Raw genomic sequence first — 72,089 nt, forward strand, 5'->3', positions numbered from 1 at the left:
CCTTGCTTTTCTAGTTGTTGGCAGGATTCAGTTGCTTGTAGTTGGAGGACTGAAAGGCCTGATGTGTTTGGTGCTACAGTATACGAAGTTATACTCAAAGATTTCAAGGAAAGAGACACTCTGGTAACTATTTTTATGTCAGGATACCTTGTGGTGAAACACTATTTTGCTTAAATGGTTATGTTTTGACCTGCACTGTTCTGTCATTATGCCCTCTTTTATCTCAATCCCCTTTTTAAAAATTATTTACTTTTTTCTTATCTTTTTAATTAAGGGAAAAATAAATAAAAATAGCAAGATACATTATAGTAACCTACTTTGATTTCCTATTAACTTGATTTGAAATCCTGTATTGCCCTTACCATCTTGTTTTGACTGATTTTTCCCCTATTCTGCTTTGCTTGATAGTACCAAGTTCAAAAATATAGGCAAAACTGTGAAGACAGTAAGATTCATTATGACACCCATTCTGGTTGACTATTATCTTCTTTTAAAGTCCTGTAATGTCTCCAATGCTTTGGTTTTATGCTTTACTGTTTTGTTCAATTTTATTATAAATGGCAATTCCTCTTAAAATAGCAAGAGGCAGTATGGTAACCATTGTTGATCACCTTGTATTTTGTTTCTACATTATCTATTATGTCCATCCGTTTGATTTGACTGACTCTGTTCTGATATGTCGCATTTGGTTTTACTCTCTTCAAAAAAAGTAGTAAGAACTGTGGGAGTAATAAAACCCAAAATGTGTAACTGTCATTGTACAAAAGAAAAGAAAGTGCTCTAAAGGTTATAACTGCATATATGTTTATGTGTGTAAGATAGATAACTATATTACTGAGTTTTTTTGGATCATTGAACAAAACTGTTTGCACTCTCACTGTTTGAAAGTCCACTTTATATGCTTCAATTTTGTAACTTGAACAACTGTTTCTAAGGTGAGAATGTGTAATCTATTAACTAGTGATTTCTTACTGTTTATTTTTAAAATTTTGTATTACTTGTACCCTTTTTCTGTTTTTTTTCTCTTTCTCCTTAAATAAAAAAGAAAGAAAGAAAGAAAGAAAGACTTTCCCCACTTGCTACCATGTGGTTCTTCCAAGGTATGATGTTTTATTTCTGCAAAGCCATCAGCAGTGTATCTGTTGCTGCCAACTCCCTAATTTCTTCAGTCTCTGACTTCTGAATCCTTTTGTCTCATTAGGTTGGATTCTCATAGCATAATCTTGTGATTGCCTTAAAGTTACCTAATAGATTATAATTACATCTGTTGAACCCCTTCAGTTTTACCATCTAGGGTAACTTAATCATGGGTATGATGTTCTACAAAATGTGCATTTCTTGCCCATGCCCAAGAACTGTGATGTCCATCTTAGAATTATATGTACCAATGCTATTATTTTATGTTTACCGTTACTGTTTTTACTAATATTAACTGGAACACTTCCCATTTAAAAAAATTTAAAGCATGATTTAGATATAAATATACCTTAAAATTTATTCAAGCAGACTCATAGATCAATGAAACAGAATAAAAGTTACAAAAAAAAAGACTCCAGGTACACTCAGCTATGTTATCTTAGACAAAGAGGCCAAGTCCTTTCACTGGAGGAAAGATGACCTCTTTAATAAATAGTACTGGGAAAGCTAGTTAACCATATGCTAAAGATGGCACTTAGACCTGTGCCTTTCACTATACAGTAAACTAAAATAAACATTAATAAAAGACCTAAACATCACAATAGAAAAAATCCTGCTGGAAGACGAAATAGGTAAAACTCTTGAAGACATAATTTTGGCAAAGAGGTTCAAGAACTAATATCAAGATTCATCAAATGGGTTCACATCAAATTACAAAGCTTCTGCACATAAAAGGAAGCTACTAATAGACTGAAAAAACAACCTACAGAATGGGAAAAGAATTTCAGCTATTCCTCAGACAATGGACTAATATCTGGAATGTATAAAGAACTTGAAAAAATTAGATCCCTTAAAATTTAAAGATCCAATTCAAAAACAGGTATTTGAAAAGAATAGACACTTCTCAAATGAAGACATACAAATGGCCAATAAATACACAAAAATATATTCAGCATCACTGGCCATTAAAGAAATGCAAATTAAAACAACAGGAGATTCTATCTCACTACAAAAATAATGGCTATCGTCAAGAAATCAACCAATAACAATTGTTGATGAGGCTGTAGGAAGAACGGAACCCTTCTCCATTTGTGGTGGGACAAATTAATACAATCACTATGGAAATCAGTATGGAGATTCCTCAAAAAACTAGAAATTCCATTTGAGCCAGCTATTCTGCTTCAAGGTATCTTCTCCAAAAAATTAAAGATGTCACACCACAGCAATGGTTTCATACCCTTGTTTACAGCAGTGCAATTCACCATTGCCAAATCTTGGAAACAGCCTGTATCTCTCTCAATAGATGAATGGATTTTTTAAAAATGTATTTCTACACAATAAGGTGCTAATCTACCCGTAAAGAAGGATAGACAAGTTATTTGTAAGAAAATGGATGCATCTTAAGAACATAATGTGAAATAAAATAAATGTGAAATAAAGTGCAGTAACTAAGACTTAATAAGCTTAACCATCACACAGTTTCTCCTATATGAAAAACTCAACACATATAAAGTACAAAATAGGAAAAAAGAAAAATGTATTATAATCCAGCATGAACAATATATCTAAAAGTGTACCTTGACTTAATATAATTGCTTTACATGTCTTGTATATGCTTTGATGTATTAGTCTGTTTTATAATCTTTATATGTAATTAAGTTTATAAGATCTTTTGAGATAACTAAATGAATCTGATGCCAGGAAAATAAAAGAATCATGGAGGAAGGAGGAAAAGCACGGAATTGAAGTGTTCTCTACATTTTTCCCTACAGTGAATATAATCATTATGTACTGCAAGTATGCACTAATAAAAGTTAAAAAAAAGAAGTATCAGTCAGTATACACTTGAAAACTTTATTTTAATTTTTAAAGATTCAAAACAGTATATCAGCAAATTGTCCAAGCTTGCCTTTTCCCAGCTATTTGCAATATGGTGAGAAAAATAATAATATCAATAAAAAGAAAAACAACCAAAAATTTTTTAAGTATCCAGATACAAGCTTAGAACACATTTCTCCTGATATAATAATTAGCTAAGCTTCAGAAACATCAGTGAATACTGAAACTGAAGATATTTTCTGTAAATAGCTAAAGAAAATAGTGATTATTAACATCTCTAGATTTCCAAAAGAAATTATTAGCTACAAATGAAGATTGCATCACATATATTCACACATAAAAACTGGCATGCAACAAACTAACACTACTTTCAAAACAGAAAATAGTAGAAATGAGTAATTTTGATGCAGGATAAAACAGAACTTTACACAATTAATAGAAATATCTTTGTGAGAGAAATGTGAAACTCGTCAAAAGTCACTTATGTCAAGACCAACAACAACAAAAAAAAACTAATAATAAAGGCAGAAGTTATAAAGGAAGAAACTTTATGCATGATTGTCTGACAGTAGCTATCACAAAAGAACCATAAGTTTGCAGGAACACATGGGAACTGCATTCAAAAACCATGTCTGCCTGTTCAACCTTGGACTAATGCCACTCTTCTCATTAATCACTGTGGCCAAAGATTATTAGTACAAAATATCTCATGTAATCCTGCTTATCTTTGAACTGCAAAGTTATCCTTTGGACTGGATATAGTCCAGTCATAAAGTATATGCCTAGCATGTGCAATCACCCCAACTGCACAATAAATGATAAATAGATAATTTATTAGGAAATAATTAGTGAATTTATGATGAATTAAACCACAACTGAGAAAATATATAGTGAATTTATGAGGGAATAACTTTTTACAAATATTATCAAAATCATTTAGCAGTAGAGTCCTAATATTTGTGATAATGTATACAGCAATTAATGTATTTTATGGAAAAAATTAGCCCAAAAAATTATAGAAACTCCTTTAGGAAGAGCTAAATCATGAAACTGATTGGGTGAGAAATTTTTTTCTTTCAATATTCAAGTATTTTGTTAAATCAGATGTCCACACTGTTGTATTTACCACTTGTGTATATTAATATGGGCACATATGAGTGTCTTAACTGAATAAGGAACAAAATCAAATTATATGTGTTAGGTGAGTTGAAATAAGAAATTTAGGGATGTATTATATATTCAGGTCATAAAGGCCTTGTAGAAAAACAAATCAAATAAATAGTAGATCTGCAAAATATTTACATTTTTGCTTTATACAGTAAAGTTGAATATGAACAAATATAGCTCAAATCTCAATAGAAATGAGTTGTACACCACCTCCCATAAACCTGATTGTAGTCTTCATTTCACAGCAGAGATTAAAAGTTTCCTACAAACTTGTCCTCGGTGATAGAATTTGTTCAAACTGTGCTGACACTGGAGGAAAACACAGACAGTTCCAAGAATTTTCTGCAGCAAAGAATAAAATTGCATGAACCTGAGATCAAAAAAGTATCGTTTATGGACAAAAGAGTTCAATTAAATTCATATATTTGTGAGATTCCAGATGTTGACTGTGCAAATAGTTACTGTTACGATTTAGTCATGATTGGTGCAATTAAATCAAACTGTCTAATGATATTGTTTTAATGATTGCTACAGTTTGTATCTGGATATTCCTCCAAAGTCTTATGCACTTTTAGATGGGTCTTTTTCAGAGGCAGCTGAATCTAGAGTTTGTGATTGATTCATGGTTCAGTGTTAGGATTAAGGGTGCTAGGGTTAAGGGTGGGTGATTGCTGGATCAGTCCACTGATTGGATTGGCACCGCACTAATCCCAACAATCTGGATCTGATAAAAGGGGGAAATAGAGGCTTGTTTCTTCCTTTTGCTCTTGTTACTTTTGGGTGTATTCCTCACCATGAATGGTTTGCTCTTGTTACTTTTGGGTATATTCCCCACCATGAATGATTGCTCTTCTGCCATGCCAACTTGCCTTGAAGCCAACTGACTATAGACTGAAACCTCTACAAACTGTGAGCTAAATACCTTTCATCCTTTAACCTTGGGTGTTGGCTATCTTGTGTCAGTTAGACAGAAAAGCAACTAAAACACTGGTTCTTCCGTTAGGCTTTGCTTCCTTAAGGGACTTTGTCCAGGGAAGGATAAAAGATCATGCCTTTTGTCACCACTATAAACAAGTTTGGCTGTTTTGTAGTTGCTATTCCCAATCTCTGCCAGGGTAATACAGAAATAAACTAGAAAACCTCAGGAACAATTTAGAAGAAGAAAAAATGTTTTCAAATTTGGCATCTTTATTATTTTGTTAGAACTCACTTTCGTGAACATTCTTGATAATTTCATCTTCATTGTGATTAGCAAAATAATTCCCACCACCAAGATGTTCACATAGTAATCCCTGAAATATATGACTTGTTACTATATAGGACAGGTGCAATAAATTGGAGGACTTTCAGATGGCGAGATTACTCTGAATTATCTACAGTTAATCATTCTAATCATAGATGTTCTTGCTATCTTTCCCACTGTGGTCACAGAAAGAGAGGCCGTGATGAAAAAAGTTAAAGAAGAGTAACACTGTTAGCTTCAAACATAGAGGAAGGAAGCAAACAGCCAAGAAGAAGTATGCATGGCCTCTTCAAGCTTGAAAGGTAGGAAACATTTTCTTTGAGAAACTTCACAAGAAAATCCAATCTTGATGACACTTGAAGTTTATCCTAAATGCACATGTGTTAGATTTTTATCCCACAAAACTTAATATATTTGTGGTTTTAGCCAATGGCTTTGTGGTAACTTGTAATAGCAGCAATAGAAATATTATTACAACTACTAATGAAACTTTGTAAAATGTACTCCACTTTAGTAAAATTAGCTCTTCCAGCAGAAAGGCGAAAGGCACTGGGGAAGAAAAGGAACAGTGGAAAAAAGGTGATTTATTATTTCCATCTGTTCTCTCATTTTAGCCAATGCTTTTTACAACTCCTCTATTAGTTTAATTGCTCTCTTGACACTTAGAAGTATAAAAAAGAAGGGTGTTATTGGCAGGCTAGAATTTAATTAAAGAATCCTAGGAATCTGGGTCTGAAATCCTTTTTCTCATTTGAGAAATAAGGAAAATATTTTGAGACTGATTCTCAGTGTTCTCAGGATGAAGACAAATACATCTACAAGGCATAAATAAAAGAATACTTAAATAATGAAAGTGCCCAGTATATCCTAACAATGGATTTTAGTAATTTATTACTATTTCCATTTTTTTCTGGTGAGTCACATAAAAGAATAAATAAAGAAGATATACAGCTAAAGTTCACATTGAGAAAATTCCAGGGACAAGGGCTAAATTTAAAGTCTATAACCTCTAATTTTTTTCACGGATTTTTCCCTGAATCAAAGGATGGGCTATTATATTAGAAATGTCCTCAAATCACCATTTTACATCTAAAAATTCACAAAATAGCCCGACCCCATATCTATGCTTTATCAAGGAGAGCACTTAATACCATTCATAGAAAATGGGTTCCCAGAACACAATATAAAAGATGTCTAAAATATTCTGTTCATACAGCTGTCAAATACAAAAATCACCAACATTAATAGACCACCATGAAACCTATCTGAATGACTAATCCTTAAACTGAGTCATATCTGGAGCTTCCAAGGTTGAATTCCTAAAAGCATAGCCAAATCCTAAAAGCATAGCCAAAACCTGGGAATCTTGTGAAAGTGATTTATTGCTCATGTGCTCTCAGTCAGAAAGGTACACAGCCAAAAAGGGCAGAGAAAGAAAGCTAAGTACATATTCAGTCTCTCCCAGAGACAAATTCAGCCTGGTTTCACTGGAATTCACAGAGACCTTCAGTCTTGAATGCTGTTTAGTAAATCTGTTTCACTTAATGAGAAGATGGCACATATGAATTATGAAATATCAACAGGTTCAGCAGCCAGCTCTCAGGGGAAGAAACTGGGGCAGTCACAATAGCATCCACTACAGTAGAGGTCACAGCATCCAGCCAGGGTCAGAACCCCTAGATCACAACTGAATTCAATTCAAATTATAGTACAATCGCTAGAGCAGAGTTTTAAGTCATGCTCTTCCTGGAAGAATAGAAATGCACCACTTATATACAAGCATTTTGAAAGTTTGGGCTTAAGATTTAGGCAGACCTTTGAAAAAGGACACTCTTAGATACACTAGAATGAAACCTAGTAAAATATGCATCACTAATTATGATGAAAAATCACATATCCATATATGTTCCTCAAAGATATTCTTACATTCGTGCTATGCTGTAAGTCACTTTGACCAACAAGGGAATGACTTGTTTTAGAATTGTCTTTTAGCAAACACATATACAAAGAGAGTCTACACTTATTATTCATCACTTTTTATCATTGCAATGCTGGGTAATTACATCTAATAATTAAATAGGTGTCCCACATGAAGGTTGAGAGTTGGATCCTTCAGTCATACATCTGATTATTTTATAAAATAAAAATTTCAATGACTAAAATGATAAATATCAGTATCACTTAAATACCTCCTGCTTGATAAGGAAAATTAAAAGAAAAATTTTTAACATATTTATGTCTTATTTTATAAAGGACATTGAACTTTTTTGATATACATATTGATTGTATCATAGAAACAGTCACCACCCTTTTGTTCATTTTGTTTTACATTAAGATACACTTTACAGATCCTCATTAACCTTTAGATTTATAGGAACAAGATAAACTTTCTTTATCCTTAGACACATTTTAACATGATCTTTACTACTTTTTTGAAAATTTTCAGTTGGCTCAAAGATTGAAATATTATGCCAGTTTTCACAAATGTTAGTTAATTTTACCTAATGGACTATTGCCAACACATAATTGCGGCAAGATGATCTTCATTTTATTTTTTAAATTCTTGGTCTTTTTAATAAGATAACATTGATTAATACAAGCATTAAAAAACTCAATTTCAAAATAAATAACTGATTCATTGAAATTCTTGAAAATAACTCCCCTTTAAACTTGAATTCTCAAGCCACAAACATTATTTTGCTGACCTGTACATGAATTCAATCTCAATATATTGGAAAATCTATTTTCAGATAGGAACATGTAATAAACAGGCACCACATTTGGAACAGCACAGTTAGATTATAAAACCAACCTGTGCAGCCACACAGAGGGAGTTGTTTAGTAATAATGAGAGTATAAAACCTGTCCTGGGAACGTTCCTAATTAATCATCTCATCCTATAATCTTTGTCAAAACCTTAAATGAATTAAGTGTTTGGCTCACCGATAAGTGGGATGCAGCAAAAGTAATTGAACGTGGTAATCAAAAATTTGTTAAACCTGTCACTGCACATCATTATCAGCTTTAAATCCAACACAACACAATTAGCTTACAATAGTTATAGTTGAATCAACTCCTTGCTACGGTTGGGTGAGTAATGCACACTCGTCAGTAAATTAAATTAAACTCCAACTAGATGAACATAATAAAGGATGCATGTGTGAATGGTGCAAATAAGGTAAAGCATGGGATTTATGGAGTGCTAAGCCTGTTCCCTGAAGCAATGTGGGCTGCATACAGTTCATTCCTACCTCTGTACCAGCAGACAGGGACACACAAGGACAGTCAACATTATATACTACAAACATGTGCCAGTAAATAAAACTTTAACATGTGATAAATTGTTTACCAAAAATAACCCTAATGAAGAAATATTTGTCTTACTAATGTATTTGAACAGAATTAAGAAATCTAGAAGTGCCAAAACCCACACCACAGCACACACCCGTAATGCCAGGTATTCTGGAGGCTGTGGCAGTAGGATACCAAGTTTAAGGTCAACTGGGAGGCTTAGCAAAACTCTGCCTCGAGAAAAACAGACAAAAAATAACTGTAGCATGGTCTCCTCTTGCAAAATGTATTAATTAAGTAAAATAATCTTAGGACAGTTGTAAAATCCCACCTATAACTCAGCTACATGTTACAAGGCTGAAGACTGAGTATCTTTTGACCCAAATGTCATTGATATTTCATGTTATAAACCTGAAACATACAAGTTTACCCTGTTTGGGGTAAAATTTCAATTAATTTAAAACTGCATAATGAGAATGTAAATGTGAATAATGAGGATGTTCATATATCTTGTAAAGGATAGCTACTTCCCAGTATTATGATATCTGAGAAATCAAATTATAAATGTCCCTGGGCAATACATTATGGTCCTGAATTTTTTTTTTTATTTCATTCATACTATGTAAAATACGTGTGGGTACTTTTGAGTTTTGAGACCAGACTGATTTTATCTCTTAGATGTTATATTTTGGAAAGTATAAAATATTAACAACTTTGCATTTTTTCTAACTGCCACTACTACTATTTTCAAAATTTCTTCTATCACTGTCACTCAGATATATTGAACATATTTTCATCACTCCTACATGTTATAGCATGTATGTTGGTTGCCTTCTCTGTTGGTCCTTTCTTATTGCCTTAAGCCAGCCTTCCTAATCAAGCAGGAAAGTCTGCAAGTCTCAGTTCAGAACTGATCACCTCTGGAGAAGACTAAACTTACCCTTCTGAATTCCTGTGGCTTGCAGTTGGAATCCAGTGACTTTTGGTAAGTGTTTGAGTATTTTTCTGATTTGTAATTTTGACTGACTTGTGCTTTGCGGTTGTCAAGTTAGAGGTGAGGTGATAATTCCATAGCTTAATGACTTTCAAATAAACATTCTGCATAGTTAGGAAATTGTTATTTGTTTCTATTGGTAATTTTTTTTGAATCTGAGATATGATCTGAACAGCTTACACAGAAAACAGAAAATATTCCTATTAGTTGGAAGATAGATACAGTCTCTCATATTTATACATAAAAGTTACTCCTAGTTTTGTACTTAAATTTCCCTGGCAAATTGAAACACAAATATTTTTAAAGGAATTATAATAACTTTGAGGTTATAAATCTGTACTTTTATTTCTTCATTGTTCTCTTGCAACTTGTAATTGCATCTGATCTTTAGTTGCCCTTGGTTTACCAATATTTAGATGCTTGATCTCCTCTGGATCATGATCCTTCATTGTCATCATGATGATAGACATCTTGGAGTATAGGAGGATTTTTTATGTAGTGAATTTAAGCAGCTTCTGATACTTTTTGCCCTTCACATAAGTGACATTAATGCCTAATACAAAGTTTATTATGTTTTGCAATACAGGTTTCTTTTAAATTAAAGATTGTGCAGTTGAGTGAAACTACATAATCTTAGTTGCAGTTATCTTGAGTGAAATGAGCATTATTCAGTGAATGTCCTGGGCATACTGGAAAGTTTTTAAACATCTAAATAATAGACAACATTTTCACATGAGTATCTCCTGTGTCCATGGTACTGTATATTTTCTGGGTAGAGAATACAAAATAAATAAAAGAGAGACCCTACCATTGCAAAATCCACAACTTAATCCAAATATGCATGTATGAAATGAAAAGCTGGTAAATAAAAATCATTTGAACATAAGTTCTAGAAAGTCAGACAAAATCCTGTTGCAGAATAAAAATTTATAACTTTAAAACAGCATACATGCCTTGGTCACATAAAACCAGACACTCTAGGCCGTCACACAGAGCATGATAAATTGCAAAAAGGAGCCATGCTATCACAGTAAGTCCAAGTCAGTCAGGTTTTTTCACTCTTTAGCACTGGAAAAATAGCTGCATTATGAATTAGGCTACATGAGCTCAAAATAGACTCTCAGTTCTCAGCTGTCATACAAAACTGGAACTTGATATCATCGCAGGTTAGGAAATGGTTCCAACAGTTTTAAGAGGCAAAACAATAAGGATTCTGAACACTCCAAATGATTTTCACCACCTAGTTCTAAATTACTTTTCAAAACTTACAGTGCAATTGAAACAAATATAAATGTGCATCTGTATCTTAACCATCCAAGATTCCACTTAGCACTTTTCCATATATACTTCATCTTATGTTTAGTCACCTGTCCATTCCTTTATTATCCCTTAGTTCATGTTTGCTTTTAATGCATTTCAAACTAAGTTGCAGACATAGGTATACCTCCAATATAAACAGTTTGATTATTTGGTTCATATTGTAAGTATAATGTAACTTTCATGAAATGCACAAATGTTATGAGTACTACTCAGTGCACCCTGATAGATTCACAACCTGTGTAAATTCAATCCACATCCATAAATCAAGACCCGCTCTTGGTATTTGATGTAGAATATCCAGAAGAATATTATCATTAGCCCAGAAAGTTCTCTACTGTTCCTTCCCCAATAATCCTTACACATGCTAATCCCAAGGAAAATCATTGTTTTTATTTTTTCCACCAAACATTAGTTTTCCTGTGCTAGTATATCAACAAAAAGGAATTCAGTACTATAAGGCAATTTTTATTGATGTATTTTTGAATTTATCCTCTTTTATTCAAGTAGCTGTTTTGCTAGCATTCCACTATACAAATATGCTTATTCATGAACTTAGTGATAGACAATAGGTTTGTTTTCAGCTTTGCACTGCTATAAACATTCTAAGAACATTCATGTACAAGCCTTACTGTGCACAAGTATTCTTACTGGAGTGAAACTATTAACTCATATAATGGGTATATCTTTACAGTGAAGTTACCTCTTTCTCTCTCTCTCTCTCTCTCTCTCTCTCTCTCTCTCTCTCTCTCTCTGTCTCTCTGTCTCTCTCTCTCTTACACACACACAGACACACACACACACACACACACACACACACACACACACACACACACCCCAGAGGCACACACTTACATATACACATGTAAATTTTAAGTCATTCAAATGCATATGTACTTGTATCTCTGTGATTTTAATTTTACTACTAATATAATATAATTATATTAGTATAACAAGATAGAACCCACATAGAAGTTTAAACTATAAAACTTTAGTATAAAAATCATTAAATTATAATAAAATAGTGCCACAGTGTCCTAGGACTGAGAGCACTTCTGGAAGGACAAACTTGGAAAAAAGAAGACTCTCTACCCAAGGCTCAGGTCAAACACTGTTGAAGAAGGTGTAACATAGGCCATTTGATGAGTAAAAAAAAATCTCTAATACTAGTCTGCAAAACTGGTGAGCACACAGCAGCCCACACTGTACAGTGGGGAACAGGCAGCAGCAATCTGTGTGATCTTGCTGAGAACGTGGGATCCTCCAGGACCCAGACCTTTAGCAAGTTGGACCTACAGAGGGAACACCAGCGGGATATAAATTTGAAGGTTTTACAGGAGAGAACTAAGATGTTTGGACCAAGAGGAGGTCTTAGGCCCTGGTTTCCTTGTCAAGGGCCTTGGAAAGTTATGAGAACAGGCTCAAACTCAAGGTCCTTGTAGAGCTTCACACTCAGAGACTACTGCTGTCACAAAGCCCGCCTGGCTGTCCTCCCAGCCACCTTTCAACAACCAAATCCTATGGAGAGCACCTTCTTTCTTCGAGGTCTGAAAGCACCCTTTGCCAAGAAATCTTCACATTGAGCTTACATGTACTCATTATTTTTATTTATTTATTCATCAGTATTGAGAATTGAACTCAAGATCTTACACTTGCTGTGCAGGTGTTTGTGCTGCACAGCTATATCCTCAACCTTGAGCTTACTCTACAGGAAAAGTGGTTAAAGAAATCTCTTGCTCACAAAACATATACTAAAAGACAAATTAAAAACTGAAAGCATAAACCAAAATAAATCTCTCTTCCTCTAAGTTACAGGTGTTTGGTATTTTGTCCCACTGACAAGAAAGTGACTGATGTAAGTACTATGCCATCCTGTCTCTCAAAATCAGTATGAGGGTTTTATGTAATAAGAATATACCCAAAATATCAAATAAAGTTTATTCTATATTTCTATCATTTTCATTGGAGGTAGAATTATAGAAGATTTTTTATTTTGTGCTTTTAGTGTCAAAGTTTTTAAAAGTGATATGCATTATCATTATGATACTTTTAAAGATGTTTTTCTCCATTAAAAAGATTTAATGTTAAAATCATCATTTATGTTAATTAATCTTGATTAGTACAAAATTGTCTTAAGTCTGGCAGTCTTAGAAATTTATCCTAAAGTATAGCCTTATTTTCTTTATGAGTTTTCATGAACTTCAACTTATAGAAGAATTTATGTTTAATATATTTTTCTAGATGTACTAAACTAGTTTGAACAAGAGTTTAAAAAATTAGATGTTATATTCTTGACCTAATATTATTATTTTTACAGAAATGAATTTTGGAATTTTTAAAATCAATTTTGTAACAAGTGACATAAGAAAATAATCAGAATATATTCTGCATTTAGTCAGGGTGTAGCTCAGACTTTGTTACATTATATTTGATGTGTGTGTGTGTGTGTGTGTGTGTGTGTGTGTGTGTGTGTGTGTGTGTGCTTTACAGCATTAAACTTCAGTGGAATTTCCTCTTTAAAATATGTCATATATATCCCATATAGCACTTCTTTATATAAACTGTAGTGTTCCTTTCCCCCCAACATCTGTTTAAATTTCAAATGCCAAAATATTTACTGACCTCAAAGATTATTTGAACCATCCTTTTATATCTAGAGAACATTATCTTCAAATAATCATAGATTGGTGGTCATTTGGTTTTTTAGATTAGTGTTTTGACAGATTAAAAAATGTAGCATAGCTCATCTTACAAATAAACATTCACACAAGGTTAATAAAGTCAAAGATAAATTGTACCTTAAACAACTGAGGAAGACTTTATTCAGGGTTATTGTGATGGGGGAGAGAAATGGAATCCAACTCCAGTGAGACAGAGCTGCTGGGTTTTTCAGTCCTGGACTGAGCTACAGAAAGCACTGGAGGACTGTAAGGGAAACGTTAGTTAATTAATTAACAGTTTAGCATAGAACTTAGACCCCTATACTTCCACGGGTCAGGTACTCTATCTTCCTTGTTATTTACATTTCAAGGAGATGGCTTCCAGATCCTGGAGAAAGGTATTCCTTTGTTGTAAAATTGATAAGAATATGGAAGAAGATTTACATTTCAAAGGATGGAGAAAATGCTTGTAATTATAAGTTTTCTAAACTAAATGATTTAACAAAAGATTCATTGTGAATCTACAGCAGGAAAAAAACTGTTCAAGTTTTAATGAAAACTAGGAAAAATTTAGGTCATCCTGGCTGACAATCAATCTATAAATAGATTAACTGTATTAACTTGGCTATATGTGTTATGCTTAGAACTAAAATGCCCCCCAAAGGTCTCATACGTCACATGTTCAGAGGTGAGGTCTTTATAAGTTGAGTGGGGTGTGACTATTGCTGTACCATTAGTCAACTGACGAATTCATGTGCTGTTAGGAGGTGAGACTTGGTTGTTAGGAGAGTGACCTTGGAAGTGTGAGTTCTGGCTCTTTCTCTTTCTCTCCCTCCCTCCTTTCTTTCCTCCCTCTCTCTTTCCTTCCTTTCCTTTGTTTTTCCTTCATGGCTGCTATGGGTTGAGCATCTTCTCTCTGCCATGCCCTTCCACCACACCATAACTTTTGGATTCATCTCACCAAGGACTGAACTCACTAAAAGTGTGAGCCAAAATAAACTTCTTCTATAAGTTGTCAGTTATTTTGTCTCAGCAATGGAAAAGTGACAAATGCACTATACTTAGATACACATAAAGAGGTAGAGTGATCTTTTAAAATTGTATCATAGGGGCTGGGGATTTAACTCAGCAGCATAAGCACCTGCCTGGCAAGCAGGCAGTCGTGAGTTCGATCCCTGGTACCAATAAAAAGGAAAAAGCCAAAAAAATTGTATCATAATACCTAAAGCATGTGTTTTAGTGATAATACAATATTTTATATATTCTACCTTTTCTGAGTTTGTGCTGTTCTCTTTTCTAATGATTGCTTTCTATTATTATCACTGCTGAGATTTCCTAAGATAACTATCAATCAAGTTTGATCATATTTTCATCTCAGGTAGCTGCTAAGTTTTGAAACTTTAACTGCTAAAGCACCTAAACTGACAATTTTATCCCCAAGACACTCATGTATAACTTTAAGGGTAGTTATGAGAAATGACTGAGATAATGTATGTGAAAACACATTGCACAGTTCCTGGAAAGTAATTAGAATTAAAAGATACTTTTAATGATTTTATCTTTCATGCAGTTATTTTCCCACTTTTCCCAAGACCTGTCACTCTTTTTCTTGATTTCGGGGCTTCAGTCTAATTGTTTCTACCCTTACCTGTGGAAGTTTATTGTCGCTGTCCAAACTGTGATTTCACAGTTCCAGAAATACTCAGATCCTTGCTTGGCTGATCTACTAGATACACCCACCTCCTCATGTGCATGCTCCAGTTGGGATTCTCTCCTACAACTCAACAATATTTATCATTGAGAGAGGCCAGACAGACATGTTGCCTTAGCTACTGGCATCTGTAGATTGATAAGACGAGCAACTGGGTTCTGACATAGCCTGCATGTGAACAAACCCTCAAAGAGATACCTTCAGTATGATAACTGACCAAGTGAAGAAAAGACAAGATAAAGGAAAATCAGAGAAAAAGCAAAAATTACATTTAAAAAGTTGCAAAGGAAAGAAATGATGTTATAGAATGATAATTATTTATAAAATTAAAAATAAAGGAAATATTTGTATTTAGGCAAATTTTGTTTTGCTTTGTTTTGTTTTAAAGAACTCAATGATTTAAAAATGACAGTGTAAAGAAAAACAGAGAAGTTGGTAGTGGATGACATTGCTCACTGTCTCCCCTTTGGTCTAGTTTCTTCAAATCATCTTCTATTTCAAAGGGACATCTGATCTCATTTGAGGACAATCCTTCCATCCTCCTTCCTCCTCCACTCCTTGCTTTATTCTGTAGGTGTGTTTAATATCTTTTCTCTTTAGCAGCAATGTGCAGTGTTTGCTTAGCAAAGTAAAGAATTTTTGTAAGCCTAAAACATACAACAGCTCTATTATAAATATTTGAGAAACTATTACCATTATCCTCCATAATAAATACTATGAAAAATTTAATATATATAAAAGAAAAATGATAGAATAAAAGAAGCAAATGTGAAAACTAGGGAACATTGTCACATTTCTTGTGCTCACTTTCCCCTGACAATAGCTTCATGAACATTTTATAATGACCGATGGACTGAATAATAACGAAAATAAAATTTTAATTTTCTTTCATTTTAACACTATTTAATAGTTATTGTGCCTACTCCTTAAAAAGCATAAAATAGCACTTTTATTATTCACAAAAGAACTACATTTGTGTGAATACTATTGTGAAATTATTTCATACATCTCTTATGTGACACTCAAAGACGTTCAAATACAAATATAAAAAAGAGGACTGAATGTTGATGAAGTTATGTAACATAAGTATGGATGGCTCAGAAAGATTTTTCATTATTGAGAAACAGTGGCAATATATTTGTGGGAAAATTGATTACCGAGTCAAAACTGTGCTTTTTTCCAGTGGAACTGTACCTCTTTACCATTAATCCTGTAATAAATTGGATCCAAGTCATATTTAATTTATAATCACTGCTACATTATTGAGTCAGCATGTATTTAGGAAGTCTTGAATGCATGGATCAGTGCAGAGATAGACTGTCATTTAGCTTTATTGATGATATCACAGAACAATAGTACAGTTACTAATAAGATACCTACCCCATAGCCTATATTTTTAAAGAATGCATGAAAATAATCCTTAAGATTATCAATAATAAAGAATTACCAATAACTACAATCAGTTGCTAGGAAATTTAAGATAACTATAAAACAAGCATTTTACAAATCCACTCTGTCTTGAGTGAATTTTTCATATTTTATTTTAACTTTGATTTGCATCTGAAATCTATCTTTTCATAGATATATTCAGTTCTACTAGTCTTGTTTACTTTTCAATTGTTTTGTCTTGCTCATCCATATATATGGATAATTTTGAGGTAGGATAAAAGAAATAAAGAAAGAAGAATAGGAAAAGTGAAATTTTAAAATTGTACTTTAAAAATACCCTACAGCTTTTGGAGACAAATTTACCTCAGGTTATAACAGGTTTTTCCCCGCTTTGGGGGAACTCCAAGAAAAAAAAAAATTCCTAAGGACCTTAAAAGCCTATAAATTAGACTTCTGATTTTCACCCAGAAATTGATCCTGTACTTTTCTATTTTCCTCATGTAGTAATCCATCCTGAAGGAACCAGCATCATAGACAACTAAGTTATTTAGAAATATAGGCAGTCAGACAGGCCTGGGCCATGCAGAGGTCAGTACAGAAGAAAACTGGCTGGAGGCACATTCCTTGAAGGTCAGGCCTCAAGGACAAAGAGGAATGACTACACCCACATACTTCCCTTAGGGGTGAACAGCCGTGATTGATATTCTTCGTAGGCATCAATTGCGGTAGGAGCAGGACCAAACCTTCTTAACCTGCTCCATCAAGGAAAGTCTTTCTCTGTCCCACCTATGCTCACTAAGTAACTTGCTTCATGATTTGATCTTCATTTAATATTACCTAAGCAACTATACTCATTTTCTTATTGTTTCACATACTTTTATCCTACCTCACACCCACTTTGTGATTTCACGTTGAATTATTAATACCTAAATGACTATACTTGCATTCTTATTAGTTAACTATGATTTCGTTCCATGTTACACCTGCCTCAATTTGTGGCTTTGCTCAGCAAAACATCCCTGAGAAGCAGGGTCAGCTGGCTATCCACTCAGGATCCCCTTCCATCCCCCTTAGACTGAAGCTTTTCTTTCAATAAATACTTCCTACTGTTAACCTCCAGTGTTCCTAGAATTCTTTTTTTTTTTTTAATTTTAGAGAACATGAACTCAGTATATCAGACACCTGTCAGGCTGGGAGTTATAATATTTCCTTTATATTATTTGCATTATTTGGAGGTTCTGTATCATCCCTAAATCATATGTTACCAGCATTTAAAAACAACTGGTAGTTTGCATTCTAATATATCCCACCAAATGGGTAGCCTAAAGGTAGGAATACACAATTTTTATTGCCACTTTAAAAACATGTCTCTCAAAAGTACAAACATGCCTCTCCTAAGGGGCTCTGCTAACTTCTGTGTACTTTTTTATTGATATGTTGTGAAATATTTTTCCATGTGTTAAATCAAGGAAACAACTAAGCTACCTCTTGGGAAGGAGGAGTTGAGGTTCTAGTTTCCTCTTTGAGGAACTTCCTCAGGCCTGTCTGGTGGCAATTTTCTTAGAGGAAAAAGTAACTGATTTGAGATGGAATAGAAAACCAAAGTTCTGGTAAATAAAAACTCCAATAAGATTGTACACGATTCACTGAGATACAAATCCCTACTGATAGGATTTTTGGTGTGGTTAAAGAGAGAGACTATAAAGTAAAAATGGCCTTTATTCTAAGGACGTAGAGAGAAACTCCATGATCGCCAGGGCCTGGCTTTCTCTGCTGGACATGTGGTGTGGGGGGCATACATATAGCTTTTGCCTGGGGTTGTGCCTAATTGTGGCATCACTGATGCACGAGTAGACTAGCTGATTGGAACTCTTTTCCCGCCACAGGTAAGTTGCCTAGGGGTGGGAAAAATGACCTCAAGGTAAATCTCCCTTGGTCCCACTTCCCACTGCTGTAATGTCCTATCTAGGGCAAAATCCTTTCACCTACCCTTCACCAGGCAATGGCAAGTATATTATTTTATACTAGAGTTTCTGCTAGTATATGATAAGGAACAGTGCAAGGCAGAGACCACTGGGCATGTCCAAAGGCTACATGGTATGGAATGTATTGTGCCTAAGAGCAGGGAGACAGTGCAAAAAGGCTCTCTGTGGGGAACAAAGAGAAGTGGAATTCTTACCATTTGAAAGAAGACAAGAGACACTAGGCAGAAAGATCTTAAGTTCTCCGGATATTTCTTGCCTCAGTGCCCAAAGTCATTATAATGGTTGATAATTTGTGTCAACTTGAGAAGTTTAGAATTTTAACTAAGTAACTCAGCAGTTCTTCTTGGGTTGCAAAGGACATGCCATAAGCAAACTGCTTGCAGTTCAGGATGTTGTAATGGTTGATTCAGTGTGTCAATTTGAGAAGTATAGAAGTTTAAGTGACTTAGCAAAGGGCTAGAAGTTCTCACTTTGTAAACATCCTGAGCCTGTGGAAGAGGGAGTCAGGGAGATGCTATGAGTACTACACCAGCCCCAGGATGGAGAGCCTGATTAAAATATAAGGGAGGAAAGAGGGCTTGTTTCCCCCTTTTACTCTTCCTTTATTGTCTTCTACTGCCAAGAATTGTTGCCCATTTGCCACACCACTCCGTCTTGGAGACAACTGATTACAGACTGAAACCTCCACAAACTGTGAACTAAATAAACTTTTCCTTTCTTAATTTTGAGCACTGGGTATTTCATCCCAGCAATGAGAGAAAAGTAACTGAGATAGTCCTTGTGGTATCTGGCTGTGATTACTTGGGTGTGCAGGTGCTTCATGTTATCTTGTTTAAGATATCCTGTGTTTGCTGCCGACTCTAGTATGGAACTGAGAACAGTGCCTCTGCTGGTAGACAAGTTGGCTATTGGAAAAGTCATTTCCAAATCGAGCATTACACATATTAACAGGCACTACTGAACACCCTCTTTTTTATTAAGAAAAATTATCAGAGCCTTTACATGAGTAGTGCATCTGGGACATTTTAAATTCTTCATAAAATTAAGTTCAATTTCTGTTCAACTGATGTTTATTTAAGAAAAAAGTTTGATTATTAAAAATGCTAATAGCTGTAAATATATGTACAAGAGAGGGTACAACAATCAATTTCTTATTTTCACTTGCATTCCATTTATGTTTTATATTTTAAGATAAAGTCTATATCCATTATTAATAAAGAAATGTGAAATACTAAAAAATCAGCAATTAATTCACAGAATAACAGAGATGGATCTAAACTACATGTGTAAGTGGAAGACATCTACATAGTGTGCGTTCCTCTGTATATATCATTATGGAGACCACAAGTCTATGAGAATAGAAAACAATTCAATGGGTGCTAAACATTGGGTGTAGGTTAAAAAAAAAAGTGTGGCCAAAGAAGTATGAAAAGAAATTGAAGTATAATATAGCAATTGTAAATGTTATCATGGTAATAGAAACATAATTCTGTTTTTGCCAAAAATCATAGATCTGTTTTAAAAGAGTGATAAAATTGGCAGGTGTCATTTAACAAGTAATCAAGACCATTATTGCCAGCAATAAGACACATCAGTGTCATGCATCTCTGATATAATATGCTGAGATATTGGATTCTTACTCAGAATTTATAACTTTAATCATTAGAATGCAGCATGCATATCCAAATTAGGGGACATTGTGCCAAATACTGTCCAGAACACTTAAGAGTTTCAAAGGTAATAAAGACAAAGAAAGTCTGAGGAACAGTCTCCATTCTAAGATTTATCATTCTGAAATTTCTGTAAAATTAAGATAAATAGCAAACATTTAGAGAAATGTACCAAAATATATACAAACTTAAATCTTCATTGGCTAAACTTAAATATTATTGATCATGGTCTAGCTTTTTCCTCTAGACTTAGGAATTCTAGTAATGTTCTCCAAGCTTTTACCAGGTATTTGATTTTGGCTGGTTTGCTGCTTCTGCCTGCTCTGTTTTTGTTCTAAGCAACGTAGAATCCTTTAGTGTTAGAGATGGGGTGATAACTTAGCAATAAAAATCCTCCTAACTGCTCCCAGTTCATCCCTAAACCAGGGAGGTGTTCACCGGTGCTTGACCAAGCATCTTGTGTGCCTGTGATGTCACCTAAGGGAGAGCTTCCCCTTTCTCTTTATATGTATGCAGATCTGGGAAACCACCCAAAGAGGTAAATTCTGTTTCTTCTTTCTCAGATAGGATAGATGAAATAAAAGACAGTTAGAAATGAGATAAGGAAAATCATATTTCTAAAACTGTGCTTTCAAAAATACCAGCTTCAAAACAAAAAGTTACCCAAAATTACAGTTTTACCCTTCTAAGTTACTTATGCCAAAATTATTAATTCTTTTTTTTTAAATGCAGTAGAGAAGTCTGTGCTTTTCTCCATAAAATGGGCCTTCAGCTGTGAGGGGCCATTTCCTTTCACCTGCAAACTTAACCCATCACATTTTCAAGATTCACAAATCAAGGCGAGATATCATCTCACTCTATGAGTGCACACACTCCCTTCTGAGTGAGTTTTCTTTTTTCTGCCAAATAAATAATCTTTATGTCTCTTACTAAAGTGTCCTAAAAATTATTTTCTGTGAGCAAGAATCATTGACTTTATTCCATGAATGAGTGAAGTGAGGTCCATGTCTCCTCTAGCAAGTATCTCCTTGGATCCCATTCAGCAACATTCCCAATTTCAGAAAACAATCTATTATTTCTCCTCAAATTTTTATTTTTATTTGTTTATTTATTTATTTATTTATTTATTTATTTATTTATTTGTCTTTTTCGTTTTTATCGGTACCAGGGATCAAACTCACGACTGCCTGCTTGCAAGGCAGGCACTTATGCCGCTGAGCTAAATCCCCAGCCCCCATCCTCAAATTTTTAAAGCCCAATTGCGGGATTATAAATAACAGAAGGCCATCTCCCAAAGTATGTTTCTGCCTAAATAAACATCAAAAATTGCCTTAGGCTATTCTTTCAACAATAGCCTATATTGGTTTTCCAGTTCATTACACTGGATTATTCATTGTTTTGATCATTTAACCTCTTCTGTCAACCTCTTTGTACAACTGGTAACATTTATTCACTTACTGGCAACATATGCAGAAGAACATCTCTGAATTCAGTCAGTTAAGATAGCTTTGCTAAGCTGATGTCACTTCCCATATCTGTTTTGTAACAGAATACACACGCCACTCATATCCAAGCTTTGCAATGATAGTCTGAAGGGCATACACTCCAGAGCTCTAACGAAGAGGAGGAAAGGCAAATATGTTTTTCAGTCTCTTAGTATGTGATTCATGAAAGTAATGCATTACTACGTGGTGGGCATCAAGTAAATTATAAAAAAAAATAACTCCATCAAAATATTTTATTCTGAGCTATGTTAGAAGAAATAAAAGAATAGAACAAGAGAGAGGAAAAGCTCATAACTAAGAAGTTTACTTTTAAGAAGACTACAACTTCTGGGAATCAGAAAAGTTACCAAAGGTGACCCCTGTTAATTTAAATTCCTTCCCTGCCAGACTCACCATGCTCAAAATTCCTCAATAATACTAAAAGTCTGTAAATTGACTTAATTGAGAATGTAACAATTAGAAGCCAAGATCCAAAGTTAAAAGAGCAGGTTGAGCAAACCCAAAGAAGGTGTATATTTACTACTAAAAAAAACCAACCAAACAAACAAAAAACAATCGACCCAAATCTGTAAAATGTACTAGCATCTTCCTGAGGTGTGAGCCACTTTTTCCCAGGCTTCTAATTCCTTTTATACAAGTATAGTTGTCCCATTCCAAACTGCAGTGCAGCTTATTTTGAGCACCCTACTTTATGCTTGACTGTGTCTCCAATCTCAGTCTAATAAACTCGGCCCGTACCTCTGACCATAATTCCAAAAAATTGGAAATGGGAGTCAATAGACCTGCTACAAAAGGGGGTTGATTTCCCACTGACATCTCTTTCCAGATATGTCTACATTTGGAAGAGTGATAAATTTCTTTCTCTACCTGTCTTTAACTATTTACTTACTTTTTATTTTGGTTCCTTTAAAGAGAGAAGAGAAAAACTGAGAAAAATGGTTTCAACAAAATTGGTAGACAAAAGATCTGCTAAGATAAAAGCATGTGATAGCAAGCTTTTTAGAAATTCATTAATTCAATCTTTGAATGCTTAGATTAATTGCATCAAAATTAGTGTTTGCCTCTGGGACAACTAGGTGGTGATAAATTTATTAAATGTCTTTTATCCTGACAAATCCTAAATTGCCAAATGTTGCTTTGTTTATGTGAGTAAATATATGCAAAATCATTCAAACTTTACTTTGAAAATCTTCAGACTTTATCATTAAAATGAGGTATTGAAGGTAACATGTTACCAATTAGAAGCAGAATCCATGGAGATGTGATTAGCCTGGCTAAAGGCAGGGAGGTGTTTTTCACCTGTAGATCCACAGGTACGTGCTGATCTTATAAGATCTGCTACTGACTTGCCACCTAAGCATCCAAGTTTAAGATACTGACTTTTAATGGTGATATGGTCTAAATCATTCATTAATTTTCCACCTTAAGTTACAGAATTTCAAAGAAAACATAGGAGGCCAGATAAGGACAAGCAGTAAGGCCAGTGAGGTGGGGCCACCCAAGCTTCCTGCAACTTATATCTCACCACGATATGCCCAAATGTCTGATGAAGTTTGCCCTGCTGGATTTCTACCTTTTTGTTATCATTCGTTCTTATTCCTACGTTCTTCCCCTTTGGTATGAGAATATTTGCCTTGTGCCATTGTACCTTGGGATTAAGTAACTTTTTTATCATTAGTATTATTTTTAGAGATTCATAGCTAAGAGTTTTCAAAAGACTTGAACTTTCGAAAAATGTTGGCACTGGGGAGACTTAAGTGGCTAGGATTATTACATTTCCACCTGCACATGAAATTGTTATGCTAGAATTATAAGCTTGCTGTTGTCTTTATTTGGAGATTAACTATAGTATAGGGAGATGTATTTGGGTAAAAGTTGACAAGAAGTGAGGTTTGGCAATGAGGGTGGAATGTCGACTTAATTGGCTTTGAAATCTGTCCAAGATATTGGCATGTTTCTGGGCATCTGGGTGGGTCATAAAAGCTTGACCTCAGCGTCTAAACCCTTGCTCCTTCATCTCCATCTCTGTCTTCTCAGCTGCCATACACTAACGAGCTTTGCTTCAACACAAACCTCCACCATGTGGTCCTTGCCTTGGAGTCTAAGGACCATGTTCTGAATACTTTGAAGCCATAAGCTAAATTATACTTCTCTTCTTTGGTTCCTTTAACTTGTGATTGTCAGGCATTGTGTCCCAGCAACAGGATAACTGACACTACAGGAAAAGTAAATGAAATTGGAGACCATATATTAGATCAACTATGTTATTTAATAAAGTCTCAATATTTCCAGTCTTAACTGCCTTAGATAGTCTGTGCTATGAGCAAAGTTTGTAGTCTCAATAGTAGGATACCTCACGTTTGAAAAAATATAGCTGATATAAAATCTAACATATACTATACTTAGTTCTACATGATATATTGGAAAATACGATGCATGTGTCAATTTTTAAAATTTCATTACAATAAAAGACACATTGCCATTAATTCCCATCAAAATATTCCCTCTTGCTTTGAACACTCTTTAACCATCATTTTTGTCACTTTTTGAACCAGTTCTGGAAGCCCTCTTTCATAAGTGTCTGCATGTGTGCTGTCATAGCTGCCTTGAAGTCCTGAATCAAATCAAAAGATTTACCTTAAATGGTTGTGTTGACTTTAAGGAAGAACCATGGTGTAAGATCTGGTGTGTAAGGTGAATGAAGCCACATCACAATGCTTTTATGAGGCTGCCTTTTTTTTTTTTTTTTGGTTGGTGTGGAGCACCACCCAATCACTCTACTTTCCCCAGACCCATGTGTGACTGTGTTTACTTACCAGCAGCACAGGCAATATAGAGCTGACTCCCCTAAATTGTCTTTAACTATAGTGAGTCTGGCTGAGGCTGTGTACACATCTTTATAAAAGCAAGCTTCTTTTTTTTTTCTTTAGGATTTTATTTTGTTTTTTATTTTTTTTATTTTAAAGAGATTACGATAAAACAGGACATAACAAAGCAGATTAAAACAGAATAATTTAAGCAACACACTATTTCACTATCAGACAACCTGATATAACAGTAGCTACTATAATGTCTGTTTCCTTGAAATAGTTGAGCATACCTTCATACACAATAGTATCAAACATAACAAAATAGTATAAAACCATTAAAAAGAATGAAAGTATTACGGAGCATTCAGAACCAAATAACAGAAAATGAACAATGGTTACTGTATTATCCCATTGTCCATAAAAATTTGTTTATGCTACCACACATGATAAAGTTCAGTAAGATACTACATGATAGAACTAATGGAAACAGAAGAACAAAAGTATGGCAGGACTTCAAAACAAGATTATATTAAATCAGCACTGGCTATTATAATGTCTTGTTTTCTTATAGCTGTTCATACCATTTCAGATAATAAAATCAAACAACCTAGGATAAAACCATTACAACTAATGAATGGAAGCGTTATAAGGCTTTAGAACAATGTAATGGGGAATCATGATTACCATGAACTTTTATGTACTCTTACCATTTCTTATACTAGGGAGTTTATATGGTATTTATACATGTGAGTCTGATTTATTTTGCTTAAGAATAGGGTCTCAAGCTGCGCCCATTTATTTATAAATATCTCAATGTGATCATTCTTTATAGCTAAGTAGTGCTCCATTGTATAAAAATACCACAACTTTTTTTATCCATTCCTCAAGAGTTGAACACTTAGGTTGTTACCAAGATCTGGCTATTACAAATTGTGCTGCAATAAACATAGGGCACATATATCACTGTGGTATGATGTTTTCAGTTCTTCTGGGAATATGCCTAGAAGTAGAATAGTTGGATCAAATGGGACTTCCAATCAAAGCCTTTTGAGAAATCTCCATACTGACCACTACAGTGCTTGCACCAGTCTACACTCCCACTAACAGTACAGGAGAGTTCCTTTTTCCCCACAGCCTCTCCAGCATTTGTTGTTGATAGTTTTCTTGATCCTAGCCATTCTTTCAGAAGTGAGATGGAATCTCAGTGTTGTTTTAATTTGCATTTCTCTAATAAGTAATGATGATGAACATTTTTTCATATATTATTTGCCATTTGTATTTCTTCATCTGAGAAGTGTGTATTCATCTTAGATGCCCAATTTTGGACCTGGTCTTTGAATTTTAGGGATCTGATTTTTTTTAATTCTTTATACATTTTAGACAGAAGTCCTTTGTCTAAAGGAGAGTTCACTAAGATTTTTTCCCAATTTGTGGGTTTTCTTTTCACTATGCTGGAGATTTCTTTTGACATGCAGAAACTTTTTAATAAGATGTGATCCCAGTTATTGATTCTGGGAAGTATTTCCCATGTGGTTTGATTCCTGTTCATGAATTCTCTATGTACCCCTATGTCTTCAAGATTTTTACCCAATTTGTCTTCCAAAAGATTTAGTGTTTCTGTTATAATATTCAGATCTTTGATCCATTTAGATTTTAGTTTAGTACATGGTGATAGGCATGGGTCTAGTTTTAGTTTTCAGCATATGGAGAGCCAGTTTTTCCAGCACCATTATTAAAGAGACTGTCGTTCTTCCAGTGTACCTGTTTGGCCCCTTTATCAAAGATAAGGTGATTGAGTGCATTTGTAGTTGCGGTTGTATCTTCTAATTTATTCCATTGATCTTCAGATCTGTTTATATTCCAATACCATGTTGATTTTATTACAGTAGCTTTGTAGTATAACTTCAAGACAGGGATTGTGTTGCCTCCTGCCTTGCCTTTGCTGCTTAGAATTGCTTTTGCTGTTCTAGGTCTCTTCTGGTTCTAGATGAATTTTAGGAGTGATTTCTCTAGTTCTGTGAGGCATGTTGATGGTATTTTCATTGGGATTGCATTGAATCTGTGTAACAGTTTTGGTAAAATGGCCATTTTCACAATATTTATTCTTCCTATCCTTGAATAAAGAATGTCTTTCCATTTTCTGAGATAATCTTTGATTTGTTTTTTCGGGGTATTATAATTTTCCCTGTACAGATCTTTTACTTCTTTCCTGAGATTAATTCCTAAGTATTTCATTTTTTTGGATGGTTGTGGCTTCTCTTATTTCTCAATGATTTTGTTGTTAGTGTATAGGAAAGCTATTGATTTTTGAGTATTGGTTTTGTATCCAGCTACATTGCTGAATTTATTTATTATGTCTAGGAGACTTTCAATGGCCTTTTGGGGGTCTTCTCTGTTGAGTACCATGTCATCAAAAGCATGGATAATGCTTCTGATAATGGACCGATGTGCTTATTTTCAGCGGTCATGGTTGAGCTCAGATACATGATCTGTGTTACCATGGGGCTCAGATATGATAACATCTCTGCTGAGGCCTGCATGACTCCAGAGGAAAACTCCTGCCCAGAATTGGCTATAAAGCATATTATTCCTTAAATGTCACCCTAATCTCGCTGTTCCTGTCCCTCCCACAAGAATGCTTTGTTCCCTGCATCACAAGACTTGCCAGCGTCATCAATTTCCTACCACATCCAGTCGCAATCCCCTCCCCATTTTCATTGATGAACAAATTCCGAGGTTCTGGGTGCCTCCTGGCCTTTTGTTCCCCAAGAACAACTGCTCATCCCAGACCTCTATTGCACCTGTGTTTTGTCTCTTGTTCTTTTTGCCCGACCTCTGCCATAACAGGCAAGAGATTGTAACCCATGGCAGGGGTCTCCAATAGGCTGGCACAGGGTAGTTGCATTCACCAAGATCTTGGAAGCTCTGTAATCATGAGTGGATCATCTACTGGTGAATTCCGCAGCTGAGTGTGCTGCTGGGAAGTGGGGCCTGGCTGGAAGACATGGGTCCCCAGAGGAGGATATTTCTCCTTCCCTGCTCTTCTTTTCTTTGATCTCCGTGCTTCTCAACCACCATGATGTAAGTAGCTTTCTTTCACTTTGTCCTCTGCTGTAGAGGCACTCATACATTATCATGAGTTAAAATAAATCTCCACTCCTTTAAAAGGTGGCATCAGGTATTCTGTTTCAATGGTAAGAAAAGTGACTAAGAAAATTCATAGCTATGCTCGGGAAAATGAACTTCTAGAACTGCTTCAGAAAGTGGTATCAAGTTGGGATGTGTTGTTGCATCATGGAGAAGTATTTTAGGGGGACCATGAAGATATATTTTTACTGTGATAAATTTTTAAACATTTAGCATTCATGATGTAGTTTGATCACAGTTTGTGAAACATTGTCCATGTTACACTTGTAAACATTTTTCATCTTACTCATTTCATGGTTGAGTAAACCTGCAAGATAGGTACTATTGTTGTAGCATTTTGCAGATAGTGAAACTAAGTTTCAGAGAACCAGAGTGGATTCCAAAGCCACCCAAGTAAGTGGCAGAGTTAAGTACATACTTAAATCCAAACAGGATAGCCCCAGACCTGCCTTCTTAAGGTTAGATTGTCTGTCTTGAGTAAAGTTATTTTCCCAATGCATCCAGATGTTATGATCAATAAAATACAAATTCAGTAAAAGCAGAGTGCTGATTCGTGGAAGCCAATAGATATCAACAGTGTGACTGTTTTTATGTTGTAGCATAGGTCTTCAAAATGAAAATTTTATCCTCAAAAGTCCAGCAAACCTGGTACAATCACTGAACTTGGTGAGATTCTTCCGTGCCTCAAAAACAGATACTGAATTTTCAGGAATTACCAGTGAGCTCCAGTTATCGCTAAAGAATAAATGAAGTTTACCTAGAAAATGAGCAGGAGGAAACTGAAAATCAAGCTGCTAGAAGAGGGGAACAACTCCAGGTCACAAAGAGGAGAATAAGAACAGATTCATCATCAGACCAAAGGTGCATGTGGAGGCCAAGCCAATGCCATGTGTGAGGGGTCACCTTCCGAGGCCTCTCCACCACACGTGTCACAGAGGTCTTTTGTCCAGAACCACTTGCAGAGGCATTGGATTAGCTAGGACAACTTTAAAAATCTTTTTATGTTACTTTTTATTTTCACATACTGAATTTTTTTCTAGATATGTGATCAATGTTACTATTTACTATTATTAAAAGCAAATGTATATGTATAAATAATGGTTAAATTTCTCATATTCTGAAAGAAAAATATGGTAATTTGAATTTTGACTGGAAGTATTCAGGACATGACTTTAACCACACCCCAGACTCACAGACACTTGTGTAACGTGGCCAAAATGTGTGCATCACATAGTGGGAAGGAGTTCTTGCTACCAATCCAGCTGTAAGAGTTTTCTAAATGAGTCATGACCCAGTCACTAGCACTGTTCACATTGCATTTTAACTTTATATTGCAGGCCAGCATAATGGAATTGATGCTTTTGCTTGCATCAGTTCCTTCTCTAACTCGAATTCTTATCATTAAGGACTCCTATCAGTTAATTTTATCTTTACCCACTAACTAGTCTAAAACTGAAAACGAATTGAATGACTAATAAGCCTAAAATGATCTAAGTTAATCCATTTGTTCCATTTCTATTTGGCTTTCTTGCTGCTTGAGCTTTTGTGATCTTGTGAAAAATGGCTGTTTGATCTAAAAATGTGTTTTATATCGAGGTAATGGACTATGTCAACTTCTATTTCATGTAAAATTCACAGAGAATAATCTAGTACAGACAGATATTTTTTGCTTTCTTATTTGCTTGTTATTTTCCACCACACGCTTTAACACAACTGACTTCCTAGTCTTTACTTGTATTTCTTGACTTCTGCAACTGGATTTTCAATTTCTATGAGTTCCCTTTTATGCCACACAGATATTTGCTGTAAAGCAATACGTTTAGTTTTCCACTTATGTAGGTAGCTGTGAAGAAAGTGTACCTATTCCTGAAGGCTTTTTCAGTTGGCAAATTTGACACTAGCTCGTGCAGCTTTTAGTTATTCCATTAGTGTTAGAGAATGCTTCAGTGATATTTATTTGTGTTTCATATTTTAAAGTCACTCTTACTTTGATGGTAGGAGTTTTAAAACTGGATTTCTGAGATTGGGACTGTAAAACTTCCCCAAAAAAGTTATTGTCATATTTATTAGGTTGGATATAAATTTAAGAGACTTTTGTACAGCATTACAATCAATTAATATGCTAAACTATATTTTATCCATGATACAATCGTTTAGTTAAAAGTACTGCTCACTCATATGACTCTCAGTATGTGTCAAAATTCTTAGTAGTCAATTAGAAGTTAAATTAAGTGAAATTTTTCTTTTATACCGTGCAAAATAAAAGTGTTCTCTGTAGACCATAGAGTTACAATAATATTGAGACATAAATATCATTCACTAGGAGATATAATAAAACCACTTCATTTTTCACTGCCACTTTGGAAAAGTAATTGAGCTTTGAAATTTCAAGGTATTCAACTTTCTGTGTGAAAGATGTCATAGCCATTAGATATTCTTCACACTATTTTCTGATGTAAAATGGGTTAATTTGTTCAAGTATCACATGATATTTTAAGGAGGTAAAATGTTTATTTCCTGTATGTACTTCTGGCCATGGATCTCAAAGATGAAATAATAATCTTGTGTTATGAATGAAGGAAAATAAGTCCCAGAAACCAGCCTTACTCCCTGAGTGACTGCAGTGTCTCAGATATAGGATTTCGCTTTTCAGATTATACTTGTCAATTTAGACATTTATCGTAAATGTCCATTTGAATTTTTAAATCATGGACATTTCAGTTGAAAGTGGCAGAGTAAACTTCCAAATTTTTGTCAACTATAGTAGAAAAAATACTACTTTTAGAGATGAGAAGACGAATTATAAAGAAAATAAACTGTCTTCCCCAAACCAATAAGCTGCCCAATATTTTAATGTTAAAACATATGTACATCTTATGATAGTTGTAGTTTTATATTTCCAACACACTTTCCACAAATTTTTCCTTGGTGCATGACCTGTCCCATGGACTATGAAAATCCACAGTCATCTGCTTTCCATGTATATTATATCCATTTATCTGTAGTACGGTACCTCTGGTTTATAAATTTCTATGCAAACAAAATAGAAATAATCATCTTCCTTTACTTGAAGATGTTTTTGGTAGTGTACTAAACCTGCATAAGGGATAGTTCATTTATTCCTTGCTATAATCTATCACATAAGTATCATTTCTTCTTGAAGGCAAGTGAAATAAACCCAAGTCTATGTAAATGACCTAATATCTTATAGGAAGAGTTTGCAAAATATTTTAATATTCAATGTCATTACACAGTTGACTAAAGAAGGAAAGGGACAAGAAGAAATAATTTGGCATATTATATAGGAAATAATATATAAAGTGTATGTAAATTCTTACTTTGTGTTTTTAGAAAGTACATAGAAGCCTGTAGTGTTGGCTCACACGCGTAATCTTAGCTACTTGAGAGGCTGAGCCAGGAGTATCACAAATTCAATGACCAGTATGGGTCACATAGGAAGATGGCACTGGGGATGGATATATAACTCTGTGGTATACATCCTGGGGTTCAATTCCTGGCACTATAAAAATAAAATGTAAAATACATTGTCTCATTTATATTTTTGAAATTCTGAAATTTAATATAGTTTTTATTTCATAATTCTTTACAAAATAGCTTTTATACTATGGTGATATTATTATTTTATTAAAATTTTCTGTAAAATCTTATATTGTACTCTATTGTTTAAATTTTTTCCCTGACAATAGTCCATAACAGAAATAGAATAATTTTTAACATGTAAAATATTGGCCTTAAGCAACAACAAAGCTTTCCATTTGAAAGTTTTTAGAGGCTTAGATTATCTTTATCGCGCACTAAAAAAAGTCGTATTTTTGGACTTAAACTTCTCCATGTTCTGCTTTTACATGCAGCTGCATTTTAAAAGAGATTTAAAGACTATTTCAACTGAAGCAAGCTTTCATGGTAATAAGTAGGATAGAAATAGAGACATATTGAAAGATTTTGTTTGAATTGCACTTTTTATTGAGACAAAAATAATTTGGCTTTGAATTCACTTTTACATAGACTGTTTTGTCTATTACTCATCAAACAAAAAAGAAGAAATTCTAAATATTGAAACGGAGATTTTTGTTTTAGGATGGAAAGTATAGTTTATGGTACTTGAGTTTAAAGTAATTGTAGTAAACTACACATGAAATTATATATGCCATTTAGAATGCATTATATATAATCTGTAATGTGCTAGTAATACCAGGGGTCTAGGTTGTAGGAAAAAAGCAAAACAGAAAAGGAAACACCTCAGGGTGAAACCCAAAGCCAGGTGCATGCACAGCTCAGTGTTTCTCCTGCTCTCTTGCATACTTGTGGTGAGCAACATGCGGGAAACATTGACGCTAAGGGCAAAGTTGTTCGCTGCCTCTAGCCAGGCATTTGGAGTTAAGCTGCCTAACACAAAAGCAGACCTGAGGACTGCGCTTTAATATGAGTGACCAAAAGAAGAAATGGAAAATAACAATATAAGAAATAAAACCAAAGAAACGGACTATTAGCTGAAACTATTAAACAGTATGAATATGGAACAAGTAAGTACCAATGTGGCTTCCTGTGAGCAGGCTCATTTTCCTGTAGATAATTATAGTATCATGACAGGATGTAAAAAAAAAAGAAGAAGAAGAAGAAGAAGAAGAAGAAGAAGAAGAAGAAGAAGAAGAAGAAGAAAAGAGCCAGGAATATAGCTCAGTGGCACAATGCCTGCTTGGCAAATGCAAGGTCCTGAGTTTGATTTTTGGTTCCAAAAAAAAAAAAGAAGGAAGGAGAGAAGGGAGGGGAGGGGAGGGGAAGGGAGGGGAGGGGAGGGGAGGGAAGGACAAAAAGAAACACATGAGAATGACTAGGAAAAAAGCAAAGCAAAAAAGTAAAACAAAAGATGGAAGAACTTTAAGGATTTTTGTCCTTGAAAAAACAGAAGTATATAAGAAAAGAGAATTGATAAATAAAGAAATAATTCCATCTGAAGAACAAAGAATAAAATATTAGATTTTCAGTGGTCTGTAGGAGAACTATGCAGTAGTCTAAAATATATGAATATAGACTCTTAGAAGAAAAGAAGAGAGTAAAGAAATATAATCAAAGAAACAAAATAAAATTTTTGTTAAAAGTACTGATTGGTAAATTCACAAATGTAAATTAACTCAAACTAGATTAATACACAGAAGAACAAACCTCTATACCTTGTCACAAAGCTTAAACCCAGATAAAGACAAAATCTTTAGAACATCCAGATAATCAAAAAATGATAAAAGGGGAATAAATATATGAATGAAAGCTGGCTAATTTCCAGAAACAATGAAGACCAGAAGAAGAGTACAATAGCTATTAAATCCTATGAAGTATAAGGTCATCAAGGGTCTTTTTTTCATCAAAGCTATGATTAAAAATTTATGGAAAAATATGTTTAAATGATAAAAGTTGAAAAAATCCATCATGAGAGATTTGTATTATACAAAATTATGAAGAAAGTGTAAAGGTTAAGGATATGTGTACAAGGTGAGATACCAATCTAAAGAAACAAATAACAATGAAAATCAGTGTGTGATTAAATATAAAACAAAAGATCTCTCTTAATTTTTTAGATACAAGTACTTCAAAAATGTGTCATTAGTTTTTAACTGTACATAAATATAAATTATATGAAAACAACAACAGCACAAATGGCAGGAAGATAAAATGGCAGATATGATAATTTTGATATACAAGTACTTCAAAAATGTGTCATTAGTTTTTAACTGTACATAAATATAAATTATATGAAAACAACAACAGCACAAATGGCAGGAAGATAAAATGGCAGATATGATAATTTTGATATACTTAAACTATGATAATATGATATATTTAATCCCTAGAGCAACCTTTAAAAATAATACAATACAATATGCTTATATATATATGTGTTCATATATGGATATGATCAGTACATTATATTTAAAGACAGAAAGAAAAGAAAGAACAAAATCACATATGGGACAAATAGAAAATATGTAAAAATAGACAATTCTGAGTTAACCAATAATTAAACTAAATGTAAACTATTAAACATGTCAATTAAAAGGAAGAGATTGCTCAATTTTATTTGGATGAAAATTACATTGAATATTTGCTTTCTAATTTCTAAAATAAACCTAAGATATTTTACTAGTATTAAGACAAAATATATACGGATCTTATTTTGAGATGAGATCATATATAAAAGTGACCAAGTTCAAATGAGTTTTCCATTTATTTTCTTTAAAAATAACTATTTCCATGCATAAATATTTCTGTATGTGTACATATGTAAAATAAGTGCTAATACTTAAACTTTTTATCAAACTCAAATAATTTTTTAATATTTTGTCGATATTTAATTTTTTCATGTACTAAACATGTATTTTTGAGCAAATATTGAGAGCTACACCAAAGATTCACTTAAAATTCTTTTAAACTTATAAATGCATAAAAACCACATTTTATTTCCTAAGGAGTAAGGATAATTAATGAAGATCATTGAAGTAAACAAATAGTCAAATTCCAAGAATCATTTTGCATTGAAAATATACCAAGTCATTATATCAAAATTAGAGAAATATATTAAATTACTTCTTATTCTATGAGACTTTGGGTGTGTTAAGGCTTTATAGGGTCCTTTATAAAGGCAACTTTGTTAGATTGTGTGCTGAGATTCTCTAGAGTGAAACCCAGCATGGTGGCACATGCCTGTAATCCCAGAACTCTGAAGGTTTGGTAGTATGATGGCTGTATTGCAAGGCTTTCCTTTTATTAGCAGGTGCATATCCTTTTTGTGTCTTCATCTATAAAACTGTAGAAAAATTATCAGGGTTTCTAAAATTTTATTATAAAAAGTGCCTACTTTAGACAGGTACACTGTGATTTTAGGTGGTTTTACAGTTGGCTTGAGGTGTTTAGCTAGTAGAGCATCCCATTTCTGGACTACTTGTGCTTGGGTTGTGATCATAGTGAAAATCCAAATATCCAAAAGAAGTGATGCTGGTGTTCTAACAAAGCTAGACACCTCTAGGGCCCAAGGAGTTCAGCATTACCAGAGGACCCTCTGAACTTGACAGGCTTATGCATCAGAGGATACCCTGTAAAAAATTCTGTATGAAAATTGTTTCAGGGAAAGGCTCTATAAACCTTCTATGACCAAATCCCAAGGACATTAGCCCTATTAGGTCACTCCCTGGCTGGGACTGAACAGCTTGGAACCACCAGGAGATGGCCTGGAAGGTCTCCAGTTATGTCTCAGGAATTAACCCAGGGAGAGCATTGTTAGATTTGCCGTAACTCCTCCTGCCCGTAGAACCCATTTGGGGTTCGGCCTCATCCATTCAACCTGACTTTCTGTTCAAATGCCTTCTCAACAAGTCTGTTTTTTCATTATGGATGAATATTCAGCAATACAAGGAAAAGATTAGTAGAATGTCTGAGGACTCTGAAAAGTTTTTTTAATAGTTTACCAATCAAGGCTCTGATAAAGATCCACTGGCTTTCTGACTCTGGCTTGAGGAGACACTAATATACTAATTATATGGATTTAGACCTAGAAACTAGAGAAAGTCAGATCACACCAGAACAGTATTTTATTAGTTAGATATGAAAAAGAAAGCTCCAGCAACTGAACTTATAAAATGGAAAACAACCTCTCAAGAAGATTCCAAGTCTTTAAAATGAGCTCTGATAAAAGTCCCAAAATCTGAACTTAACCTCAGCCCACTTGAGTTATATGGGAGACCCCTTGACTGACATCTGACCTGCTTACACCAAAACATCATATCTTCCACAACTTGTGACCTGATTTGACCAGCACAGCTATTGAAGTTCCCTCGGTGGGTGGAAGGATAGGAAAATAAAGAAAAGAGATGAAAGCCAAGGTCAGATAGAGCTCTCTCTCTCTGGATAGGAGGAAAGGATCTGCTCAGCCACTGTAGCATATTTATTTAAACATTAACAACTTAGTGTCAGATGACACTATTGCCTAGTAATCTACATTCACGGCAGCCTAAGAGTTTGGTGTTCTTGGAACTGGAATACCTATTTGCCTGTGGTGCTCATTATTCTTCCACCAGGTTTATCTTGCCCCTCATATGTGATCAGTCTCCAAGTTCAGCCACTCCCCACATCTCCTCCTTTACTGTTTTGTAGTGGCAAGAGATAGGTGCTCAGTTGAAGATGGAGAAGCTGTGCTGAGGACTTTTACAGAAAAGTTTTTGTACTGTAGTAATACTTTTCTGCTGAATATCAAAGACTAAGTTAAAATGATACATGTAATAATTAAAGTTAATTTCTTGCTATCTATCAAGGTCAGTCAAGTCTCTTCAGGAATTGTCTTGGAACTATACACAGTACCTCTTAGTACTTCTGTCATTGTAAGCCATCTGGATGAGTCACAACCATTGCTTGATCAAGTTGCTTTCCATGAAGGTCTGGGAGATTTTTTTCTCCATGTTAACCTCCTTAGGCACACTATACAGTGTAAATACCTTCCCTCTGTGGTCCCACAATCTCTTTGCTCAGAAGACCAGGGACTCACTGAGATATAGGATGTCCCAGCAGAGGTTCACTTATATCATGGGTCCTTACTGATCGCAGAGAGCTAGGATCAAAATATTGTATCTTTCTAGTATCTTTGTGGTTTTTTTGTCTCCAAGCCTTGCTTGTTGAACAGCCAGAAGAAAAGTTTGATGACTGTACAGTGTAGTAGAGGCACTAAGCTTAGCATTACTATCTTATCTAAATATGAGGCACCTTAGAACACAAAACGAAAGTATTATTTTCTACTAACTATGGATAGTTTAACATCAGAATCCCTATAGAAGGTGTCATGGTTTATGTCTGTGTCCCCCAGGCCTCATGAGTTTGCATTGTGTATTTGTGATTGGTTTATTGCCTAGTGCTTGGATTGATGGTGTCAGTGGTCCACCCACCTAGGGGTGGAGCCAGGATGTGATGTAATGGCAGGAAGAAGGTGTGTCTTGCTCTTTGCTGGTTCCTGTTTGCTGTTTGCAGCCGCCATGAACTGCGGCACAGCCATGCCTGCCTGCCTTGGAGCCAACTAAGTGTGGACTGAAACCTCCAAAAACTAAGAAATAAACCTTTCCTTTCCCAACTTTGGGCTTCAGGCATTTTGTCTCAGCAATGAGCATAAAGAAACTAAGACAGAAGGTAAACAAACAGTTACTTATTTTACATGGAAAATTAGAAATCAAAACCATGCATAACATTATAGCATGACAAACATGATGACATTTTATAATACACCTGAAATTTCCATCTTGACATAAAATATCCTTTTAGTCTATCATCCCTATTTAATACATAAGAATCTTTTACCTAACTTGTTGACCCTTAGTGAGATATATTCTCATAAGTTTTTGTTAAAGGTAGAGGTCTGAATTTGAAAAAAAATGTTATCACCATAAAAAAATCTCTGTTTCACATTTCAGAAGGCCTGTGCATCTAGAGGAATAAATATATTTACTACAATAAAACACCCTTATTGTCTAGGAAATTTAATCCTTATTTGATGACCAATATAAACATATCACAATAATATTTATAATAACATTTATTGGGATATCTCCCATAAGGCTATGGAGCTTCCCATTAATGAGCAAGAACTGGTAAATGCTATTCCAGGAAGCTGCTTTCTTATTTATTGATTGGAGTCATGTCCAATAATCTCTCCCTACCCTAAGGGATTTTTGTTTAACATCTTAACAATGTTTTGGTGACTTACGAAAACCCATTAACAACCTTTAACACATTATTTTTTTTTTTTGAAGGCACAAACACAACTTAATTTGACATAAAGGTAATTATGCAACAAGGAACTAAATGCTTATACATGTTTTCCCAAACAGTACAAGAAAAAGATGCTCTAAAATTTACAAAATTAAACTAACTTACAGAATCATCAAACATGATTCAACAGAAACTTGAGAAAATATACCATATCTCACTAGGCCAAACTACCACTGAGTTCAAATAACTGACATAGAAATATTTTGGTAAAATGCCCACAGTGAGAGTAATTTTAAAAGCAACCTTTGTGTCCTACAATAAATGGTGACAGTGAAAACTTGTCACATTCTCTGAAATAAAAATTTTACAAGGCACTCATGCATTCAGGAGGGCAATACCCTGGACACACGGCTTATTTCACATCAGTGAACAAATTCAGGATTTTTATAATAGCTCTAACTTTGGAACAGAAGATAAAATGTCCCAAATATATACAGATCCTAATTTCTAGCATCTTAAATTCTCTAGTTCTGAAGCATGGCTTTTTGAATTGTTTTTAAAATGGAGTAAGTAAGCAATACACTTTTATTTACACTTTCGAATTAAATAACTATACATATCAAATGAGCCTGGGGTGATACTAATCTATATAAGATTATGTACCTTATCTTTGGGCATTCATGAGAATCAGTTTAGCTGTCTCTTCTCTTGAGTGATTTAATTTTCTAGGTTACCCAGGAAATACATTCAACCATTTACAAAAACAAAAATTCTAACAAGCACTTTACAAAATCATGGTCTTAGTTATCTGCATATTCTTCCACAAGATAGGTATACATTAAAAAATATTGTTCAAAAGCGTAAAAATATATATTATTTTTTCCTTTGCCATTTATAGATATAGATATTTTGCTGAAGATGCATTATTCAACAAATGCAAAAATTGTTTTATATAAAGTATAGTTCTCTGCTGTTTAGCAATACAAAATATAAAGTGAGTATAATGTGAGTAGTCACTGAAGAGCTAAATTCAAGAGATTTAAAAATCAAAGAAGCAGTGAACAGTCCCTTGTATAAAAGTTTATTAAAAATTCAAATCAGTTTTTTAACATATCATACAAAAATACAAGCCAAGAAATGCAGGATGAATGCAAAACAAATCACAGCTTCATTATGGCACATTCTTCAGTCTTGTTTGAACTTAAGGCTAAACTTACTGTTCACTTTTTGGTTCATCTTGTTTTCCATTAAGCTCCTGATCAACTTGTTTGATGCATTCTGGTATGCCAACATACTCCACTGGACCTAGATCTGCTAGTTCCACCAAATTAAAGATGTATCTAACTTTTTGGCTAAATTTTGAGCTAATAAATGATCTTGTAACAGCCAGAAGTGTTCTGATAAACTAAGAGAGAAGTAAAATGATTAGAAATTTCAGGTTTTTCCGTGACCTTTTATGGATTTGTTGATAGCCTTTCCTGAGCCATCCCACACTGGGCATTTTTCTTCAAGTTGTTGCACGATTCAAATAAACTAGTATGTAATTTTCTGCTACTAACAGCTCCACAGTATCAATAACATACTTAAAGAGATTGTCCATCAGGTATCTATGATTAGGCCAAAAACTCTCAGGCGTAAAACAGACAGCAAACACAACAACAGCTTTTAATCCATCCCCATAATATCCTCCATGGCTGATGACTTTTTTGTAGGGTTCAGTTCTTTCCTGTCAGCCCTGTCGTCCTGATCACCTGTCCTGAACATGCGCCAGAGTTATCTGTTATCTTTGTCTTCTGTTGTAGTGTACTAAGTAACAGAGCGTTTTCTAATGACGTCAGTAGTTTTGAGTTTGGGAAGATCACCTTCCCACTCACATTTATTACTGTTCTCTGATAGTATGTCCAAGCCATCTAAGTCTATCTCCTTACTTTCATCCAAATCCTCTGACAACGCAGAGCCATCGCTGGGATCCAGGGTCAGGTTGATGTCCAGAGCCCTTAATTTCTTTGTCACTTTATTTCCATTAACTTCTGTTGAGTCAGGCTGGCTCTCTGGTCCAGGTATACCAAGTAGATCTGCCTCAATACTATCATCTTCTAGTAAAGGTACTGGAAAAGCTTCATCTTGCCACTCTTTGTCAGTTCCACACCTTCCATCCTCAGCCTGGACTCAGTGTCAACTACCAACTCCTGGTAGTCCAGAGAGCCGATCGCCCTGGAGGAAGCCTGGGCCCCTTGTCCTCTTCATCCTTCCAAACTGGTGACATGAGGCTGACAGCCAGGTCTCAGAAGTCAGTGCCAAACACAGTCTGCACCCATTGGTCGGCGGTGGAGACCCCAGTATACTGCCCCGGCCACAGTTTTAGACAGCAGCAGCAGTTAACACATTTGTGAACAATGAGAAACTCTCAAGTCACAATAAACAGCAACATGCATTACATTTACACATTTTTAACATCATTTGGCCAACTGGCAACTCAGGTGGAAACATGCTTTTTAAATCTATAACCCAAATTATATTATGAACAAGTGATCCAAAAATGCAAAAGAAAAAGGCAAAAGTGAAAAAAATTATTTAGCTGAAATTAAAAAAAAAAAAAACAGCTGCTCATGTGTCTGACAAACAGACAAACAAACCAAAAGACACAGACAATAGATAACCATCTTACAAAATCGAATGAGGGTGCACTCAAATACACTTTTGACCAAAATAAATTATAATAACATTTTACAACTTTCGAAGTTTAAAACTCTAAACAGATGAGTCAGATTTTGTTGTAGGTCCATTTGAAGAGATTTCAATAAAAATTTGGAAGGAATAAAATCTTTTATATATAATCAATACATAGTTTTGTATTTCATTATGTCTTAATAGCATTGGTAACTTTCATGTAATCTTCTTTCATGTAACTTTTAGTTCAGTTATTTCTTACCACCTGTTTAGATCTTCAATTTCCACTTTTGGTTACTTGAGCATTCCAGATCAGTTCCTTGAATTGGCACAAAGATCAGGTCCAAGCCCATCCTGGTCTGTCCATTGTAGATGGTCTTGAGGCATCACTGTTATAGGACTATCAGTTTCTTGAGAGGTGGAATCAACTCCTTATTTGGGTTTGGATCCATGATACAGCTGGGCAGCATATTCTGGTACCACATAGGCCGTTCAGCATTCTCTAGAAAAAACACAAACTTAGCCTCAACCCCAGAATAGCACTGAGCTGCATCAATTCCATTATCCGTACAAAGATCTTTCCAATGGATTCTTCATAGCTTTTTTTTTTCTTTTACCTGATTGAATTGTCTTTGTACTGCTGTACTTTCATCCTAAACAGGATTTTAAAAATTAGCGGTGTATACTGCCAAGTGAAGTTTATTATGAGGTATAAATTTTTTAAGTAATGATTCCTCCTTTTTTTGTAATTGAATTTTGAGCACACAGATAGCATGTTTAATAATTTTTGGCCTGTTGAATGGCATCTGAGGGAGCAACAGTGACAGCATTTAGCAATCTTTATATTGTAGCATTTCCCTCAGAGAAGGGCCTTACCAATTGGGAATGAGAACATAAATGATCAATAAGACAGTGAACATGATGTGACTGAATAGCAAATTGAAGAGTGTGAAATAAATGAAATTTTATTTTCCTGATTAGTATGAATGGTAGCAGTTTTAATGTAACACATCACACTGCAAACATAAGCACTTTCTATAAAAAGCATTAATTGGACTGGATGAATAATCCTCTATGGCCCTTATAGCAGATTGCAATTTAGTGTTAAGAAAATTCATATCTGGTATTTGGGCACCTGTGTCTCCAGCTCATTGTTCCTGCCTCCAATGGAGGCTCTTGCCTCACCAGGGATGTGGATGGGCTCCTTTTTCTACATCCCTTGAAGATTTTCAAGGACCAGGTCTCTTAGTGGGGAATAGCACAGGTAGCATAACTGTGAATGAAAGAATACTTGCCCTCCATTTATTTGAATTTGGGCAACCCAATGGGGCCAATTGTCCACCTAGTCTTCTAAGGCAAGCAGAGATAAAAAATAAAAATGACTCTGGAAATCTCTATAACTGTGGGCCAGAATACATGTGTACTAGATCTCATGATCTAAACTTCTGTAACATTTTCCTTACTTGAATCATGTTAAAGATTCAAAAATATGCATCTCATGGATGTAATTTAATCAGAGTGAACTCTGGGACCACAAGTGTGTTATGGTGCCCTTAAGATGGCTCAGCATCTTTTCAATGTTCCTGTTAGTCACATTCATAATGAGAGGCACCCAGACTGGGGTACAGGTCTTTTATCTATATGCTCGGCTTTTTATTTTCCTGTTACCCTAATACCACTTCTCTGTTTATGCTACCATTTTTGTTTCTGCTACCATGGACCTCTCCTAAACACATCTTCCTGTTATCTTCAATAAATGTAGCTGCTTTCTTTTCCCTATTGGATTTATGTGTGCAGTTTTTTGCTTATTGTACACAAGAGCCTGAGATTTACCTGTCAGATACACCACCTGGTATCAACTGCCTAGTTTTTTTTTTTTTTTTTAATTTTGTGAGGAGGTTTCACACTACTTTCCATAATAGTTTTATTAATTTATGTTCTCCCCAACAGTGCTCAAGTGTTTCCTTTCCTCTATACCCTTACTAGCTCTTGTTATCTCTATTCTTTTTTATAAGTACCATTTTTACTGGAATGAGATAATCACAATAGCTAAATTAAGCAGAAATATTACAGGCAGTCAGACAGGACTAAGCCTTCAAGTGATTCAGTACAGAGGAAAAGAGCACATTACAACTGTGTTTGAAGACACATCTGTTGAAGGACAAGCCTCAAAATAAAGCTGTAATGATGAAGTCTACATTCCTCCCCAGAGGATATTTATCACCACTGATTCCAATAATGTCTAGATAGACATCATGGGTGGCCACAACCTCCTGACCCAGCTCTTCCTATAAAGTCTTGTTCTTTCCAGGTACACTTATTATGTGACGTGCTTCCTCAATGGATCAATATTATGTAAGTGGCTATCTTTATAATCTTATTGGTTGATCATATTTATGACAACTCACTTTCAGGTTCCTTCCTGTCTTTCAGGAATTATCCATTTCATTAAATTTTTTCCACTCTTAACCATTGTTCCTCATTGTGAGAGACATCTCCAGTGACTCCTTTTGAATCCAAAATAATTGCTGTGACTTTGGTTACTTGAAGTCTCATTTCCTTATGCTGATGTGTAAAAGGCTGGTTAGGGTATTTACTTCTCTCTTCAATTGGCTCTGTGCATTGCAATAAGGCTAGCTGAGGTGCTAATGTGCAAAGTCTAGCCGTCAGACAGTCCTGTTTCCTGGCATGGTGCTCCCCATGCAGTACAGGATTGAGCTGGCAAGATGTTAGAGCAAATAGCAATTGGGCAAATGGCAACTGGGTAGAGCCTCAAGAGAGAGGCTATGACTCCCCAAGGCATAAGAATTTGCATATCAGAAACCAAAGTGATAGTCCAAAACAATTCCACTGCTACCAAAATTGGGTTATGTAAATTGAGCCTTTTGCATATCGTTAGCTCTGCAAATTACAGAGATGCCATTCTTGGACCTGACCAGCCAGCTCAAGTTAGTCAGTAATTTCTGACATCCTCACTAACACTCATCCCTGAGCCACCCCCCTTTCTTTACAAGAGAATAAATGCTGAGAGAGGCCTAGGATTGAGGCCTTTGTCCACATGTCCTCAGGAAGATTGGACTTAGGACCCCTTGGCTGCCCTTAACTTGGAACATGTCTTGATGTCTTTATTCTCACCATGGGTTGGACTGGTGATGTTAGATTGGAATTAACCCTCTGGGATTCCAATAACATCTCAATGGAATTATACATTTATCTTTTTGGATTGTGAGAAAACCTAGAAAGAGGATTACAATACTTGGGTGACTAAACTCAATATTTGGGTTTACAATACCTCAGAATTCATTCATCAATTTTGGGACACATAAATTTAAGGTATTTGACATTTAGGAAGTGGTGAGTTATATTATTTCACCTGTATCAAAATGATATTCCAAGTTCTATATGAAAAACAAAAATTCAGTGTCATGCACATGTCCCAAACATTCACAATGAAAGTAGTCATTATATATCACATATATGTTCTAATAAATAAAATTATAAATAAATATATAAACTTGAAAATCTAAAGATAGAAGGAAAATTCATTATTAATAAATTATATATATATATATATATATATATATATATATATATTAAAAGTTACCCTAGCCAGCAGCATACATAACCCTAGCATGAAATAAGGACCACTTTCCCCTTTACCTTTGTATCACTGAAAGAATGGTGCCTTTCTGCTTTTATTCTTTTATTACCATAGCACATTTGTGTAGCAAAAATGCAATAAAAAGAAGACATGAAAATTGTAAGGAAAGAAATAAATTGTAAGAAAGAAAGGGAAACTCTTGCATACTTTTAGAGAGAATACCAAAGTTTAATTATTTTTGAATAAATTCTTATGGGGATTTCCAAAACATCAACAAGAAAATTGATTACAGCTAGGGCTGTCATAACAAAGTAGCACAGACTTAAGGTTAAAAATAATATTTTCTCACACAGTTCTGGAAATTAGAAGTTCAAGAGTTATTGTATCAGTAGGTTTAGTATTTCAGGCTTTTCTCTTTGCCTTGTCTATGAACACTATTCTCTGCCTGTGAAGGTGTGTGTGTGTGTGTGTGTGTGTGTGTGTGTGTGTGTGTTCTTTGACCTCTTTTTATTTAAATTTTCTTTCTTTAATAACATCAGAGTGGATTAGGACCTATTTTTAAATTAATTTTAGTGGTACACTTCAGATATACTGTAAGACTGGTGTCGCAAAGAAGACCCCAAGGACTCAGCTCTCATGTAAGAACAAAGGGGTTTTATTTTCCGTGTGCATGGGGTCCTCCAAACAGGTGGGAATGGAGAACCCCATACTGGAGCAGGGATGTGTCCTTTAAAGCCTAAAACCGCAAAGCAAGCAAGCGTTGTTACAGAAGCCAATCATAGCGATTAGAGCTGGGATGATTGTGAGCTGTCCTTAAGGGATTGGATTTCTTTGTGGGGCGAGGGGGTTGTCTTCCGAGAAGGGGTGGCACTTTTTAGGAACAAGCGTTTGTCCCATGGCTGAGAAAACAGCCTGTTTATCTCAAATGGCCCGGAAACACTGGGTCCTGTGGGGGTGAAGCTGCACATAGATTCGAAACCTGCACCACAAGCCCTCCTGAATAGAAAAGTCTAACAGCAATTAACACCCTTAATTACCTTACTTTAGCACCACAACCATTCTATTTGTAGAGGGCAACAATGGTTAGCATATCAATTAGGTAAGATTTTACAATTCTTTACAGAGGAGAGCATTGATTAACATATCAATCCTTTGCCCAGAGGGAAAGGAAGGCATACATTTACAGTAAGACCAAGTTACAGGTATTGCTATATATAAATGAAGCTATTTTTGTGAATAATGTACAATCTAATACAATCTGATGCAATTAACACAATTTGTGACGGGGCTACCGGGTAGGGAAGACCCAGGTTGTCAGGAGCTATTACCTCAGGCCTTTGTTTTATGGCCTTTAGGAAGTTAAAACTTAACCTAGTTAGATTTGATGGGAGAAGGGGAGGGGAAGCAGCAGATGGAACGAGCTTTCTTGGCCTCGTCAATACGTAATAATCATCACAGGGAATTTGTACCTGTATGTGAAATATTTTTTTCCCCATTCTCCACTCCTCCACTCAACCTTTTCTACCTTCCTTAATTACAAAAACTTTGTTTCCATTTTGTCCTTCTATTCTTTTTTTTCTTTTCCATTCCTTCCTTCTCCCCCCCCCTTCTTTATTCCTCATTCCTATTTGAACATTTTCTTCCTATTTCACAACATCTGTTATACATTTTGGGCCTTATTTACCCTTTTGGTTTGTCTTATGAGAGAAACAATGATATATTTATAAATATGTATCTGATTAAGAGTATGGTCTCAAAATGCACTCATTTAGCTAAAAATACCAGAACTTTATCCTTTGTACAGCAAAGTAATACTCCATTGTTAGAAAAGCCTTATGGGTCAAATGAAACATCTACTTTTAGTTTTTTGAAGAATCTCCACACAGATTTCCACAGTGGTTGCACCAGTCTACACACCACCAACAATGAAAAAGTGTTATTTTTGCTCCAGAGCCCTGCCTCATTTGTTATTGTTTGATTCTTGCTGGAATGAGATGGAATCTCAGTGTTATTTTAATTTGATCTATCAAATGACCACAGCCTTATTTCCACTTAAACACTTCTTTAAAAACTGTCTTCAAATATGGTCACATTCAGTAGTGTTAGGGCTTTAACATACAAATTTGGAGAAATAAAATTCAGCCTCTAATAAGAACTTATAAGTGAATTCTTTCATTTTCAGTATATATGTCAACTCAAAAATTTTATCCATGTTTATATAGCACCAGCAGAAATATAAATTAATATTTAAAAAACAAAATATTTCACTTATAGTAGCATTAAAGATGGAAAATGTTTATATAAAAATGAACAAAATACAAGTAATATGACCCTAAAAAGGATGAACTAACACACACAATATAGAAAACTCTTTAAAACATTATAATGAGTGAAAGAAGTCAATCATAAAAGAGAAATTTAATATTTTGTTTATGCAAAGTTTAAGAGTAGGAAAATTACACAGTAATAAAAATCAAAATCAAAATAGTCTGTGCTGATTTATTTGGGATTTATTGGAAGTAGTATGATAGAGAATTCTGAGATGAAATATACATTCTAGGTCTTGTGTATGTGTGATAACACAGATACACACATGCATAAAATTTGTTGAATGGTACACTTAGAATCTCTTCATGCACTACATATAAATTTGTGTGTGTGTGCATGTGTAAGTGTGTATTAAATTAGAGCAGCCTGTATTACTACTTACCAGGTAAATAATATAATACTAAATTGAGAGAACAAGCTTTAAAGCTAAAGATAATTTTAACCCTGGCCCTTCCACTTACCAGCCATGCAGCACTGGGTGATCTATGTAGCATGTTTGAACCAATATTTTCTAGGAGAAAACTGTGGGTATGTAATTAACCATTCATAATTGCCAGGAAGCTTAATAACACCATGTTAAAAAAGGTCTTAGAGCAGTTATTCACATATATATGTTGTACTCAAAAAGAGGTAAAATTCATTATGGTTCTGATACAATAATAGGTTTTATAAAAAGGAAACAGTGATGGGGCTGGGGATTTAGCTCAGCGGCATAAGCACCTGCCTTGCAAGCAGGCGGTCGTGAGTTCGATCCTTGGTACTGATAAAAATGAAAAAGACCAAAAAAAAAAAAAAAAAAAAAAGGAAACAGTGGCTTCATGCTTAGACTGATTTGTCTTCTACTGAGCAGTGTATTACAATAGGTATTATCTGTCTTTATGAAGAGAGAGATGAAAGATAAAAAATAACAAAGCAGATTCACATCAGTTAAGGCAGAAAGCTTACATTAGCATAATTGAAGGAGGCTGCGGAATTCAGTGCCCTGACACAAGGAGACTGGAGGACTAAATGAGGTGGAATATGAAAAATTAATTGGCCGAGTGTTTAGTACATATCCAGTAAACCCTCAACAAGCAGTCATGTTAATTTCTACATATTCATGCCTAATTTTTTCCATAACACCAATAAACATAACAAAGCTTTACAAATTTTTATCTTGTTGAGAAAACATACCATATAAACTATCCCCTAATCGTTCATTTCAACTGATTCATTTTCTCTCCAGGTACATTTTTAGCAAATAACATCTTATGTGATGACCGTGAAAAATTTATCCTGTTACATTAATCAATATATCTGAATAAAAGATGGCTTTGATTTTTATTTATTTATATTTATTTGATTTTAATTTTCTCCTCAAATCAAATTCTGAAGTATACTAATCATTTCTGTTGCTCTTTCAATTTATTTTACCCTTTTTTTTCTCTTGTTCCAAACGTATGTGACAATGTTCAGATTTCAGTCAATTTAAATTAACTTTAGGAGTTTATAAATTGAAAACTGTATCAATTATACTTCATAGTATTGAATATAATTATAATTCTATTAATTCAGAAATTTTCTTCTTAATGTTGTTTACTGCAAGTTTTTTGAATGTGTAATTTAATCATAATTCTTATATTCACCTCTCAACAAAAAGATTAAACAGAGCTATTTTCTGTATCTAAGCCCATCTTTCAATTATTCAAAAAATAAATCCATAATTCTCAGATTATTAGTTGTTTAATATTTGTATTGTTATTTTTTATAGCTTTTCAGTATTTTAATGTCATTTCTCCAGCTTTACAATCTAGAAAGAATTAAGTAAAAGCCAAATACTTAAAATTACTTGATTTGAAAATTCATCCATAATTTTCTTAAATAATAGCAATGGAAAAATTAAGAACATGCTAAAAGTTCTTATCAAGAGTAATTTGAGAAAGTAGGTTGAGAAGAAAATAAATTTTAGATACTATCTTTAAAAAGACAGCCAATCACTGTCTTGACTTTGTACATATATTTACTATGTGAACAGTTAATGACGTATAATATAATTAACAGGAATAATAAGGATTTCTTGTGATGCCAACTGCAATTCTACTTCTAATAGTTGGTTATAGTACCTGAAATTATATTTATACTACTATGCATAAGAATTTTTAAACACTCTACATATATTAACTTTTATGAATGCAAATAATATTTAACCAATTCTTGGTTAAATTCCATTTTATTTTTTTCATTGATCATACTTTATCTGATCCTTTCAGTAATTTCTATCTCTTTATTAATATTGTTCATTTGATGAGACATCATTGTGCTTTTAGTTTTAGGTGTGGGGGTTTTTCTTTTGTTTAGTTCTTTGAATATATCTAAAATAGCCAACATAAATTGTTTACTAATTTCAAACTCTGAACTTTTAAAAGACAATTTCTATTGAATACTTCTCCTTTATTGTTTTTATTTTAAAAAGTATAAAACCAAGAAAAATAAAACCAATCAAAATAAGCCAGTATAAGTGACACACAACTTCAAAACTTCACAAAATCAACAATGGTTACCACAATGCGTTTTGTTGCCTTGAAAATAGCTGCAGATACTTCAGACATAATGAAAATCAAACTTTATACTTTCATACAGAGCAGCACAGAGTCTAATCAGTCAAAACAAGATAACGGGGGTATTACAGGACTTCAAGTTGATAGGAAATCAAAAAAGTTACAATAATATATCCTGCTAGATTTTTTATTTTTTCCCCATAGTTTAAAAAAGGAATTTAAAAAAATAAATAATATCTTAATGAATAAGGGAGAGGATGAGATAAAAGGGGGCATAACAACATAACAATACAGGTTAAAGCATGACACTATCAGAGTATGGGCAACTACTATAAAGGCAATAAGATTCACTATGATGCCCATTCTGGTTTGACTATTATCCTCTTTTGAGGTGCTGTAAGACTTACAAAGTTTAGGTTTTATTGGTCTTGTTCTCTACTGCTATGTTTAACTCTATAATACCTAAAGAGATAGACAATTCGTCTTAAGGATACAAGAGGCATTATGGTAACCATTGTTGATAACCTTGTACTCTGTTTTTATATCATGTGCTATGTCTATCCTTGGTTTTGACTGACAGCTTTGTTTTATCATGCTTGATTTTATTCTCTTACAAAAAAAAAAAGTAATAAGATCTAAGGGAGCAATAAAGCACAAAATGTGTAAATTTTGTTGTACTAAAGAGAGGGAAAGAAAAGTGCCCTGAAGGATACAACAGCAAGGGTGTTTAGGTGTGTTGCATAGAAGACCATATTAATAGTTTGGATTGGATTACTGAACACAACTGCTTGCATTCGCACTGTTTGAATGTTCGCTTTGTGTGCTTTGATCCTGTGACTTGAAACACCGTTTCTAAGATGACAGAGAGTAATCTATTAACTGGTGATAGCATACTGTTTTTTTGTTTTTTTGCTTTTCTGTAGTTCTGAATTACTTGTACCCTTACACTATTTTGTTTTGTTCTGCTTTTTTTCCTCTTTTTTCCTTTTAAATAAAATATTAAAAAAAAAGAAAATCAAACAGAATAGAATAGAATAAGAACAATAAATACAAAACAATGAATGCAAAACAATGAAAATGATACGTTTTCCAGGCGGTATCACCTCCTGGTGAGGCCTGGTCCATCCCTCCCCCAGTCTGCTAATGGCACTGATTCACAGAGAGAGGGTTGGATCTGGCTCTGCCTTCTCCAGCAGCAGCCTTGTGTGGTCCATTTTCCATTTTAACATAGATCAAACTAATTGTAGATGTTTTGTAAACATTTGTTGGTCTATTTCTTATATTAATATTTTGATAAATTCTAAACATTTCATGTGGCAAAGATTCAGTAAGATTTTAAAAATGTTCTTTTCTTATAAATATGTTTGTAGGATTTCTTAATTCAATTGTTTTTATGAACATCATTAAAGCTGAGAATTTTGACATGAAAGACTGGATAGTGGTAAGTTAAAAAATATGACTGGTGTTTCTTTGTTTTAATGTTTATTTTGTATTGCTTTTATTTTGTTATAGGCTACTCTAAATATACAAAGAAAGAAGGAATTGCATGCATATTGCAACCATGTAAAAGACCTGCCTTCCATAGCCTGCTCAGAAGGAGAATTCATCATTGCACTTCTGATGAAGAAGACACATTTTTAAAAAATCACTAAATAAAATTCAAAAATAAAGCTAGTACACTTAAAAGGTTACATGAAACTCAGTAAATGAAAGAACAAATAAGATGTTGCAACATCCTCAAAAAAATTAGTCTTTACATATACAGTAAAGACAACCAGGAATTCTGAAATAAATGTACAAAGGGATACAAAACTAGTCAGTATCAATAGTAATCAATTGCAGTCCAGCTGACACATCTCATTTGTATTTGTGTAGGGAAAAAATTATCACTTGTGCACAAATTAACTCAAAGAAAACCAGCAGCAAACAGCGGCAAAGGTTATAGTAGCTAGAATACCAGCTGATTCTATTTGTTCATTTCAAATCTTTCACATTTCCTGACACTGATGTAACCTCCTCATAGGGCTCTGAAACCCCTTGAACTTGTTTCTTAATTAGATCCAAAGGTAGCAATTTGAATTTTCCAAGATCATCAATACTGGCAGGATACCACTTAGTGTCACAGAGAGTTATAGATTATTTCGAAGGAAAGAAGTAACCTCTCATATATGAGAAAGAGGACAGGATTTAGGAAGTTTCCAATAGGAGTAAAAACAGATTCCTGGAGAAAAGGGAAGAGATGCTGATGAAGTAGGAAACAAAATTGAAGCAGAAACAAGAGATCTATGTCTGGGTGTGCGTCAGTTTAGCAGTGTTGTAAGAGCCAGTGCTAATCTATTAGCAGCAGACCTAAACGTGGAGATGAAAAACCAAATAACTAAGTATCACTATGGGTTAGGGGGTTTAGGGACTGGTTTACAGGTTCTTAGGTGCAACAAAGAAAGAAATATGGGACATGATGGCAAGGTAATAGTGAAAACGTTTATTAAGGCAAGAAAATTATGCTCCAAGTAACAGGCTTCTGCCGTGAAGGGAAATAATGTGAGTCTTACCGTGAAGAATATAGGGGATTAAGTGAACCGCTGTAAAACCATTTTTAAAAAATCAAGTCCCAAACTGTAATGTAGCTCTCTCCTGAGGGCTCACAATCTATTTTCTCTAAGTGTGTACTTCTTTAATTCTGTCGAACAAATTTTCCCATCCCTTTTATAAATACTTCCAAAAATAAAGTTACCAGCATACTTATAATCTCTCTTAAATAGATCTTAAAATTATTAGATTATATATATTAAAATCTTGTTAATTCATGCACGCATTTAAAAGACAGGACATGTAAGTGCCGTTCAGTGTGTTGGGAACACGGACAAAGGCATCCTCACAAACAAGCTTGCCTTGGTTCTATGAGGAAGAAAAAAAAAAAAGGCAAACAAATAAAGTGGAAAAGAATTAAGATCACAAAGGCTATGCAAGTGCCAGACAATGGACAATGAAATGTAATGAAGTCATCAGGGGAGGACTTCAGGAAAAGATAAAAATTGAACAAAATTCTAAAATTCTGGAAACAATATCCGTATGTAGCCTGGCAGGCAAAAGTTTTTGCTGCAGAGGAAAATAAGAAAGAAATAACAAAACCAAAACAGCATATGTCCTGAGGAAGGAGCGCTGAGCAAGCTGATATGTTTACAAATAGCAAAGAAATGAGCTGGGAATGAGAAGAAAGGGATGAGGTTAGAGAGACAACGTTAGAGGCCACGTTGCTAGGCTGTGTAAGGATTCTGAAGGGAAAGGAAGGCGGTCACCTGTAACACACATTGGTAATGCTTTAATCCCAAGGCGGCTGAGCACTTGCACAAGCGTAGTGCCCATTTACTGCATTGAAATTTGGTAGTTATAAAATCTTAACTTGCAGCATAACATTAATACCAGCTATTTAATAACACACTATTCAGTTGCTGCAACTGAGAAATATCAGCAGTTAAAACAAGATGCACGTTTATTTCTATCTTGCATAAAAGCCTAGGCAGAAACTATCTAGGACCAGAAGAGAGTTCCATAGATTCAGGGAGCTCATTTTTTTTTTTTCTACCTTCTCTAGTGTCTCCAGCATTTTGCCCTTGTCAGCATGGTCCAACATGAATGATGACAACATCACTGCTACTGTGAGTGAGAAAGTTACCCCTTTCCCTAGGGGTGTGACTAGGCAGCTGTGCTGAGCACTTTTTCTTCTCTGACACATTGGAAGTTATTTCAGCACCCTATAATGGGAAGGCAAGCTGAGCCATGTGGTCTTTATTCTTGGTGCCCATTTGCCAAATTAAAATTTGAAGTATCTTTGTAAGAGGAAAAAAGGATAATGGATGCTGAAGAACAATTAGTATTCTCTGCTTTTAGTAGATTTCAGCAACAATTTTCTTATTTACTTATTTACTTATCTATGTATTGAGACAGGGTTTTGATATGCAGGTCAAGCTTGCCTTGAATTCATTTTGTAGCCCAGGCTGGCCTTGAACTCTAGCAATCCTCTTGCCTCCGCTTCCCAAGTTCTGGGATCACAGATGTGCACCATCATGCCCAGTCACAGTTTGTTATTAAATGTATTACACATCCTTAAAACAGTGTGATATAAAGGAAAGAATAGCTTAAAAAATGGCCAAAGAATGTTGGTTCTATTCCAGACCTACCAAGAACTAACTGAAACCCTGAATCAATTGATTGACTTCTTTTATATTTAGTATGTCATCTATAGTATTGGACTAAATGTAAACTGCTACATCTAAGAAACAATTCTCTCTGTAAGTTTTTTATAAAATCAACTTTTATCAGATGAATAGTAGTAATTTCAAAATACTGAGAGCTGCCAAAGATACAAAAACTCAAAGGCAGAATACCTGGCTTCCAGTCAAAGCCTGTTAGATGTGTCTGTTTAAAGATAATAGCAATTGTCTTTAGTCTTAGAAGTTTAAATACATATGAGTCAAGGTGAAAATAATTTGTCACACTTCTGTCCAGATAGAATCCAGTGACTGACTCACAGACAAGGCACACTCACCCTGCTGAATGTACCTTAGGACAATTGGAAGACTGGCTGAAGCTCATACCTCATAGGACAGCTATGGACCTGGAAGACAGACTTCCAGGTCAATCTGCAGATGGACATGAGCAGTTTGTTTCTAATCAGTCTGGTTGCTACTCCTTCACATAAAGCAATTGGCTACAATGCTAAAGAACTCAAAGAAATGTTTTATTTGGAATTAGAAGTCACAGCAGATGCTAAGACTACTCTGTCATGTGTTGCATCTTCTTGGAGATTTTGTTTTCTTCATTGAATGCATTTCTTCACGGCCCATTTATAAAGCTAATGTCTTGCCACCAGCTAGCTTTCAGATGCCAGGAAAATGTTCAATCACAAGGCCAAAGCCAGTCATGTCAAAAGTCCTTTACTTGTCTCTGCACTAGTGTAGCCAAATCTCCTATGGAAACAGGGCGAGGAAAATTGTCAGTCTTTATATGGAGGGCAAAGTTTCCAGAAAAGCGAGCAAGCCTTGAAACAAATATTCATGCTTAAAGGAAACCTGCTGCATTTTTGAGAGAAAATAAGAAAAATAAAGAACTTGCAAAAAATATCAAACACTCCCACTGCATTTAGAAACTCACAATTATATGTGAAACAAAGTGATTTTACACTGTGGATGTTGATAACTTTTATGCAACTTGCTGAATGAGAAACATGATTGAAATAAATGATTAAAACATGTACTGCCATACATAACTCAAAAGTTCTTTGGGAATCAGTGATGTCTCCTTAATGGGTCAATGCAGTGTTCAGGTTAAAAGGCAAAAACAATTACAATAAATGCTCCTACCTGCAACAGCAACAAAACTTGCACAGATAATGTGACAGAATAGGTTTCTGCTTGTGTGCTAAATGTACAAAGTTCAATTTATTCACTGTGTCTACTTTATTCCATGGGAATTGAATCCCTGGAATAAATTTCTGATGCTTTCAATTCCATTATGGCTGGGTTTTCTTTTTCTTTCTTTTTTTCTTTTTCTTTTAGTAAAGCATTTATGCATTAAAAAATGAGACAAAATGTCAGTGAACAGAAGAACCATTCACAGTCTAAAATTATTCATCCTTTCTCTAGCCACCTTTGTGATAGATACTTTCATAGAGTGGGGAGTTCTCAATCCTTCTTTAAAAATAAATCTTTAGAAATTATTTTGGACACCTGAATTACAAAAGTCATTCCATTTGGAAAATAGATGATATAATTCAGAGTAGTGAAATGAGGATTTCAATCATGGCTCTATCATTTTCTCAGTGAATCAGTGATTTGATGAATACAATCATATACAGTGGTACCTCAGCTTATGAATTTAATTGTTTCTATGCTTCTAGTGACCAACCAAACTGAATGAGAACTGAATCAAATTCAATGGTCAAGATCAATACTGACCTGATGGAGAAATTTGATTCTATTCTTGTCCAATCTGAACTGCAACCAGATCATGGAAAGAATTAAGTTTGTGAACTGAGGAGCCACTTAAGATGAATATCTAAAGATGAAGAGAGAGGAAAGGTTGTTGTGGTGTAGGCAGTAGAGAATAGTAGCTAGTCTTTCAACTTAACCATGAGGTTTAATATAATATAACATACACTGTGTTAACTCAGTGGCATGAGTGCCTGTTTGGCAAGCATACGGTCCTGAATTTAATTCATGGTACAAAAACAAAATTAAAAATAGTACACTGGGTTAAGAATACTGACTCATTGAGTTTGAATCTTGGCTTTTTTGTCTGTGTCTCTCTGTACCTCAACTTTCTCATCTATAAAGCTGGGATAACAATGGTATACATTGTTAAAGTAATTACTTTGAGAGTAAACTGAATATATTTATTTTCCCTGGAGACAAAGGGCCTAAAAGATATGACAGGAAGGATCAGCATACACACTTGAGCCATGCAGGGTGAACAACAGTGTGGATAATGGAGGAGCTTTCAGGCCAGTTATGGAGCAACATAATGGAAGGCACAGCTTATTCCCAGAGAAAATGAACATTAACACAGGGATAAGGGCTGGCCAAGATAAGCCAGAATCTCTCAAGTGTCACCAACTGCATGCTGGGTATAGGCAATAATTTAGAACTGTGATACTGACAACCAGAAAGGAGAAGTATGTTGTAACAGTCAGTCATATAAAAAGATTGACAAAACCACATCACCAACTAAAACAAACAAAAGGAGCAGAGAAACTGCTTTAAGGCTACACAGGCTAGAATAGTTTCCTTGTCCATTAAATAAAATTATTTTACTTAAGAGAAGAAGAAAAAGTATTGACAGTTTTCTTTCTCCTCCTTTAATAGCAATACAATGGAAAATTGAGAAAATTCATTGTTCTGTCCTTTTAGGGTTTCACAACTCATTCGTGAGACAAGCACATAAACAAAGAAACACCGCAAAATTAACAGCAGGATTTCATAAAGAGGCGTGGTTTGTGTTGGTTCCTGTAGGGTCAGTATGAATTATCCAAGAAGGGAAGGGAGACAAAGGAACTTGAAGGTTATAGCGAATGCAAATATCCCGAGGAGATTCTCGTATGTATAAAAGTGCATAATACATTCCACAAAGAACATTTAGTTAGAATTATGCACCAGGCAGATGGGAGAGGAAGAAATAGGGAGGTGACCAAAAGGTGATTCCAGATGGAAGGCTAGAAAGGATTGCACGCTGCATAGTGAGGGCCTTTGTTATTTACCAAGAAGAGTTAAAAATTAATCCTGTTTAAAATTAGGAACCAGCAGGGGTTTGAAAACAGGAAAGGATGAGGTGATCAGAAGTGCATGTTGATCTGTATTTCACCAGTTTTAATATACAAAAAATACACGAAGGGAGAGACTGAGGCATGGAAAGGAGGTTCAGCGAAGCCACTCACCAGATCTAGGTCCTCAGCAGTTACAGTTTCTGAAAAAAACTGGGGACTTTTAGTCCCAAGCATCACAAATTTTCCTTGTTTTCTTTTAAATCAATGGTACAGAATGATTTTAAAGTGAATAGTTCATACAAGAAATTTTAGAAAAGAAAATAAATACCATTACAGAGCTATAAGGTACAATATATAGATGCATTTTATTTGATGCAAAATTTCTTCAGTCAGTCATCACAAGCCATTAATTTCTTGGCTATCTATTGTCAAAACCTAGCAGTGATTTACTACTATTTTATATGCATGCACACATATCTAAATGGAACCAGCTACACAAATACCACAAAACACCTGATGCTAATAAGTAGACAGTGTCACTTGCTAGAGGTTCAATTCCATATTGACCTCAATTTAGCTTTCTGGTTGACCCTTACTTCTTCTCATTAAGAGTAGAGAAAAACAAGGCAAATGAGCCATAATGTTTGGCAAAACATACTTAAGATAAGATCTGCCAAGCTCAAAACTGAAAATACAACAGCTGCTTACATAAAACATGTGCCAACCAAGTCCTCTATGAGTGACAGTAAGGTTTTGGCCTTACAATCATGACTAGTGTATTCATTTCAACAGCTATCAACTCAACCTAGAAAATAGTTTGGCATCCAACAAGGTGAGGAGGGGTTTACATGGTAGTAAAAATTACATGGTACTAGAATACATCATTCTTGCAAAGAATGAATGTATTAAATCCAGTGCATATCTGGACTACTTAGAGAAATGTCTTCTGTTGCAGAAAAGAGCTCTTCAGGCCTGGTACCTGGAACTAGAAGATACTGCTTCTTAAGTACTTACCTGGTGCTAGTCAAGTGAGGGGCTGGGGATTTTGTCATGGCAACAGTGCGTGTGGCAGGAGGAAGCACTGAAGAATCATCTAAGCAAGAATCATCTCTCACATGATCCTGGCAGCCGTGATGGGAACAGGGCCAAAGGCATTTGTGGACCTTGCCCAGCAGGGGCAGTCACTACTCCCTGGCACGGAGGCAACTAGCAGAAGGAGAAAAATATTCAGGGCTCAAAATGTAGAAGAATCCCATGTTGATAAATGAAGTTCACCGCATGACAGGAAAAGTCTGAAGAAGCTCCTTATAAAAAAATGACTTTTTACCTAGATCCAGAATAAGCACAGTTTTTGAACCAAGAAAGAAGGAAGCAAGCATGAAGTTGCAAAAAGTTGAAAGGATTCTACAAAGAGGGGAAAATAAAAACTGTGCATAAAATAATCTGTTCATTCAGATCTTCTTTTTGGTCATACAAAAAGTATTTCCAAACACAAAACACACTCATGCATTGTTTCATTATTAGAGTCAAAGACATACTTCCATATTAAGAAGCCATGAATTGAAAATATGAATTAGTTTTCCTGATAAAATATGTATCAACAGAAATAAGATAGGCGTGAAAACTACTAGGCATAAGTCAGTAGGCATTGTTACAAAACAAACTCTGTTGTGGTTTTATTGTTTTTCACTTGTGTGAATTCAGCTATTCATTCCATGATACTGACTCCCTGCCAGTTCTGTGAGTTTTTCAAACACTGCATGTTTATTAGAGAATAAGCCCAAATAACCTGAATTTACGGAGATCAGATTCCTAAAGAAGGAGATAAAAATAAACAAGAAACAAATATGTAATGTAATCTCAAATGTGGCTAAATTTCAACATCTTACATGCAGCTAAAATTGAATTCCTTGTAGAAACCAACATTCTCACAAGAAAAAGTAGAAGGAAAAAAAAAAAGGAAAATCAAACACATTTGATTTTAAGCATTAGAGACCAGCTGAAGTCACTAGAACTTAATGAATACAGGTAACAATGATCCTGGGAATCACAAAACCTGTGTGAGCATTCCAGCGAGCATTTTTCTCCCTCTCAGCAGTTCTTCGAATGGCGCTGAGCCCTAAGAATCAAATGAAAAGGTCGCACACTTCCTTTGAGTAGACATGTGTCACCTGACTCTCTGAGTGTTGAGATGTTGGGGACAGACACTAAAAAAATCATGCTGCGGTATTCTGGTCAGCCTTACTGCTGTCTCTTTTCTTTTGTTTCTGTCCAAGGAGACTGATGACTTAATTAAGCAGAAAGAAACCAATGGAGCAAAGCCAGGCACATGCCTGTATTCCCAGCACTCTGCAAGGCTGCGGAAAGCAAATCACAAGTTTGAACCCAGCCGTGGCAATCTGGCAACACAGTAAGACCTTGGGTGAAAACTAAAACTGAAAATGGGCTGGGGATGTCCCTCAGTGTGGAGGTTTGAGGTTTAATCACCCATATTGCAAACTGAAAGTAAAAAGGAGAGAAGGAATAAATCAAACCAAGATGGGATTGCAGGATGCAGGATTTCACCCTTTTATATTTAATTAGGCAACAGGGGGCAAGGAATAAAGAGCTAAATTAGAAATCATTGAAAAACAGTTTTCTACCGTACTCCACCGCTGAGATAGAAATTGTTCCAGGAAGAACTAAAAATATTCTCAGCCTCTCATTTTCTCATTTGAAATTTCTGGGGAGCTCTACCTAAACAATAAGGTGAAGAGGGGTCTATGAAACTCTAAGCATCCTTGATTCATCTCAGTCTTGATAGGAGACAGTCCGCCTCAGACTACTTGCATTTCTGTACAGCTTATAAACTGAACCACTGATGGTTTTATTTTCAAGCTACTTTTCAAGAATGTTTTTATGATGAACAGTCATTCAAAGAAAAAAAAAAAAAAAAAAAGAAAGAAATACAAATAGAAATGGTGCTTCCTCGAAGAAAAGGGTCCGTTGTTTAAAAGATGTATATGTATTTGGGTTACTTATTGAGAAATTTTTGTCAATTAGTATCACTCAAGAAATTTGTCAATTAGATAAACTGTTAAATTTGGAGAATTAAATTTTTCTAGCTCTCTTTAACCTTTTAATGTCTCTGTAGGCTGTAGTGGTACCTTCTTTAATTGCAAAATTTACAATTTGTGTTTTCTCTCTCTTGTTTTTTTTTTTTTTTTCATGGTTAACCTGACTAAAGATTTATCGATTTTTTTGATAAACTTTCAAAGAACTGATGATATTTGCTTGCACTGATTTTCCTCTGGTATATCTTAGTTTCAAATTGCATTAATTTCTGCTCTAATCATTATTATTGTCTCCATTAAACTTGAGCTTAATTTTCTACTTTTTCTAATTTCTTAAAGTGAAATTATAAAATTTTAAATCAATTTGCTCTTCTTTTATAAAGTAAAAATTATAAATCTGCCCCTATACACACTTATTTGTATCTCATGAATTTTGTTGTTTCAAATTTTCATTTTCATTTGACTCAAAATTTGTGTCTCCTTTGAAACATCCCCTTTGATTTAAAAGCTATTTTGAAGTATGTTTATATTGAGAATTCAGTACTTTCCCAAAAGTAGTGGTTTCTAGTTTAATTTTCATATGCTTTATAAGCATACTCATTATGATTTCAGTTTTTTTATTGATCTATCTAGAATAGCATTGCATTTCAATGCAAGTTTTGTATGTAACACAAAAAATTCATATGCAATACTGTGGCATATTCTATATGCATCTAATAGATTCATTTGGCGACTATGTAGTGAAGATCTGTTTTCTTATGATCTTTTGTTCATTTATTTTGTCTATTACTGACTGTTGAATTCTATCAATTCTATCAGTTTTATTTAATGTATTTTATGCTCTATTCGTATGTACATATTTGTGTATATTTGCCTTCTTTATCATTATATTATTATCTCTAGCAATATCCATTTGTCTGAAACCCAGTTTTTTAATATTAATATATCCACCCTAGTTTTCTTTTGACTAGTGTTTAGATATTTGCCATTATTAATTCTGTTATGTCAGCATCGTTAGATAATAACTGCCAGCAGATTAGAAAAGCATGCTGCTCATGAGTGTTGGTGTTGCTGAGACCTGGTCTTGAGTAAGATATGTGGCTGCCTGTTTGCTCCTCTGCTCTGCTCCTTGGCTGCTATGAGCTAGTGAGTTCTGAGCCCCCAAATGAGAATTTCCACCATGGAGCCTCCTGCACATGGACTGAATGTCCTGAAACCTGAGCTAAATTAAACCTTTCCTCCTTTAAATTGTAGGTGTCAAGTATTTCATCCCAGTAACAGAAAACTAAATAATATTATACCTTTTTTCAAGCTTTTGCTTTAACCTATCTAGATTTTTCTATTTAAAGTGGATCTTGTTAACAGGATACAGTTGAGTACTACAATATTTTTATCCAACCTGAAACTCTCTAATTTTTATTTCATGTGTCTATATACCCAGATTTAATATAATTATTGAAATGGTTAATATCTGGCATTTTACATCAAGCTAGGTGGCATTGTTTACAATTTGCTTAAATGTTTTAAAGTTTGCCATCTAAACTTTTTATAAGATAAGGTATATATTATATAATATAATATAAATTCGTTTCCTATTTCTACATTTCTTTCCATTGCATATGCCACAAATACACAACATACTGATGTCATTTCTGCTTTTAGTATTTATATTCCAGAGAAATTAAAAATAAGAAAAATGAATTATTTGCATTCACAAGTCATTTCTAACATTCTTTTGTTTCTTTGTATAGATCCTAGTGTTTATCAGACATCTTAGATATTATTTCTAAAGACCATCCTTTAATAAAAGATCCAGTAGTAATACATCTGCTTAGCTCTTGTCTTTCTAAAACATCTTTATTTTTTCCTACAATTTTATTCGCTTTTTTTTTTTTTTTTAGATAGGGTCTCTCAGTATAGTTCAAGGTGGCCTTGAACTCATAGCGATTCTTCTACCTGAGCCTCCCAGGTACGAGGATGTCTGGCATGTGCTACTGTTGTAGTCAGGGGTTGTGAGGAGAACACTTACAACCAGGACACAGAATTTATAGTAGTTTTTGATGGTCACCCAGTTAAATACAAAAAGTGCAGGAAATCTGTCCACAACACTAAAGACCCACAATTTTTATCCAAGGGCTTGTATCCCACAGCAGTGTCCTGCATGAGTCCAGCTAAAGATCTAGAGCCCATGACCATGCCTCCCATGAGTCCAACTGGAGGTCTGGAGCCCATGACAAGGACTCATGCCAGTTTGTTTTATGGATCTTCAGGGAAAGCCAAAGGTCAGTGGTAGAAACCAGAAAGTCTATGCCAGCCTGATGAAGTAGATGTGCCACTAGGTTGAGGGTTCTATACTGGAGCTGAAAAGTCATGCCCAAAATAAGGACTAGGGCTGCTCTGAAAAACATCGCAGTCATCCTCAGCAACAAGATGGTCTCAAGTTTCTCTGACTATGAGAACAGTGGAATACATGCCAGGAAGCCAGCATGACAAGCTCCTCCTGGAGATTAAACAACACACACCTTCCCCTTCAGAGCCAGGAAGCAACATTCAATATAAGGAGCACAGCTTCCCCAAAGTGAACCACAGCCACTCTCAACAAAAAGGTTTTGAGTCCTCTGATGATAATGACTGAACTCATATTGAGGAAGATAGTCATGCCAAGCTCCTCCGGGAGAACCAATGGCTCAAAACAGCAATGCTTAGGAGAACCCACAATGACCACTTTTTCTCCACATCTCTGTTTATGCTGGCAACTTTCCTCAGGTGGGCCATCTACACTCAGCACCATTCTGATTTAATTCAGCTGGTGTTAAGTTGACCACCAGTTTTTAATCCATAACAGCTACCATACCCGGCTCTTCCTTCAATTTTTAAAAATATACACATAGAATCTGGATTTCAAGTTTCTTCATTCCAGCATGTTTAAGATGTCACTTCTTTTTCTCTTAAATTTTATAGTTCATTATGAAAAGTTTGTTCTAATTGTTAAATTTGGTTTTTTTATGTGTATAATATATAATTTTGTCCAGTTGTTTTTAAAAATTTCTTTTTGTCTTTGTCTTATGTCAACTTAAATATGTTTCTAGTTATATTTGAAAGTATGTTTTGGTAAATATGCAATGTTTCTTAGCCATATAGACTTATTAAAAATTCACTTTTTAGAATTGCTAACTATAATAGAGTTTATTTGTATTCATTGAAAATTATGCTGCATAAAAATATTTAATGACATGGAAAATGCTTGCAATTAAAAATCACATTATTAGATGATACAATAGCAGGTTGTGATACATAAATGTGTGTCAAGCTTTGTGGTCACTGTCTGTTCAAATATATGTTCTGCTCAATCTCTTGTCTCTGACTCTAATTTCAATCATGTAAAGCCATTTAATATTTTTCTCATTTTGAGATACTTATTTTAAATTTCATACTTGTCAGTCTAGAAACTTTTCTTAATGTATCTTCAGTAGTGTTTGTTTCTCACTTTCTCTATTGTTTGCACTGAGGAGTCCATCAATGACATTTTTTTCCTCTTGTGAGTTTTCATTTCTTACATTTCCATTTGAGTCTTCCTCAAAGTTTGCATCTCTTAGCTGAAATTCTTTGCCCAGTCATGCTGTTTACTTTTTCCTCTACAGCAATAGGGAGCCTTTTAGAGCTTTCAATGATAGTGAACAGCCTGCCCACTTTACCCCCACTGCTCTTGAGTCTTTTTGATATGACTCAGTTATTTTCAGTGTTGCTTCAGGTAATCCCAGAGTACAGTTCCTTTTTCAAAGTAGTTGTATTGATTGTTTTGTCTCTTAACAGTGTTTTTGTTTTGTTTTTTGCCTGTTTGTGTATGTCTTAGTTGAAATCTGTGTATCACATAGCTACAACTCTAAATAGCACTTATGTGTAGGATTAGGGAGGCCTTTTGGTTCCCTATTCTAAGAGTCTCCATTGATTTACTCTGGAGTTTAGCTAAACTTTTGTTGGTTTGTTTGCTACAGCTTCTCTTAGGGCACCAGAATCTTTAAGCTCCTCTGGTGTTTCTTTGTGTATAACTTTGCAGGTTTTTCATATTATCTGTTATCTCCTCAGCCTTATGAGTTCCCTCTGTGTTTGCACCTGAAGCTAGCTCTCCCTCCTCCTCACTTGACTCTTCCAGCCTTGTACAGCCATTTGCTGATATACATCACTTCCTAGTCTGCAGGGAAGCTAGGAGATGAAACAGAAGAGTTGGTCTGTTTTTCTGGTTCAGCCGCAGTTCACTTCAAGGTAGGCATTTGGTCAAGGTCTTGAGATGGTACCTTTTCTGTGGATATATAGTCTTCCTGCAAGAGATCTCTAAAAGATCTGGGCTCAAAGTGTTTTCTGTTCATTCCCAAGGGCAAAAGATATATTTTTTTCTTTTTATCCTTGTCTTCATTGGATGTTCATTTGTGACCTGAGGTTGACAGAATAAATGTATTGCTCTTTCTACAGAAGTAGAAATCTTTTACTTCAGAAGATGGCAGAAGAGAAGGTTTTGGGAGAGACTTTACACCTTTACCTTTTCCACAGTGTACTTGAAATACCTCCTCAATTTTCACACCAAGCTGGGAGTTTTCTCAGGTCTCCAGTCCTGATCTCTCTTGTTGGTACCTGGTAAGAGGTATAGTGATCATGCATGTATGTATAATTCTCTTTCCTGAGCAGAGATTCCAGTGGTTCTATAATTCATTTAAGACAAAAGTCAGCTTTCAGCAATTAGATAAAAATTTGTATTGAATTGCTTGTGTTGAATTATTGTAGAGTTTTTATGAGACCCAGCATCTATCCCAGAAAATCAAACGCTCAAGGATTATTTCACCTTTCAGGTGACAGACTATTTTTAGATTTTAAGTTAATTGGTTTCCCCATAACTTCAGTTGTCAAATGAGTCCTAGAATAAATAAGATGTATTTATAAAGTGTCTTTTTATTGTAAGGCCAGAAATGATGCCTTTTTCACATTTTACATGCTAAGCAGAGCCTAGAAGATAACTGTCTTTAAAAAAAATCAACACACAGTTTCTCTGTATACTGGAAGAAAAAGAGCTTCTCTTCCCTTCTTTTTCCTTCTTTTCTCTCTCTCTCTCTCTTTCTCTCTCTGTCTCTGTCTCTTTCAGTATCTCTCCTCTCTCTCTCTCTCCTACTTTTTTTAAGTACTGGGAATTAAATACACAGCCTTTGAACTCAATACAACCTCACTGCATTTTTAATTTTCATTTTGAGATAAGGTCCAAAATCAAAGTTGCCCAGTTTAAGCTTGAAATTGCCAATCTTCCTGCCCCCACCTCCCAGAGTACTGGGATTACTGACATGTGCATGCCACCATTCCTGAGTGCATATACTTATCTTGCCTTTTTTTATTTAAATATTTTAACACACATATACAATTATTAGAGGTTATAAATATGGTAATTGGCTTAATTTAATCATTTCACAAGATTTTCAAATGTCAGCAGCACTTTTTACCCAAAATTATGTATTTATTAATTTACAAAAAATTTAACTTCAAGGAAAATAATGGTAAAATTCTATGTGTTAATCACCTTATATTTACTAAAATTTAGCACACCTGTGTACTTTCCATCTTAAAATTTTTTGGTGCATTGTCAATTATAGACTTTTTGAGGTCATAAACAGATGGCATCCAAGAATCAAGCCCCTCTTCATCCAATCATGTAGTGACAGGGAAATTAATGAATCACATATCTTTTTATTCTGGTACTAATTGTACAACCATGTGATCAAAGACTTTTAAATTAGGATTTATAAGAAATTACAAAGGCAACTGTTCAGTTGGAAGAAAAGTGTCTTTCACAAATTTCACTAAATTAACAAAAAGTGCTGAAATTAGCTTAGCATGTAGGAGTCAAAAGTTAATAGCAACTGATATCTTAAACAATAACTAAGTGACTCATGTTGGACCTAATTTGTAGTTCATGCAATTTAAGATTAAAAAGAAAGCCTGAGATATAACTCAGCAGCAACACAGTGCCTGCCTGGCAAGCCTGAGATTGTGAGTTTGATACTCAGTACCCACCAAAAAAATTAAAAAGAAAGTAAGTATTTTTAGCTTTAGTAAACCATCCTGGAAAAACTTACATGAGTACTTGCAAACAGAGAGTTTGTGAAGGGGAAGCTTGTTAAAGACAGGTCAGTTTTCTACTAGATAGAAAGGCTTGTTTATAATTAATTTGATGGTGTTAAAAAGGCTTTTAATTAGATTTCTTATACAACATGGAAAAGGATAGGATAGGATTTCCTATACAACATAGGAAACATTGGAGTCTGAAACATAGCAGAGTTCAGCCATCTGCTGCCAACTAGTTGTTGCCAATATGTGATTTGCAAGTTAAATTACGCCAGCTGATGACATATGGCACTTCTTACTTTTTTAAATATCTTACCCAGAAGGCGCTTGCTGCTCTGCCACTTGGCTAAATGCTAAATCCTCTCAAATGCTGAGCTTGGATTTTCAGAAGTCAAGCAGTTACCATGGTTTTCCTTAGCAAACAAATCCAAGTGAAAGAACACAGATCCAAACTGCTGGCTCATGTGTCATTGTCCTGTTACATGACTGTAAGATTTTAAAATCTGACCTCTGAGATGTTCACCTTTACAGTTTACAAACTTAAAATTTTCTTCACTATTTTAAAGTAATGAGTTAGAAGAGATAAGGCCACAGACCTTAACTTTGATTCAAATCTGAGGAAAGAGAAAAAAATGATCTAAAGAAAGGAACTCCAAAAGTCCACCAAAAGACTCCTAGAACTAATTTGGATATTAGTAGGAGGTAGTGTAGGTGGATACAAAGTCAACATTCAAAAATCAATAGCATTACCATCCACGAATAACAAACTCATTGAGAGAGAGATTAGGGGAACAACATCCTCCATAATCACACGAACAAAAATAAAATACCTTGCAATTGACCAAAAAAGTAAAAGATCTCTACAAAGAAAGCTATAGTACTCTTAAAAAGGAGATTGATGAGGATATCAGAAAGTGGAAACATATCCCCTGTTCCTAGATATGTAGAATATAGTAAGATCGCCCTACTTCCAAAACTGTCATATAGATTTAACACAATTCCAGTCAAATACCAATGCCATCTCTTATAAAAATGTAGAAACCAATCCTAAAATTTATATGGACCCCAAAGAGCAAAAGCAAATATGGGCAACAAGAGCAAGGCATGGTAGAGATGCCAATTAAGGACTTTGAGTTATGCTACAAACCACAGTAATTAAAACAACATGGTACTGGCAAAATAAAAAAGGAGACTCTTGGATGAATTTCAAGCACATTTAACCATGTTCTTTTTAACAAAGGATCCTTTCCCCAAAGGAATGGTAACCTCTTTAACAAACAGTGCTGCGGAAACTGACTATCCACATGCCAAAGGCTGAACCCAGATCCATATCTCTCACAATGCACAAATTAAAATCAAAGTGGATCAAAGACCTAGACATTAAAACAAAGACATTTAATCTGCTGGAAGACAAAACAGATAAAACTCTTGAAGGCTCAGGTGTAGGCAAAGACTTGCTGAGTAAAAATCCTGGTTACACAAGAAATAATACCGAAACTCACCAAATGGGATCACACTGAATCAAAACACTTCTGCACAGCAAATAAAAATCCCTAACAGAGTGAAAGGCCTCCTATACAATGAGGGGAAAAAATTGCCAGCTACTCCTCAGATAAAGGACTAAATCTAGAACAGTGGCAGTGAACCTATGTGCCACAGTAGGCTGTTTGTATCACTGAAAGCTCCAAGATTTTCCATCAATTTAGAATACATAAAAATTCAAAAAAAATCAGACCTTCCCAAACTTAAAGAGTCAATCCAAAAATGGACATCTGAGATCAATTCATGCTTCTCAGATGAAGAACTACAAATGACCAATAAATACATGAAAAATGTTATCACCTGTCATTCAAGAAATGCAAATTAAAACAACACTGTTATTCCGTCTCCAGAAAGAATGATTACTATCAAGAAATCAGCCACTAGCAAATGCTAGTGAGGCTGTTGGGAGAAAGAAACCCTTCTTATTGTTGGTGGGACTGTAGACTCATACAACCATTAAGGGAATAAGTATAGAGATTCTTCAAAAACTAAAAGTATAAATCCCATATGAACAAGGTAGTTCCCTTCTAGACATCTTCCCAAAAGTGTTATAGGTTTTACATCACAGTGATGTATCCATACCAATGTTTACAGCTGTGAAATTCACAGTAGCTAAACCTTGGAAACAGCTTACGCATCCATCAACAGATGAATGGATTAAAGTGGTATTTTTACACAGTTGGGTGCTATTCTGCCACAAAAGGCATGAACTTGGGTCATTTATAGAAAATTGGAGGCACATTGAGAAAATAAAAGTTAAATAACACAGACATGCAAGTGTGTGTGTGTGTGTGTATATATATATATATATATATATATGTATATGTATATATATGTATATGTATATATATGTATATATATATATATGTATATATATATGTATATATATATGTATATATATATATATATGTATATATATATATATATATATATATATGTTAGGAAGAAAAAAGAGAAAGAAAAAACAAAGACAATGTTATCCAGTATAGACAATGTATCTAAAATTGTACCTTGACAATGCACTTGTCTTACATGTTTTATATTAGTCTGCTTTTCACAATGTGTGGTAATTAGCTTTATAAAGTTTTATAAGATAAATAAATGAACCTGATGCTGGAAAAATAAAACAGCAGTGCAAGAAGGGAGAAAAAGAAGAGAACAGAAATATTTTAAATACATGTACCAATCTTCAACAGTGAATGTAATCACTATGTACTATAAACATATATTGATAAAGTGAAAAATGAGTAAAATACTAAGAAAGGAAGTTAAAACCTTTTGAAACACAGCTCCACCAAGACTCCAGAAAGTCTTTGCCTGTACCTGAGCTCCGTCTCTAACATGCTATATCTGTCATCTGGAGAAAGAGTTGAGGCTTACTATGCTGCAGAAGCTTTCAAAAATTAAAGCCATCAACTCACTAAAAAGTACTGTATTCTTATTCCCAATGACCTAAAGCTATAGAACTGTATCTCTCAAGATTTTAGTCCCATTAACAGTTTTGTCTTCAGAAGTATTGACCTAGTATGTCATGAATTTAAGCCGTAACTTTTTCCAGATGTTAGAATTATTCAGTCCCCATGAAAATCTCTATAACAGTTTTAGTAGGATCTATCTAAACAAACCTAAGGACAATACTGTAACTATGTTAAGACTGTATTAGCACACACATGCACACACACAACTTTGCCCAACAGCATCTGTTGGTCAGATGCTGTGTACCTATGTTCACCTGCAGAGAGAAACTTGATACTATTCAATTGGAAATGATGCAGTTGACTGACCATTTTTTGATAACATAATTTTCTTTATTAAAAATAGTTTACATCATCAATAACATATGCACCATTGTCATCGGCTGAATTTTGTCTTCAGTATATTTTATACAATGCTTAACATTATTAAACTTAAAACTGTTGCACAAATACTAACTTACCTGGGTGTTGAACTGGTCTAGTTTGACTTGGAGTAAACAAGTCAGTGGGAAAAGGGGTTGACTTAGGCTTTTTAAATGTTTTGGCTTTTGTTTTGTTTTAGCTTTTTTATTTTCTTCCTAATGGGTGACAGTGCTAATGTTTTCTATCAAATTTTACACATGGGGCTATGAAACCATGTATCTGTTAACTTCAAATCATTGGCCATGGTATTTATCCCACTTATTTATATCTTCTATCCAGCGACAAGTTTTTGCTCATGACTAGCTAGTTCTCTTTAGAGAATTCAGTATTTGGTTTTCTAGTTCTCACTGTGGACCACATCACTACAAATCTTAATTTTAAGTCTTTTAAGTATCCTCTGTAAAGCACAGAGTTTACAGACTTTCCAAACAAAATATTTTAAATGTCCTATTATCATTCATGTCTATGGTCACATTTTCTAAGTAACATGATTAATGAATAGACGCACATAACATACAATATTAGTAGAATATGAAATGGTGGTACAATTGAGATTTTAGAGAACTGAATTTCCTGGGCCCTGATCCATAAAACATACCTAGTTTAGAACAGTATGCAACCCAGAGGCCTCTCCCTGTGCTGAAAATTAACCCTTTAGTTGACAGATTGTAGCAATATGCAAAATGAAACTATGAGGTGTAGGAGAAAGCATGAGGGTTAGGAAAATTGTTATACAAAGCTGGCCAAAAATCACTGCTATATTTGAGCAATCAATGTACTATGTTATTTTATAATGGCTGCATGTTGGCATATTCCTATAGCATGGTACATGAGTTTTTCTATCTCATGATTTCAGAAATTAAGCCTCCTAATTCGAAAGGATACACTAATTACTGAAGTTAACTCTGTCATGTCCCTTCATTCAAAAAACATCAACAATGCCCAGAAAAATCTTGTACTTATTCAAGGAAACACAAATGTGTTGCGCATGGTGTGTGTGTGTGTGTATGTGTGTGTGTGTGTGTGTATCCCACAGACAATAGGCAAACTTCAAGTGTCTAATAGTTCCAAGTGCTTGAAAGTATAAAAATCAAACATCTCAGCTTTACAGGACTTTAAAAGTAGATTTTATCATGTTCATAGTACAGTCTTACATATATGTTTACTCCTGATGTTACCCTCAAGATTCTGCCCACACTCCACTCTCCTGGTCCCCATCATATTTTTGAGACTGCACGGATCCCGCTGCTCCTGAAGCCAAATGCCAGTTAAACAAGTTTTATGACACTGCCATAGCATTGCAGGTCTTTGCTTTCCTTTCTTTGTTGCTCTCTACCACAAAATTTCTTCAGTGGACTCCTGGTGGTGGTGTTGAACATACTTCTAGCGAGGACATGATGTGTCAAATCCTCATGCTGAGAAAGGAATATTCCAATCAGTAACCCTATGTGATATTTTGACAACACAATCATGAATTGTCATTATTTTCATCTGTCAAGATACAAAGTTACAACAAATTTAGTTTAAAGACCTTAATTGACTTTATTTGCAGTTCTAGGATTGAGAAACACTTTATATCATAAATTGAAACAACTGTTTCCATAAGCTGAGCAGAAGTGATTGGTTCTGAATGCAGAGAAGGACCAAAAAAAAGCAGAAAACCACAAACAAAGTCAAGACTGGTCCTTGCAAAGTTACTTTCCTTACAAGACAGCGATACAGAGGCAGAACAGAGAGGTAACTGGTTAATAGCAGGTTGCTTCAGATTACCTTTTTGCAAGCACTGTGGCAAAAGAGACTTTATTATCATGGTGATGAAAATTGGTCTAATTGAGAAATTTTGTTATCATTAGCTCCTGATTTCCCAGAAGACCAGATAACAACTTAGATTTTATTTTGTGATGTAGAATTTTTGTATGAGAGACTGTTTTGATTTTTATTTTGGCTAGGAGCCTAATGAAAGAACAACACCCTCCTATAATTTTTATTTAACAGCCCTTTCTCACAAGGTCCTGCAGTTTCTTAATCACAGTTTGATAACTTCTCCTTTTAAAGTCAAAGCAATTCTAGAAGGGCAGAGAACTTAATGGCTCACAATAGGATGTGACTCACAGAAGACCATAAAAGTGTTCATCGTCTCCCACACAATAATTTACCTAGGCAAGTCCAATTAGCATCCCTCTCAGGTGCTGCTAAGGCTGCTGCAGAAAAGATAACTTCTCTCCTTTGAGATCAGGTTTTTAAAGTGCCAGGAAGTCTATAGCTTCCAGGAACCATCTTGATATTGCACGGAGGCAGCCTGTCTGAGGAAAAGAAAGGGAAAGAAAGAAAGAAAGAAAGAAAGAAAGAAAGAAAGAAAGAAAGAGAAAGAAAGAAAGAAAGAAAAAGAGAAAGAGTAAGAAAATAAAAGAAAAAGAAAAAAGAACAGAGCAAAACCCTAAGAGGCAAACATAGCATGATTTATAGTTGGGATCTCTATGATAGTAGTGACCGTGTGGTGTTTTATATTTAAATGCATTCAGGTTAAATTAAAAGATTCATTTCTGCTGTTTCTATGTGCTAATCTCAGTAGTCACATGTGACTGCTATTTTGGATAATTCAGGTATAAAACATTTCTGTCATCACAAACTGTTTTATTGGACAGCTTTGAGAAATGTTTTAGAGGCTGCCTTTCCTAGAAAGCACTGAGATCTACTTGAGAAGGACAAAGCTTGGCACATCTGCCTTTAACACTTACATAGGGGAAAGAAACTCCCTACCTATTAGATGTCAAGTATAAGTTCATGTTCTCTAATATTAAAGAATAAATTTTAGGAACAGAGTTTAAAAGAAGAATGTATTTATTGAGCGAAAGAAAGCTTCTGTCTGAGAGAATGGAAGAGAGAGAGACACAGACAGACAGACAGACAGAGAGACAATGGGGCTCTGAGGGGGTTGCCAAGGACTCTGTCTTTTCTAGGGATTTTTGTAGAGCAAAACACCTAGGTGAGGAAGGTCCACCGTGGGGAAACATGGGAGCTCAAAAGGTGGACCTGAGGTGGGATAGAACTATGGTCACCCAATAAAGATCACAAGTATAATTGTTCAGGTAAAATTGATTAAATTGAGAACCAATGGGAAAGCCAGCCACATAGAAAATCAGGCATGAATACAGAACAGAGGTTCTTCCTGTAGGGGGTTCTTCCTGGATTAGTAGCTGCTTCTAGCTCCTTCAGAGTGATAAATACCTACTTAGAATATCAATCCCTGTTGTTCATCCTGAGGGTGTGGGAGCATTTGTTTGATTTTTTTATCCTGAGATGTGGCTCACAGGGTCTCCCCCACAGCCCTAAGGTATCTGGTCTTCTGCACTGACTCCTTCAAGGACCTAGCCCCATCTGACTGCCTATAATATTTTTCTTTAACTCAGTTACCTATAACAGAACCAATCACTTTCCCATCACTGAGACAAATATCACTATAATTT

The 72,089-nt window shown here is 34.8% G+C and overlaps 1 long non-coding RNA gene and 1 pseudogene across 1 annotated transcript; one reads left to right on the forward strand and one right to left on the reverse strand.

Annotated features, from left to right (window-relative positions):
• Positions 1–9,396: 9,396 nt before the first annotated feature.
• LOC134470576 (uncharacterized) lies at positions 9,397–50,533 on the forward strand. Its single transcript, XR_010039516.1, has 3 exons — positions 9,397–9,662; positions 12,798–12,843; positions 50,276–50,533. It is a non-coding gene; the product is annotated as an uncharacterized LOC134470576 (long non-coding RNA).
• Positions 38,131–40,216, reverse strand: LOC100726653 (BCL2/adenovirus E1B 19 kDa protein-interacting protein 2-like; annotated as a pseudogene).
• Positions 50,534–72,089: the final 21,556 nt, after the last annotated feature.

The sequence above is a fragment of the Cavia porcellus genome, unplaced genomic scaffold (assembly GCF_034190915.1).
Source record: "Cavia porcellus strain 051 isolate PalLab524CR breed Dunkin Hartley unplaced genomic scaffold, mCavPor4.1 scaffold_15, whole genome shotgun sequence".
Lineage (NCBI taxonomy): Eukaryota > Metazoa > Chordata > Mammalia > Rodentia > Caviidae > Cavia > Cavia porcellus.